The sequence below is a fragment of the Aegilops tauschii genome, chromosome 3, assembly GCF_002575655.3.
Source record: "Aegilops tauschii subsp. strangulata cultivar AL8/78 chromosome 3, Aet v6.0, whole genome shotgun sequence".
Taxonomy (NCBI): Eukaryota; Viridiplantae; Streptophyta; class Magnoliopsida; order Poales; family Poaceae; genus Aegilops; species Aegilops tauschii.
Window position 1 is genome coordinate 592,038,771 of NC_053037.3, and position 72,089 is coordinate 592,110,859.

Below are 72,089 nucleotides of genomic sequence, written 5' to 3' on the forward strand. Positions count from 1 at the left end.
TGCAACTCTCGGATACCGTAGGAATGCTTTGGGTGTGCCAAACGTCACAACGTAACTGGGTGGCTATAAAGGTGCACTACGGGTATCTCCGAAAGTGTCTGTTGGGTTGGCACGAATCGAGACTGGGATTTGTCACTCCGTGTAAACGGAGAGGTATCTCTGGGCCCACTCGGTAGGACATCATCATAATGTGCACAATGTGACCAAGGAGTTGATCACGGGATGATGTGAGTTACGGAACGAGTAAAGAGACTTGCCGGTAATGAGATTGAACAAGGTATAGGGATACCGACGATCGAATCTCGGGCAAGTAACATACCGATGGACAAAGGGAATTGTATACGGGATTGATTGAATCCCCGACATCGTGGTTCATCCGATGAGATCATCGTGGAACATGTGGGAGCCAACATGGGTATCCAGATCCCGCTGTTGGTTATTGACCGGAGAATGTCTCGGTCATGTCTGCATAGTTCCCGAACCTGTAGGGTCTACACGCTTAAGGTTCGATGACGCTAGGGTTATAGGGAAAGTATGTACGTGGTTACCGAATGTTGTTCGGAGTCCTGTATGAGATCCCGGACGTCACGAGGAGTTCCGGAATGGTCCGGAGGTAAAGATTTATATATGGGAAGTCCTGTTTTGGTCACCGGAAAAGTTTCGGGTGAAATCGGTAATGTACCGGGACCACCGGGAGGGTCCCGGGGGTCCACCAAGTGGGGCCACCAGCCCCAGAAGGCTGCGTGGGCCAAGTGTGGGAGGGGACCAGCCCCAGGTGGTCTGGTGCTCCCCCCACCAAGGCCCAAGGCGCATGGGAGAGTGGGAGCGGGCAAACCCTAGGTCCAGATGGGCCTTAGGGCCCATCTAGTGGGGCGCCCCCCCTCTCCTCCCCTTGGCCGCCCCCCTTGATGGGATCTAGGGCTGGCCGCCTCCTCTTAGGGGTGGAAACCCTAAGGGGGGCGCAGCCCCCTCCCCCCCTATATATAGTTGAGGTTTGGGCTGCCCAAGACACACGAGAACGTCTCTCTTTCGGTGCAGCCCTACCCCTCTCCCTCCTCCTCCTCTCCCGCGGTGCTTGGCGAAGCCCTGCGGGATTGCCACGCTCCTCCACCACCACCACGCCGTCGTGCTGCTTCTGGATGGAGTCTTCCCCAACCTCTCCCTCTCACCTTGCTGGATCAAGGCGTGGGAGACGTCACCGGGCTGCACGTGTGTTGAACGCGGAGGCACCGTTCTTCGGTGCTTAGATCGGAATCAACCGCAATCTGAATCGCTACGAGTACGACTCCCTCATCCGCGTTCTTGCAACGCTTCCGCATCGCGATCTACAAGGGTATGTAGATGCACTCCCCTTCCCCTCGTTGCTAGAATACTCCATAGATTGATCTTGGTGATGCGTAGAAAATTTTGAATTTATGCTACGTTCCCCAACAATTTTCTCATCCGTAGCGATGCTTAAGTCCGTCGGAATCATGTTAGCATTAGCTGCATTTATGAAATCTGGCAGATGGATGTCAAAACAAGTTTCCTTATCAGTTTTCGTAAGGAAAGGTTGTATGTGATACAATCAGAAAGGTTTTGTCGATCCTGAGGATGCTAAAAGGTATGCTAGCTCCAGCGATCCTTCCATGGACTAGAGCAAGAATCTCGGAGTCAGAATATACGCTTTGATGGAGTGATCAAAGTTTTTGGGTTTATACAAAGTTTGTTAGAAACTTGTATTTACAATAAAGTGAGTGGGAGCGCTACAACATTTCTGATAAGTATATGTGAATGACATATTGTTGATCCGAAATGATGTAAAATTTCTGGAAAGCATAAAGGGTTGTTTGAAAGGAGTTTTTCAAAGGAAGACCTGGATAAAGCTGCTTACATATAGGGCATCAAGATCTATAGAGATAGATCAAGACGCCCGATGATACTTTCAAAGAACGCACACCTTGACATGATTTTGAAAGAGTTCAAAATAGATCAGCAAAGAAGGAGTTCTTGGCTGTGTTACAAGGTGTGAGTATTGAGTAAGACTCAAGACCTGACCACAGCAGAAGAGAGAGAAAGGACGAAGGTCGTCCCCTATGCTTTAGACATAGGCTCTATAGTATGCTATGCTGTGTACCGCACATGTAGTGTGCCTTGCCATGAGTTGGTCAAGGGGTACAATAGTGATCCGGGAATGGATCACATGACAGCGGTCGAACTTGTCCTTAGTATCTAGTGGACTAAGGAATTTTCTCGATTATGGAGGTGAAAAGGAGTTCGTCGTAAAGGGTTATGTCGATGCGAACTTTGACACTAATCCGGATGGCTCTGAGTAGTAAACCGGATTCGTATAGTAGAGCAATTATTTGAAATGGCTCCAAATAGCGCGTGGTAGCATCCACAAGATGACATAGATATTCGTAAAGCACACACGGATCTGAAAGGTTCAGACCCATTGACTAATAACCTCTCTCACAAGCATAACATGATCAAACCAGAACTCATTGGGTGTTAATCACATAGAGATGTGAACTAGATTGTTGACTCTAGTAAACTCTTTGGATGTTGGTCACATGGTGATGTGACCTATGAGTGTTAATCACATGGTGATGTGGACTAGATTATTGACTCTAGTGCAAGTGGGAGACTGTTGGAAATATGCCCTAGAGGAAATAATAAATAGGTTATTATTATATTTCCTTGTTCATGATAATCGTTTATTATCCATGCTAGAATTGTATTGATAGGAAACTCAGATACATGTGTGGATACATAGACAACACCATGTCCCTAGTAAGCCTCTAGTTGACTAGCTCGTTGATCAATAGATGGTTACGGTTTCCTGACCATGGACATTGGATGTCGTTGATAACGGGATCACATCATTAGGAGAATGATGTGATGGACAAGACCCAATCCTAAGCCTAGCACAAGATCGTGTAGTTCGTTTGCTCAGAGCTTTTCTAATGTCAAGTATCATTTCCTTAGACCATGAGATTGTGCAACTCTCGGATACCGTAGGAATGCTTTGGGTGTGCCAAACGTCACAACGTAACTGGGTGGCTATAAAGGTGCACTACGGGTATCTCCGAAAGTGTCTGTTGGGTTGGCACGAATCGAGACTGGGATTTGTCACTCCGTGTAAACGGAGAGGTATCTCTGGGCCCACTCGGTAGGACATCATCATAATGTGCACAATGTGACCAAGGAGTTGATCACGGGATGATGTGAGTTACGGAACGAGTAAAGAGACTTGCCGGTAATGAGATTGAACAAGGTATAGGGATACCGACGATCGAATCTCGGGCAAGTAACATACCGATGGACAAAGGGAATTGTATACGGGATTGATTGAATCCCCGACATCGTGGTTCATCCGATGAGATCATCGTGGAACATGTGGGAGCCAACATGGGTATCCAGATCCCGCTGTTGGTTATTGACCGGAGAATGTCTCGGTCATGTCTGCATAGTTCCCGAACCTGTAGGGTCTACACGCTTAAGGTTCGATGACGCTAGGGTTATAGGGAAAGTATGTACGTGGTTACCGAATGTTGTTCGGAGTCCTGTATGAGATCCCGGACGTCACGAGGAGTTCCGGAATGGTCCGGAGGTAAAGATTTATATATGGGAAGTCCTGTTTTGGTCACCGGAAAAGTTTCGGGTGAAATCGGTAATGTACCGGGACCACCGGGAGGGTCCCGGGGGTCCACCAAGTGGGGCCACCAGCCCCAGAAGGCTGCGTGGGCCAAGTGTGGGAGGGGACCAGCCCCAGGTGGTCTGGTGCTCCCCCCACCAAGGCCCAAGGCGCATGGGAGAGTGGGAGCGGGCAAACCCTAGGTCCAGATGGGCCTTAGGGCCCATCTAGTGGGGCGCCCCCCCTCTCCTCCCCTTGGCCGCCCCCCTTGATGGGATCTAGGGCTGGCCGCCTCCTCTTAGGGGTGGAAACCCTAAGGGGGGCGCAGCCCCCTCCCCCCCTATATATAGTTGAGGTTTGGGCTGCCCAAGACACACGAGAACGTCTCTCTTTCGGTGCAGCCCTACCCCTCTCCCTCCTCCTCCTCTCCCGCGGTGCTTGGCGAAGCCCTGCGGGATTGCCACGCTCCTCCACCACCACCACGCCGTCGTGCTGCTTCTGGATGGAGTCTTCCCCAACCTCTCCCTCTCACCTTGCTGGATCAAGGCGTGGGAGACGTCACCGGGCTGCACGTGTGTTGAACGCGGAGGCACCGTTCTTCGGTGCTTAGATCGGAATCAACCGCAATCTGAATCGCTACGAGTACGACTCCCTCATCCGCGTTCTTGCAACGCTTCCGCATCGCGATCTACAAGGGTATGTAGATGCACTCCCCTTCCCCTCGTTGCTAGAATACTCCATAGATTGATCTTGGTGATGCGTAGAAAATTTTGAATTTATGCTACGTTCCCCAACAATTTTCTCATCCGTAGCGATGCTTAAGTCCGTCGGAATCATGTTAGCATTAGCTGCATTTATGAAATCTGGCAGATGGATGTCAAAACAAGTTTCCTTATCAGTTTTCGTAAGGAAAGGTTGTATGTGATACAATCAGAAAGGTTTTGTCGATCCTGAGGATGCTAAAAGGTATGCTAGCTCCAGCGATCCTTCCATGGACTAGAGCAAGAATCTCGGAGTCAGAATATACGCTTTGATGGAGTGATCAAAGTTTTTGGGTTTATACAAAGTTTGTTAGAAACTTGTATTTACAATAAAGTGAGTGGGAGCGCTACAACATTTCTGATAAGTATATGTGAATGACATATTGTTGATCCGAAATGATGTAAAATTTCTGGAAAGCATAAAGGGTTGTTTGAAAGGAGTTTTTCAAAGGAAGACCTGGATAAAGCTGCTTACATATAGGGCATCAAGATCTATAGAGATAGATCAAGACGCCCGATGATACTTTCAAAGAACGCACACCTTGACATGATTTTGAAAGAGTTCAAAATAGATCAGCAAAGAAGGAGTTCTTGGCTGTGTTACAAGGTGTGAGTATTGAGTAAGACTCAAGACCTGACCACAGCAGAAGAGAGAGAAAGGACGAAGGTCGTCCCCTATGCTTTAGACATAGGCTCTATAGTATGCTATGCTGTGTACCGCACATGTAGTGTGCCTTGCCATGAGTTGGTCAAGGGGTACAATAGTGATCCGGGAATGGATCACATGACAGCGGTCGAACTTGTCCTTAGTATCTAGTGGACTAAGGAATTTTCTCGATTATGGAGGTGAAAAGGAGTTCGTCGTAAAGGGTTATGTCGATGCGAACTTTGACACTAATCCGGATGGCTCTGAGTAGTAAACCGGATTCGTATAGTAGAGCAATTATTTGAAATGGCTCCAAATAGCGCGTGGTAGCATCCACAAGATGACATAGATATTCGTAAAGCACACACGGATCTGAAAGGTTCAGACCCATTGACTAATAACCTCTCTCACAAGCATAACATGATCAAACCAGAACTCATTGGGTGTTAATCACATAGAGATGTGAACTAGATTGTTGACTCTAGTAAACTCTTTGGATGTTGGTCACATGGTGATGTGACCTATGAGTGTTAATCACATGGTGATGTGGACTAGATTATTGACTCTAGTGCAAGTGGGAGACTGTTGGAAATATGCCCTAGAGGAAATAATAAATAGGTTATTATTATATTTCCTTGTTCATGATAATCGTTTATTATCCATGCTAGAATTGTATTGATAGGAAACTCAGATACATGTGTGGATACATAGACAACACCATGTCCCTAGTAAGCCTCTAGTTGACTAGCTCGTTGATCAATAGATGGTTACGGTTTCCTGACCATGGACATTGGATGTCGTTGATAACGGGATCACATCATTAGGAGAATGATGTGATGGACAAGACCCAATCCTAAGCCTAGCACAAGATCGTGTAGTTCGTTTGCTCAGAGCTTTTCTAATGTCAAGTATCATTTCCTTAGACCATGAGATTGTGCAACTCTCGGATACCGTAGGAATGCTTTGGGTGTGCCAAACGTCACAACGTAACTGGGTGGCTATAAAGGTGCACTACGGGTATCTCCGAAAGTGTCTGTTGGGTTGGCACGAATCGAGACTGGGATTTGTCACTCCGTGTAAACGGAGAGGTATCTCTGGGCCCACTCGGTAGGACATCATCATAATGTGCACAATGTGACCAAGGAGTTGATCACGGGATGATGTGAGTTACGGAACGAGTAAAGAGACTTGCCGGTAATGAGATTGAACAAGGTATAGGGATACCGACGATCGAATCTCGGGCAAGTAACATACCGATGGACAAAGGGAATTGTATACGGGATTGATTGAATCCCCGACATCGTGGTTCATCCGATGAGATCATCGTGGAACATGTGGGAGCCAACATGGGTATCCAGATCCCGCTGTTGGTTATTGACCGGAGAATGTCTCGGTCATGTCTGCATTGTTCCCGAACCCGTAGGGTCTACACGCTTAAGGTTCGATGACGCTAGGGTTATAGGGAAAGTATGTACGTGGTTACCGAATGTTGTTCGGAGTCCCGGATGAGATCCCGGACGTCACGAGGAGTTCCGGAATGGTCCGGAGGTAAAGATTTATATATGGGAAGTCCTGTTTTGGTCACCGGAAAAGTTTCGGGTGAAATCGGTAATGTACCGGGACCACCGGGAGGGTCCCGGGGGTCCACCAAGTGGGGCCACCAGCCCCAGAAGGCTGCGTGGGCCAAGTGTGGGAGGGGACCAGCCCCAGGTGGTCTGGTGCTCCCCCCACCAAGGCCCAAGGCGCATGGGAGAGTGGGAGGGGGCAAACCCTAGGTCCAGATGGGCCTTAGGGCCCATCTAGTGGGGCGCCCCCCCTCTCCTCCCCTTGGGCGCCCCCCTTGATGGGATCTAGGGCTGGCCGCCTCCTCTTGGGGGTGGAAACCCTAAGGGGGGCGCAGCCCCCTCCCCTCCTATATATAGTTGAGGTTTGGGCTGCCCAAGACACACGAGAACGTCTCTCTTTCGGTGCAGCCCTACCCCTCTCCCTCCTCCTCCTCTCCCGCGGTGCTTGGCGAAGCCCTGCGGGATTGCCACGCTCCTCCACCACCACCACGCCGTCGTGCTGCTTCTGGATGGAGTCTTCCCCAACCTCTCCCTCTCACCTTGCTGGATCAAGGCGTGGGAGACGTCACCGGGCTGCACGTGTGTTGAACGCGGAGGCACCGTTCTTCGGTGCTTAGATCGGAATCAACCGCAATCTGAATCGCTACGAGTACGACTCCCTCATCCGCGTTCTTGCAACGCTTCCGCATCGCGATCTACAAGGGTATGTAGATGCACTCCCCTTCCCCTCGTTGCTAGAATACTCCATAGATTGATCTTGGTGATGCGTAGAAAATTTTGAATTTATGCTACGTTCCCCAACAATTTTCTCATCCGTAGCGATGCTTAAGTCCGTCGGAATCATGTTAGCATTAGCTGCATTTATGAAATCTGGCAGATGGATGTCAAAACAAGTTTCCTTATCAGTTTTCGTAAGGAAAGGTTGTATGTGATACAATCAGAAAGGTTTTGTCGATCCTGAGGATGCTAAAAGGTATGCTAGCCCCAGCGATCCTTCCATGGACTAGAGCAAGCATCTCGGAGTCAGAATATACGCTTTGATGGAGTGATCAAAGTTTTTGGGTTTATACAAAGTTTGTTAGAAACTTGTATTTACAATAAAGTGAGTGGGAGCGCTACAACATTTCTGATAAGTATATGTGAATGACATATTGTTGATCTGAAATGATGTAAAATTTCTGGAAAGCATAAAGGGTTGTTTGAAAGGAGTTTTTCAAAGGAAGACCTGGATAAAGCTGCTTACATATAGGGCATCAAGATCTATAGAGATAGATCAAGACGCCCGATGATACTTTCAAAGAACGCACACCTTGACATGATTTTGAAAGAGTTCAAAATAGATCAGCAAAGAAGGAGTTCTTGGCTGTGTTACAAGGTGTGAGTATTGAGTAAGACTCAAGACCTGACCACAGCAGAAGAGAGAGAAAGGACGAAGGTCGTCCGCTATGCTTTAGACATAGGCTCTATAGTATGCTATGCTGTGTACCGCACATGTAGTGTGCCTTGCCATGAGTTGGTCAAGGGGTACAATAGTGATCCGGGAATGGATCACATGACAGCGGTCGAACTTGTCCTTAGTATCTAGTGGACTAAGGAATTTTCTTGATTATGGAGGTGAAAAGGAGTTCGTCGTAAAGGGTTATGTCGATGCGAACTTTGACACTAATCCGGATGGCTCTGAGTAGTAAACCGGATTCGTATAGTAGAGCAATTATTTGAAATGGCTCCAAATAGCGCGTGGTAGCATCCACAAGATGACATAGATATTCGTAAAGCACGCACGGATCTGAAAGGTTCAGACCCATTGACTAATAACCTCTCTCACAAGCATAACATGATCAAACCAGAACTCATTGGGTGTTAATCACATAGAGATGTGAACTAGATTGTTGACTCTAGTAAACTCTTTGGATGTTGGTCACATGGTGATGTGACCTATGAGTGTTAATCACATGGTGATGTGGACTAGATTATTGACTCTAGTGCAAGTGGGAGACTGTTGGAAATATGCCCTAGAGGCAATAATAAATAGGTTATTATTATATTTCCTTGTTCACGATAATCGTTTATTATCCATGCTAGAATTGTATTGATAGGAAACTCAGATACATGTGTGGATACATAGACAACACCATGTCCCTAGTAAGCCTCTAGTTGACTAGCTCGTTGATCAATAGATGGTTACGGTTTCCTGACCATGGACATTGGATGTCGTTGATAACGGGATCACATCATTAGGAGAATGATGTGATGGACAAGACCCAATCCTAAGCCTAGCACAAGATCGTGTAGTTCGTTTGCTCAGAGCTTTTCTAATGTCAAGTATCATTTCCTTAGACCATGAGATTGTGCAACTCCCGGATACCGTAGGAATGCTTTGGGTGTACCAAACGTCACAACGTAACTGGGTGGCTATAAAGGTGCACTACAGGTATCTCCGAAAGTGTCTGTTGGGTTGGCACGAATCGAGACTGGGATTTGTCACTCCGTGTAAACGGAGAGGTATCTCTGGGCCCACTCGTTAGGACATCATCATAATGTGCACAATGTGACCAAGGAGTTGATCACGGGATGATGTGAGTTACGAAACGAGTAAAGAGACTTGCCGGTAACGAGATTGAACAAGGTATCGGGATACCGACGATCGAATCTCGGGCAAGTAACATACCCATAGACAAAGGGAATTGTATACGGGATTGATTGAATCCTCAACATCGTGGTTCATCCGATGAGATCATCGAGGAGCATGTGGGAGCCAACATGGGTATCAAGATCCCGCTGTTTGTTATTGACCGGAGAGTCGTCTCGGTCATGTCTGCGTGTCTCCCGAACCCGTAGGGTCTACACACTAAAGGTTCGGTGACGCTAGGGTTGTAGAGATATTAGTATGCGGTAACCCGAAAGTTGTTCGGAGTCCCGGATGAGATCCCGGACGTCACGAGGAGTTCCGGAATGGTCCGGAGGTAAAGATTTATATATGGGAAGTCTTGTTTTGGTCGCCGGAAAAGTTTCGCACTTTATCGGTATTGTACCGGGAGTGCCGAAAGGGGTCCGGGGGTCCACCAAGGGGGTCCACCAGCCCCGGGGGGGCCACATGGGCTGTAGGGGGTGCGCCTTGCCCTATATGGGCCAAGGGCACCAGCCCCAAGAGGCCCATGCGCCAAGAGATAAGAAAAACGAAGAGTCCTAAAGGGGGAAGGCACCTCCGAGGTGCCTTGGGGAGGAAGGACTCCTCCCTGGCCGCACCCTTCCTTGGAGGAAGGGCCAAGGCTGCGCCCCCCCCCCTCTCCCTTGGCCCTATATATAGTGGGGGAGGGAGGGCAGCAATATCCTAGCCCCTGGCGCCTCCCTCTCCCTCCCGTGACACCTCTCCCTCCCGTTAGTGCTTGGCGAAGCCCTACCGGGATCCCCGCTACTTCCACCACCACGTCGTCGTGCTGCTGGATCTCCATCAACCTCTCCTCCCCCCTTGCTGGATCAAGAAGGAGGAGACGTCGCTGCTCCGTACGTGTGTTGAACGCGGAGGTGCCGTCCGTTCGGCGCTAGGATCATCGGTGATTTGGATCACGACGAGTACGACTCCATCAACCCCGTTCTCTTGAATGCTTCCGCTCGCGATCTACAAGGGTATGTAGATGCACTCCCCTTCCCCTCGTTGCTAGATTACTCCATAGATTGATCTTGGTGATGCGTAGAAAATTTTGAATTTCTGCTACGTTCCCCATCAGTATTCCCACGACAAGCGCGCATCATGACGAGGCGGGTGATGGAGGAGCGCTCATGTACCGCTCATCTTTCCAAGCTCCCAATGGCATGTGATAGAGCAGCCCTTAAGGTCCCAACTCTGCCCAACTAGCAAAGTGGTACTAAACTTTCCACCACCTGCCATAGACCTACATGGGCCTTAGAGATTGAACAAAAACTATTGTCTTATATGGGCCAAATCCCATCTTTTCAACAGTATGTTCATCTCTTTGGTTGTGGTCTTTAGGCAAGATGTTAAATACATATTGATACTAAGGTAGGATATAATTAATTATCTACTTTTTAATAGTTTTGATTGCTTACCACATGTGTCATGTGAAGTATAATTACTTACTAAGTATTGACATTGATATTAGGTATGATATTAATTAGGAAAAGATGATAAATGTGTTTATGCTAAACATACGAGTGATGTAGACTGTTGGATAGATGAGGTTAAATGGATAAGATGTGTTGGATCTCCGCAACTCCCTCTTTCCATAGTGACTCTCGTATATATAGACATGGATAGGAGTATCTAATTAAGATAAGACTGGTCTTCTTTTGAGGAAACCGCCTTAGATCAGATGGTTGCATCAACGTTGTAGAAGGAGAAGACACCAATGGTGCGAGGCCTTGTTCCTACACTCCACATGGCATTGCTCCTCGGGCTTGGCGTCTTCGTCTCCATCCTTGCAAGTAATAATCTCTGTCGTCTCCGATCTTACAAAGTAATCTCAATATTCTACAAATACATATGTGCTGCCTAAAACATTGTGCGTCTAGCAACTCGGTCCTGGTGCATATTGGTCAATGTTTTCATATGGATTGTAATTATGGCTCATATAGTATTGCTATTTGTTGAAATATATTGTCCACCTCCCTTCATCAGTTTGGACTTTTGGATGAGTTGGCTGGAGCATGAATTCAATATGGTATCCGAGCCAAAAGGTTTTGAGTTCAAGAGCCTGCCAACGCAGTATTAAATAAAACGATTCTGCGGCCTACATCAATCCCACGTCGAAGGACTAAAATAGCCTAGACGCGAGGGGGAGTGTTGAAATATATTGCTCACCTCCCTCCATCAGTTCTGACTTTTGGATGAGTTGGCTGAAGCATGAATTCAATACTATTATCTTGAAAACGTCATGTAGGATAATTGATGAGTTCGAAGTGAGAGACAGAGAAAAGAGGGATTTTTGCGAGAAAAAAAAAGAACATTTATTTTCTATGTAAAGATAAGGAACAAAATATTATCTTGTACGAATGTATATTTTTTTTTTTGAAAGATCCAATGTTGTTGGCTTTTCATTGGCTTAGCAGAAGGGAGATTTTACAAAAGGGTGATCAAGCAATCAGGGACTGAAAACGCGGTAGGAGTGGGCACGTAGGCCGCACGCCACCTCCTGTGAAGAAACAGAAAAAGGAAAGAAAACAGACATGGGTTTACTACTTTACTCCTCATGTAACATCCTCGAAAGGGGCCTCCATGCCGCTGGCTCCGGCGAGCCGCCATTGCTCGATGTCTCTCCGGCAGGCTGCAAGGATGTCACGCCAACTCGACGATTTTCCTCTGAATGTGCAGCTGTTACGCTCCTGCCAGAATTGCCAGGCCAGCAGCGCGATCATTGACCTGATGCCCTTTCTGTCGTGAGCTGCCGTGGTATTGACGATCGCGGTCACCGCCTCAGTGGTGGTCGCGCAGGCTTCCCAGGAGCTTGGGGAGAGCGCAGCACAGCCGTGCCAGGTGGCACGAATGTATATTTAGGGAACAACATTTTGAGATCTCATTTCAATTCGGTTTTACAAAGTTATATTTTGTTTAAGTAAACCCTTCATGTGTATGCTATGTACTGCAAACAGTTGATCTTCAGTTGGGGTTATAACTGACACCTGCTCCTATGTACAATCTGCAAGGTACGACTACTACTACTGCACGAGATGCGTCGGTGGGTGGGTGCTACGGCATGAGCGCCAACAACCTGCCGCCCGCGAACACCGTCATCTCCATGCTTCGCGACAACGGCATCACCTCGGTGCGCCTCTACGCGCCGGACAGTGCAGCGCTGGCCGCCCTCGGAGGCACCGGCATCAGCGTCATGGTCGGCGTGCCCAACAACGTCCTCGCCGACCTGGCCACCAGCGCGCCCGCGGCCGCCGCGTGGGTCCGCACCAACATCCAGGCCCACCCGGCCGTCTCATTCCAGTACCTCGTCGTCGGCAACGAGGTCGCCGGGGGCGACACACGGTTCGTGGTACCTGCCATGGAGAACGTCCACAGCGCGCTTGCGGCAGCCGGTCTGGGCGGCGCCATCAATGTCACGACTGCGATATCGCAGGCCACCATCGCCGTGCACGTCCCGCCGTCCGCCGGCGAGTTCACCAACGAGTCCAAGCCGTTCCTGCTCCCCGTGTTGCAGTTCCTGGAGCGCACCGGCGCGCCCCTCCTCGCCAACCTATACCCGTACTTCGTCTACACGTACAAGGCCGCCGGTGACCTGGACGTCAGCTTCATGCTGTTCACGGCGCCGGGGACGGTGGTGCAGGACGGGGAGTACGGGTACCAGAACATGTTCGACGCGAGTGTGGACGCGGTGCACGCGGCGGTGGAGCGGCTCGGGGTGAGCGGCGTGGACGTGGTGGTGTCGGAGACGGGATGGCCGTCCGCCGGCGGCGAGGCGGCGTCGGTGGAGAACGCGAGGACGTACAACCAGAACCTGGTGAACCACGTGGGGAAGGGCACGCCGCGGCGGCCGTGGAAGGTGGAGACGTACGTGTTCGCCATGTTCAATGAGAACCTCAAGGAGAACGGCGTGGAGCAGAACTGGGGCCTCTTCTACCCGAGCACCGACAGGGTCTACCCCATCACCTTCATTTTAAATTGATCTCGTACGACGTCCGTGTCCATGTAGGCGCCCATGGTCACGTAAATGTCAAATAAATGGCATCCGCATGACCGTGCATCCCTTCATGACTTATACTTGTGCCGCCGACCTATAATAAGGCACGCGCAAGTGCGTGCCTTGAAAACAATTTGCAGTAAACTATTTTTTTCAAATAAATTGGTGAGCTTCTGGTGTTATTAAATATACCATTCTGGCCTAAAAAGAAGAAAAATATCCCTTTTAGGAACTTAGGATAGGTTTGATGAAAACCATCTCGCCGTTGGATCAAATTTAACTTCCCTTGAACTAACTTGGATATCTTCCTAAAATATACTCATTCCGTCCGGAATTATCTGTCGCATAAATGAATGAAAATGGATGTATCTAAAATTAAAATACATCTAGATACATTCATTTCTCCGACAAGTATTTTCAGAAGGAGGAAGTGCGTATTTGTCTTGCCCATACATTTAAGACAGCATAATGAGCGCAGCTAGGCAGTGGCGGAGCTTGACAAGGATCAATTGGGGGGGGGGGGGGGGGGGGGGGGGTGGGCACTTAGAAAATATGAACATTTGGGGGGACCAAGCAGAGTGTTTCCTCTAATCTATGGAGGGTTGCACTAAGCTCTGCCACTGCAGCTAGGTGATTGGTGGGTAATTGCGCCCATGTCGCCGCACGATCAAATTTAGACCACTTATTTTGTTTTGGAGTATTTGGAACTTACTACTAAGCATTTTTTTTTATTATCTTTCAATGGATATTCTTTTTTTAAGGGGTGTCATTGAATGTTCTATTCGGAATGGAAATTGGCACTGTCAAAAAATTTAGTACCGGCTTTAAAAAATCTTGGCCCACCTTTTGTAATTTGATTTGAAACTTCTAAATTTGACATTTTAAATAAATCTTGGCCCGACTTTCAGAATTTTAAACTCTTCAAATTTCAAAAAATTAACTTCTTGACACTTTGAAGTTTCAAGATTTGGCAATTTCCACAAAAGGAGAAAATATATAATGTGTGTGGACCCGACCAAGGAAGAGAAAGAATAAAAGAGATAGGGAGAAATTCACGTGTCCCCCCTCCCTACTGCATTCCGACAAGTGTGCATCCCAAGTGACCCTCGGAGTAACCACATACTCCCTCCTACCCAAAATATACGGCGCCGTTTGACTTTTCTCATTTTCGTTGCACAACTTTGACTATGATTTTCACGTATCGTATGTCAGTAAAATAAGTATACAGACATCTAAAATAAAATTGTTTTGCAAGACAAAAATGACAATGCCATTTATACATGTTCAATTCATGTACTTTGATACTCCCTCCATTCCACAATGGGCGCGCTACATTGTGGAATGGAGGGAGTATAGTGGTCAAAGTCCTAAATCAGAGATCGTGCAAAGTCAATCGTGCCTTATATTTTGAGAAGGGGGGAGTATTAATTATCATTTAGAATCCTTCTTTACACATTACTTGAAATTTTATGACAAATTTCTCGGTCCTTAGTCACGAAACTGTGCTCCATGGGGGCCAAGGAGGGGGAGGCGTGACGGTTTCCCCAATGTTGAAAATATTGCATATCTCACAACAACAAATATATGACTATAAAATTCTAAAAAAGATAGTTTTCCTGGTTGCAGGGCGGTATAAATGAAAACCTAAGGTAAGCTATATACATATTCCTACAAAAAAACACATGTGTATGTCATAGCTGAATTAGAGCTATACATATTGTAATTTTGGTCCCTTAACAATTGAATGTGTTTAGATTGGGTATTAAAGACTAGTTTGCAATTCAAACATTATTATCGTAGCATATGTCTATTTGCTAGTATAGAGTTCAGCGGGACAATACCATGAAGAGCGCGCCAGCAAAAAGATCTGAATTTCCTCGGCACCTGCATCTTCCATAGTTGCATCCAAATCCGCTTGCATGGCACTAGTAGACACGTCAAATTTCCATTAGAATGACCCCTATATTTGTGTAACCATTGTTCATGATATGCACTTCTTATCAAAAAATACCGCTCTTCGTAAGATTCCACGCAATAAAGTCATCAAAAGCCTGAAAGTTAAGGGGTATTTGAAGGATTCTTGTTGCATCCATTGGATAAAAAATGTCTCTAATCAGCTGTTCGTCCCAATGGGTAGTGATCAGGTCAATTAGTTCAGCTACTTTAGAGATCATTGTATGTCCTCAAGGGGTGATAATATTTCTATCCAGACTTGAGGGGATCCACGGATCAGTCCAAATATTCACATTCTCCCCTAATCCAATATTTCATATGTACCCTCTTTTAAAAGTAGTTAATCCAGCAACAATACTCTGCCAGGTGAATGAGGAACCATTCTTTTGGACAGCATGTAACAAATCAGTATTTGGAAAGTACTTTGACTTCAAGATGTGAGCACAAACGAATTCATGATTAGTTATCATTCTCCAACATTGTTTTGCAAGGAGTACCAGATTAAAAGAATGCAGATCCCTGCAACCCATGCCATCATCACACTTGGGAATATAGAGCTTCCACCATGAAAACCGGTGCATCTTTTTATTTTGCTCATCATCACCCCACAAATATTGAGCAATAACATATTTTATATCTTTACAAACACTCTTTGGCCAGCAACAAACTGACATGGCAAAAACTGGAATAGATTGAGCAACCGCTTTCAACAAAATTTCCTTACCCCCTGTTGACAATTGCTTCTCCATCTGACCCTTCAACTGTTTCTTAATTTTCTCACAGGAATGTTTAAAGCAATCACTTCTATCCGCTCCAACCAAAGCAGGTAACCCTAGATACTTACCTGAAAAGAGCTTGATTGATGATATTTAAGTGTTGACAGATCTCATCGCTAGTTTTCAAATTAGTATTTGGACCGATAAATATTGGATTCTCAAAGAAGTTTTGACCAAAATGGTTGACTTACGCCTAATGTGATAAAAATGGGCATTACATGTTCTTGATCTAAAGGAAATTTGAGAAAGACAAGAAACTGAATAACTATATTTTGAAGAAAAAAACTTATTTTCTTATAGAAGCCTCTTTTTCATATATTTTTATAGTTTCTTATTTTCCCATTTGTGTACTTATATAGAACTACTACATTAGTGTATCAAAAGAAATGCTTCTTTAGAGATTTTTTTATCCTTCCTCGCATGTTGTTATTTCCTTTTACCTTTTCATTCTACTACATTTAAGCAATCTATGGAATTCCTCCATGAATATTTGTGACATGGAAGACACATGGTGTTGATATGACCCTAACATGTATATAGGCCACTTTGGTCAAAATCACTATGACGTATCATAAGTTTATGATATCATAAACTGTATGAGAAAGCAATCCAGTCAAGGACAAACTCTAAGAGCAGTTAATAATTGACAGGCTAGGTATACCCATTTTCACTTTTGTTGTTTTTTATTTTCAGCAGTCACTTATTTTTCTCAACCAAGATCGACTTGATGCGTTCATAGGCACGGATACAAAACCGTGTGGGTAAAATATATCGTTGCAAGCACCAACAACCATCCACATCAACCTCCGCCATTGACATCACTCGGACTGTTCCCTCAAGAGATGTTTCCAGGAAGGGAATGACATGTCACATGTGAGTGCTCATATTTTTATTTGGTGATGGGAGCGCTTATATTTGTTGTTTATGTGTGTTCGTTGTTTTACCATTATATATCTCTTTTGTGGGAATTCAACATTCTATTTTAGTTGAGTCATTCTCATTGTATGATCGCTAGCTTTAATATATTTTTCTGCTACTGGTTGTTGCAGACGTGTAAGCTTGCAGGGGAAACATGATGGGTGCCCAAGGAAGCTTGGTAATCATCACTTACCCTTGGTAGAAGTCTTACGTGACACCAGCTTGGTCTAGACTCTAGATCATCAGTGGGGCCAAAATTTCGGAGCAATGTGATTGTTTTGGTGATGCTTACACTTACACTCTGATCTGCGTTGCAGAAGAAACCTATCTTCTCTTTTTGAGGGGAAAGAAATTCGTCATATTGGGAGGCCTTGACATTTCATTCCTCCGGTGTTAAGGATATATATAATTGATATGCTCGCGATATCGCAATACTTAATTAGTGATCGTGTTATCACAATTACAGATTTTTTTAACACAGTACAGTCGCAAGCACTCAAATACTTGCATACATTCACCTCTATGAACGCACAAACGCACACCCTACCCCTATAAGCACCTCCGAGAGACTGAGCCAGCATGCCATCTTGAGATTTTTCGAAGTCACCGTAGATGTCTCGTAGTCGATGGGAACGTCTCCTGCCACCGAACGCGTATCGCCAGAAATCCTGAAATAAATTCAGAATAAATGCAAGCACCGGGATTTGAACCCTGATGGGCTGGATATACCACTGTCCTTCTAACCATCCAACCACATGTTGATTCACCACAGTTACAGAATTGATGCACGAGAGTCATCAGTGGGAGTGTACTACGGCATGACCGCCAACAACTTGCCGCCCGCGAGCACCGTCGTCCCCATTGCGACAATGGCATCACCTCGGTGCCTCTATGCACCAGGCAGCGCAGCGCTGGCCGCCCTCGGAGGCACCGGCATCAGCGTCATGGTCGGCGGGCCCAACAACGTCCTCCCCGACCTGGCCACCAGAGCGCCCGCGGCGGCCGCGGGGTCGGCGCCAACATCCAGGCCCACCCGGCCGTCTCATTCTGGTACCTCGTCGTTGAAGGAAATATGCCCTAGAGGCAATAATAAAGTTATTATTTATTTCCTTATTTCATGATAAATGTTTATTATTCATGCTAGAATTGTATTAACCGGAAACATAATACCTGTGTGAATACATAGACAAACAGAGTGTCACTAGTATGCCTCTACTTGACTAGCTCGTTGATCAAAGATGGTTATGTTTCCTAGCCATAGACATGAGTTGTCATTTGATTAACGGGATCACATTATTAGGAGAATGATGTGATTGACTTGACCCATTCCGTTAGCTTAGCACTTGATCGTTTAGTATGTTGCTATTGCTTTCTTCATGACTTATACATGTTCCTATGACTATGAGATTATGCAACTCCCGTTTACCGGAGGAACACTTTGTGTGCTACCAAACGTCACAACGTAACTGGGTGATTATAAAGGTGCTCTACAGGTGTCTCCGAAGGTACTTGTTGGGTTGGCGTATTTCGAGATTACGATTTGTCACTCCGATTGTCGGAGAGGTATCTCTGGGCCCTCTCGGTAATGCACATCACTTAAGCCTTGCAAGCATTGCAACTAAAGAGTTTGTTGCAAGACGATGTATTACGGAACGAGTAAAGAGACTTGCCGATAACGAGATTGAACTAGGTATTGAGATACCGACGATCGAATCTCGGGCAAGTAACATACCGATGACAAAGGGAACAACGTATGTTGTTATGCGGTCTGACCGATAAAGATCTTCGTAGAATATGTGGGAGCCAATATGAGCATCCAGGTTTCGCTATTGGTTATTGACCGGAGACGTGTCTCGCTCATGTCTACATAGTTCTCGAACCCGTAGGGTCCGCACCCCTAACGTTACGATGACAGTTATATTATGAGTTTATATGTTTTGATGTACCGAAGGTTGTTCGGAGTCCCGGATGTGATCACGGACATGACGAGCAGTCCCGAAATGGTCGAGACATAAAGATTGATATATTGGACGACTATATTCGGACACCGGAAATGTTCCGGGTGATTTCGGAGAAAACCGGAGTGCCGGAGGGTTACCGGAACCCCCACGGGAGAAGTAATGGGCCTTATGGGCCTTAGTGGAGAGAGAGAGAGGGGCAGCCAGGAGGGGCCGCGCGCCCCCTCCCCCTCTGGTCCGAATTGGACTAGGAGAGGGGGGCGGCGCCCCCCTTTCCTTCTCCCTCTCCCCCTTCCTTTCCCCCTCCTAGTAGGAGTAGGAAAGAGGGGAGTCCTACTCCTACTAGGAGGAGGACTCCTCCTCCTGGCGCGCCAACAAGGGCCGGTCGGCCTCCCCCTTGCTCCTTTATATACGGGGGCAGGGGGCACCCCATAGACACAACAATTGATCTATTGATCTCTTAGCCGTGTGCGGTGCCCCCCTCCACCATATTACACCTCGATAATATCGTAGCGGTGCTTAGGCGAAGCCCTGCGTCGGTAGAACATCATCATCGTCACCACGCCGTCGTGCTGACGAAACTCTCCCTCAACACTCGGCTGGATCGGAGTTCGAGGGACGTCATCGAGCTGAACGTGTGCTGAACTCGGAGGTGCCGTACGTTCGGTACTTGATCGGTCAGATCGTGAAGACGTACGACTACATCAACCGCGTTGTGCTAACGCTTCCGCTTTCGGTCTACGAGGGTACGTGGACAACACTCTCCCTTTTCGTTGCTATGCATCACCATGATCTTGCGTGTTCGTAGGAATTTTTTTGAAATTACTACGTTCCCCAACAGTCGTCGGCAACGAGGTCGCCGGGAGCGACACGCGGTATGTGGGCCCTGCCATGGAGAATGTCCACATCGCGCTTGTGGCGAACGGTCTGGGCGGCGCAATCAATGTCACGATGGCGATATCACAGGCCACCATCGCCATACACGTCTCACCGTCCGCCAGCGAGTTCACCAACGAGTCCAAGCCGTTCATGATCCCCGTGCTGCAGTTCCTTTTATTGCATGGTAATAAGTGTCTCATTCATATTATAACGATCAAAGTACAAGTCACGTAAGGACCGACATGACAAAACTGAAAAGATAGTAGAACATCTCTGAGCTTGACACCAACGCCCATCACCTGCCTCCGGCACCACCATAGCAGCCACCGAAGAAAAGAATGACGGATCACCTCCTCACCCGAGCTCGACGCGGCTCCATCGCTGATAGGCAGCTTTGCGGATCTCTAAGGTGGCTCACCAAAAGTAAAGCCCTTGCCATTGGCGAATCAGATCGGGGCAACACCCCGGACACGCCATCAAACTCCAGATCTGACACCCCACCACGACTAAGACGCCGAAGGAGGAAGCCATACCTACCATCCACGAAACACGAACCCATCACATGTTCCGTCTTCCAGATGTCGTCGATGTAGACCACAATCTGCATCCGCTCCTGGAGTACCTCCCAAGCTCCGCGCCTACGCTGGAGCAAACGCCGTCGCAACGGGGGAGCCCGAGGACACAGGTCCACCGCGAGGATGCCGCGCCGCTGCGCCATCCTTGCTTGAACAGACTGGTTTCCACATTCATCCCCAACCATAGGACCGCTGGCCTCATCAGGGATGGATCCGAGGAATCTTTATTTAGTGCTGTCATCGTCGCCGCCAAAGCCAAGACGATGAACAACCTGAAAACCTAAACTACGAGAGAGTAAAAATGATCCACGCGCGTGGATACGGCGACCCCCGCACCACCGACGACCGAGGTCGCCGACGGAGGACGGCGCTAGAAGATTGGCCTCCTGGCGGCTGTTGGAGTAAACCACGTTAGGTGGGCGCGTGGGTGCGTGCGTGTGTGGCGCAAGTCCATGACCAGGTTGTTAGCTAGCCCATGCATGCCCATGTGTTTGGCCGTGTCATGTGTGGATGGCCGGTGTGGTGTGCGTGCATGTAGGTCATGTAGTTAGTGGTTAGCTAATGCGTGTGGGCATGGCTTAGTGGCCGGTGTTGTGCATGAGCTGTGTATGTGCGCGTCTACTACTTAAGGTGCTGGCAGGTGGTAGAGCCAAAGTAGCCAAAGAGAGATGTAGCCTTTCGGAGTGTATGTGTGCTCGCCGTGGGGTTGTGTGTGTGGGGCAGAGTTCGAACTCGCCGGAAATACAAGGGGCTGCTCGTGCAGCCGGAGGTGTTTGTGCGCGCGGGAAACCTCGTGTCCTCTCTCTCTTGTTTCTTCCTTGTCTTCGGTGATCGCCGTGGTTCTGTGAGTAGGCTAGACACCAACAATTGGTATCATGAGCTGGTTCATCTTGGGTGTCGTCCCCTTGCCGGAGGCGTGCCGGCGGTGGCGGCATTCGTCGGCGGCTGTGGCGGCACGGTGAGGAGGCCGCGGAGGACCTGCATGGTGGCGGCTTCAACGACACACAGCGGCATGGCGGCATGAAGGTGCTGCGCTGCGGTGAGGCCGCAGCGGTGCACGGCAATAAGCCGTGGCCGCGAGCCGGGCGCGGCCGGTGCGTGTTATGGGTGTGCACTGGACGCGTCGGGACCGCGGGAGCGCGTACGAGCGTGTGGTTGACGTTGCGAGGAGGCGTATGTCGCCGTTGTGCTCGAGTCCGTGCTCGAGTTCGGCTACATCCTTCCGGCGTTTGTCGCTGGCGGCTGCCATGGCGGACGCGGAGGCGGCGCGCGGTGAGCGTCTGGTGCGGTCGGGCTCGTCGGGCGCGACGGGTGCGCGCGGGACGTGCGGGACGCACTGGTGCGGTCGGGCTCGTCGGGCGCGTCGGGTGCTTGCGAGACGTGCGGGACGCAGAGGGACGCCAGGCGTGTGTCGCCGGCGGAGAAGGAGCGCGGCGTATGTCGCCGGGGTCGTGACGGAGCACGGTGCGACCGGCGTCTGTGCGTCAGGTCGGGTCCGTGGCGGTGCGGCCGGGGTCGATGCGCCGGGTCGGGTCCGCGGGCTGAGTCACGGCCGTGACGACGACAATAACAAGAGCTGCAACAACTCCGGCAACGGCGAGATCGTGGTTTAGAAGGAGTATGTTGGAGTAAACCACGTTAGATGCGCACGTGGGTGCGTGCGTGCGTGGCGCAAGTCCATGACCAGGTCGTTAGCTAGCCCATGCATGCCCATGTGTTTGGCCGGGTGATGTGCGGATGGCCGGTGTGCTGTGCGTGCATGTAGGTCATGTAGTTAGTGGTTAGCTAATGCGTGTGGGCATGGCTTAGTGGCCCGTGTGGTGTATGAGCTGTGTATGTGCGCGTCTATTACTTAAGGTGCTGGCAGGTGGTAGAGCCAAAGTAGCCAGAGAGATGTAGCTTTTGGGAGTGTATGTGCGCTCGCCGTGGGGTTGTGTGTGTGGTAGAGTTCGAGCTCGCAGGAAATATAAGAGGCTGTTCGTGCGGCCGGAGGCGTTTGTACGCCGGGAAACCTCGTGTCCTCTCTCTCTTGTTTCTTCCTTGTCTCTGGTGATCGCCGTGGTTCTGTGAGTAGGCTAGACACCAACATCGGCCGCTTGGGTTCCAGCCATAGATAGATAGACTGTGTTGGGCAGTGGTTGATGGTTCCCATGCTGGCCAAGCCGTACTTTGTGTACGCCAGCAACCCGCGCAACATGGATATCAGCTTCGCGCTGTTCACGGCGCCAGGGACGGTGGTGCAGGACGGGAAGTACGGGTACCAAAACAGGATGCTACATATCATCCATCAAAATGGGTCTCACATGCTAACTCGTGAGACCTGATCTCATATAATTTTTTTCCACCGTAACATGTTCGACGTGATGGTGGACGCAGTGCACGCGTGGTGATGTCAGAGACCGGGTGGCCGTCGGCTGGTGGCAAGGCGGCGTCAGTACATAATCTGCTGGTGCTTGCTGAATCGTCACGAAATTTAATGCTCCCATAACCTACGAACACCAGCCATGCACCATCCAAACACTCAATCAGGATACGAATTAGGATTCACCTATTATTGTATAGCTGGGTCGAGTTGCCGCCTATGATTTCCGTTTTTAGTGCAGAGTTTAAGGATGGCAATTTTATCCACGGGTATCGTACCCGCATGGGTAAGGTATGGGTTGTGCCCATACCCTACCCGTTAATTCATGGGTAGGGTACGGGTATAACCTTGTACCCGCGGGTATACCCATACCCTGCCCGCTTGTGGATTAATGTTAAGTTATCGTCAATTAATCATTAATTTGTCATGTGACTTGTTTACTCCTATTGACTTATGAGTATGTTGTACTCATCTACTTGTTATTGAGCTGAGATAATTGTTTTTTTGTCAAATGTGCTATCAATAAGTGTAATAATTTCAACAACTCGTGCACTATTTGTTCTACCCGCTGGACCCAATGGGTACAGGTACCCATCGGGTATGGGTATGGGTAAAGTTTCATACCTATGGGTACGGGTATGGGTAGAATTTTGTACCCACTGACCATACGGGTATGGGTATGGTATTGCTCTACCCTGCCCATACTCTACCCATTGCCATTCTTAGCAGAATTGCTGCTGAAGAGCCAAATTTGATGCATTTCATCAAGCAATTGATATAAAGCATAAAAATAGGTAACATACCCAGAGTTACCAAATGAACATCCTGCAGATCCACAAGATCGGCTATGGGCGCAGAGAGAAAGAGATTTTTTTTGTTTATCGCACATGGAGAGACAGAGATTGAGACGGGGGGTTCCTCAAACACCACCCGATCTGCATGTAGTGTAGAGACGGACAAGGACGTCGTTTTTATTTTTTGAGACTGGGGGAAGGATTTGGCGTGTTAGGCAGAAGTGGGTCGCTGATAACTGGTTAGGAAGGAGATACTCTATATGGATTTACTTAGGAAGGAGATACGAGTCCATGGTTAGCAAGGAGTAATCTTCTTAGAAAGGAGATTATGACCGTGATTGATTTTGGAGTAATTATGTATGAGAGGGAGATCCACTGATTCAAACCTTAGGGATTTATACCACCCTTATGTATGCGGCAGAGATCATGCAGTAATTATATATGTATGTTCATCAATCTACTTCTTTAGGCCAGATGCTAATTACAAATAGATACTAAGGTAGGATATAGTTACTTGCTTTTTAATAATTTAGATTGCTTACCACATGTGTCATGTGGTATATAATTACATATTTAGCATTGGCATTGATATTATGTATGATATAAATTAGGAAAAGATGCTAAATGTGTTTATGATAAACACACGATGTAGACCGTTGAATATATGCGGTTCAACGGATGAGGTGTGTTGGATCTCCGTAACTCTCTTTTTATACTGATATATATATTTCATTAAGATAAGACTGATCTTTGGTTGAGGAGAAACCACCTCTAATCAGATCATTGTATCAACGTGGTAGAAGGAGAAGACGCCAATGGTGCAAGGCCTTGCACCTACGCTCCACATGGCATTGCTCCTATGGGTCAGTGTCTTCGTCGCCATCCTTGCAAGTAATAATCTCTCTCTCCTCCGATCTTACAAGTAATCTCTATACTCTACAAAATACATATGTGCTGCCTAGAACATTGTGCGTCTAGCATATCGGTCCTGGTGCATATCGGTCAATGTTTTCATATTGTTTGTAATCAGGGCTCGTATAATGATATTATCTTAAAAGTGTCACGTAGGAAAGAGGGACTTTTCGCGGACAAAAAAGATTTACTCCCTCCGTTTTTATTTACTCTGCATATTAGGTTTGACCGAAGTTAAACTTTATAAACTTTGACCAACTTTATAGAAAAAAGTATGAACATTTACAATAGCAAATCTATACGATGTGAAAGTGTATTCAACAATGAATCTAATGTGATTGATTTGTTATTGTACATGTTAATACTTTTGTGATTGATTTGTTATTGTATCTTCTACTTCCTCCGTAAACTAATATGAGAGCGTTTAGATCACTATCTTAGTAATCTAAACGCTCTTATATTAATTTACCGAGGGAGTATATATATATTATAAAGATAAGAAACAAAATATTATCTTGTACGAATGTATATTTTTAGGGAACAACAATTTGAGATCTCATTGAAGTAAACCCTTCTGTGTATGTACTGCAAACAACAGTTGATCTTCACTTGTGGTTATAATTGACACCTGCTCCTATATACAATCTGTAAGGTACTGCACGAGGAGCATCCGCGGGCGTGTGCTACGGCATGAGCGCCAACAACCTGCCGCCCGCGAGCACCGTCGTCCGCATGCTCCGCGACAACGGCATCACCTCCGTGCGCCTCTACGCGCCGGACAGCGCAGCGCTGGCCTCTCTCGGAAGGCACCGGCATCAGCGTCATGGTCGGCGTACCCAACAACGTCTTCCCCGGCCTGGCCACCAGCGCGCCCGTGGCTGCCGCGTGGGTCGGCGCCAACATCAAGGGCCACCCGGCTGTCTCATTCCGGTACCTCGTCGTCGGGAACGAGGTCGCCGGCAGCGACACACGCTACCTGGTCCCAGCCATGGAGAACGTCCGTAGCGCGCTTGCTGTGGCCGGCCTGAACGGCGCCATCAAAGTCACGACGGCGATATCGCAGGCCACCATTGCCGTACACGTCCCACCGTCCGCCGGCGAGTTCACCAACGCGTCCAAGCCGTTCCTGCTCCCCGTGCTGCACTTCCTGAAGCGCATCCCATCACCTTCGGCTAGTGAATTTGATTGATCTCGTTCGTGTCCATCAGTCCATGCCGGCACCCACGATCACAGAAGTGTATACGCCGACTTTTAACGAGGCCCACCCAAGAGCTTGCATGGGCATCAACTTATATAGTGCCCTATTTTTTCTCTTCAAATAATTAAATTGGTGAGCTTGTGCTACTATTAAACGAGATAACCGCGCGTTGTAGCGTGAATATGTTGACGTATTTCAATAATATTTGGTTGCATGAAACATTTGGATTAATAATATATGAACGGAAAAACTAACGCCCACACGTGTGGGCGTTTGCACATCGCCCACACGCCTTCATCACCACTCATTTTGCCACGTATGAACAGATGACATCAGCAGAAATCTTTTTAATTTCCGGCTTAAAAATGTTTTATCTCCTAATTAAAAAAGTGAATTAAAAATCCGTATTCACCATTAAATCCATCTCGACGAGATTTTCAAAACTAGACCCAATGTTTATATGTTTCGACGAAATTTTTTTTTGCCCAAAAGTCGCCATGATGTTTACACTGTAGTTGCCATAGTGCTTAAACTAAAGTTGCCATGTGGCAATTTTAGTTTGTAGATCATGGCAATTTTAGTTTTTCGATGATGGCAATTCCAGTACTTTGACCATGAAAATATTCTTTCGTATGAACCATGGCAATTTTAAGTGCATGTATCATGGCAATTTTAATTTATGGTGCATGGCAAGTCTAGTTTCTTAATTCCCCGTTTTATAATATGTCAAAATTTACTTTTAAATGTAGAAGAAAATAGCTGAAACATATCATGCACTACTGGAATCAGCGTCTTTGCCGTCCGCCATGGCGGACGGCAAAGGCATGGTTCACGGACGGCAAAACTCTTTGTCGTCCGCTAGCGGACGGCAAACTGTCCGGATGAACGCATGCCGGCAAAGGCCTTCTTTGCCGTCCGCTTCCCAGAAACGGACGGCAAAGAAAGAACTGGGAAGCTGCCACGTGTGCAGCTATGCCGTCAGCCGGCAGACGACAAAGAGGTATGAATCTTTGCCGTCTGCTGGCTGATGGCATAGCTGGTCACTTTGCCGTCTGCCAGCAGACGGCAAAATGACCAAATAGGCAGCCAGTGTTCCCAGTTTGCACAGGTGACTGCCACGTGTCCTTTTTGCCGTCTGCTAGCGGACGGCAAAGCTTTGCCGTCCGGTAGCAGACGGCAAAGAGGCTACATATCCTCTGATTTTATTTTAATCCATTTAATTTGACAGGGTTTCAAACACAGATATACATGCATACATATGGAACATATCCAACAACATATAACAGCAAGTCCAACATCATATTTCATCAAATCCAACAACATATATATCCAACATCATATTTCATCAAATCCAACATAGTTCAACAAAGTCCAACATATCCATATATACATGCATAACTAGAAACTAGTTTCCAACAACATATCCATGCATACATATTGAACATAATCAGAATAGTACACTCCATGAATCCAAGCTTCCTCATGTAAAGCAAATCTGCAAATTGGAAAGATGAAAGTTAGAAGAAGAAGAAGAAGAAGAAGAAGAAGACTAGTTAGAAGAAGAAGAAGAAGAAGAGTAGTTAGAAGAAGAAGAAGAAGAAGAAGATTTTTTTTCTTCTCTTTCTTTTTCTCCTCTCCTCTTCTTTATCTTCTTCTTCTTCTAACTAAGGTAGGTAAAATTGTCATTTTATTGCTAAGCTAGGTAAAAAATGCTAAGTCTAGGTCATTTTAGAGCTAAGGTAGATAATAGGTCATTTTGGAGCTTAGTAAGGTTATTATGTCATTTTCGAGGAAAATAAGCTAAGTCTATATCATTTTGGAGCTAACAAAGATTATCATGCCATTTTTTACCTAAGTATGCTAAGTATGTCATAAATGAACTGAATAAGCTAAGTATAGCTTATTTTTTATCTAACTTAGGTAATTATGCCATTTAGGAGGAAAATAAGCTAAGTATCCATTTGTAAAGCAAAACACTAGAGAAAACTTACCCTCATCACAAAAATGTGATGAAGATCGCAACTAAGGTAACAATTGATCCAACTACATAATGATACCAAGCCCTCATTATCAATGGCAAATTTTCTAATCTTCTTAAGCTTCGGGCGCATTGCATCCATCTTCAAGCGCATTGCATTCATCTTCATCTTGTGATCATCGATGGCATCGGCAACATACAACTCCAATGTCATCTTCTCTTGTTCAATTCTTTTAATTTTTTCTTTCAAATACTCATTTTATTTTTCAACTAAATTTAACTTCTCGACAAGAGGGTCCGTTTCAAATTCCGGTTCACATACCTCCTAGATTAAAATATCTCTATGTCAACTTGATGGCCATAATTTGCATAAATGCGAAATGCAACAAATAGTTATGAAAGAGAATTTACAACATCCGAATCATAAAGCGGGCGAGGGCCGACCGGGACGGAAATCAAGACCATGGCACTATGTATAAGAAACAATCATACAAAGTAAGAAAATTATAAATACCAACTATATAAATCATACAAACATACAAATAACTATATAAATCAAGTACAACATGAAAAATTGAATACCTAATAATCATTATCGGTAATGACGTGCTCGTCATCATTATTAATAAAAGCATCATCATCATCACTATCAGTAATGACGTGCTCATCATCATCATTAATAAATGCATCATCATGTGGAAGGCCACCTTTACGTAATCGTTCAAGCATTGACAGGTCATCTGCAGCAGTAACTTCTTCTTCTTCCGGCTCTTCTTGTTCCGGCTCAGGGGTGAAGTCGGATTCACTATCGTTGTCTACTTCAATGTTCTGGGGTGGAGTAGAGCGGTTCTTGAAACGTTTTTTGGAAAGACGTGTTTCTTGGAAGAATTCTCCTTCGTCATATGTGTCCTGGTTAATGTGAGGTTCATAATCCTTTTCATTGGGGGGAGGTGGTCTAACACGTGGCGGCACTTCATAAACGACGTCCCAACCACTGAGATTTGGATCACTTTGACAGGCCCACGGTAGATAGAAAACTTGGGTTGCCTGTTGAGCCGTAATATAGACATCGGGAACATCCAAATGGGTGCTTTGTTTGATTTCGACTAGCCCTATATGTTCATGAGTCCTTCTAGTCTCCCTCGGCTGGAACCAATAACATCTGAAGACTACGACGTTTGGTGGGTTTTCACCATAGAATTCAAGTTCATAAATTGCTTCAACTCTTCCATAATACTCGATACCTCCTTCGCCGATAGCAGAGACACAACAATTTGTAGACTTTCGGTCGGCCACAGATAGCTCTTTGCCATAGGTACGAAAGCGATACCCATTGATGTCGTATTTGTCAAATGAACGGACCTTATAGTCAAAACCATTAGCTACTTGTCTCAATTCGGCATCCATAATCTCTGAATTAGCCTACAAGTTTAATACGAAAGGATTGTTGCATTAGTCGCAAATTAGCCAAAGAAAAGAAAGGGTCTAATGGAAATTACCTTTTTTTTAACCAAGAGATGAAACCGGGATATCCGGCTCCTTGTTTTGCCAGAAGCTCATACTCTTCGACGGAGTCCTTTTGGATCACTGCTCCATATGAGAATATGGCGACGTATCGACTGCATCAAATATCCAAGAATGAGAGAAGTTCAAAGGAATTAGAAGTTGTGAAACAATGTACCGAGATCTTACTCGATGTACGGCCGCACTTCTGTTAGGTTGTTGAAGAGATACAGCGAAATGGTCCGCCATTCTTCAACATCCAACCTTACTGGTTTCCAACCACTGGCTGGTGCGAGATTCCCTTTGAATAGACTGAGGTTGGATTGACCCTTTTGAGGTTCGTCAGCATTGTACCGAGGCTTCGGATTATGCAAATGACGATTTTTGGCTTCGTAGTGTGCTGTCACGAAGTTTGCCGCCTCCTGAGTGATGAATGCCTCCGCCATCGATGCTTCTGTTCTACGTTTATTTTTACATTTTGCTCGAAGCGTCTTCTGCATCCTCTCAGTTGAGTAGCACCAACGATTTTGCACGGCCCCCCCCCCAATTGTGCCTCGGTCGGGAGATGCAAAATCAAGTGTTGCATTGGATTAAAGAAGCTTGGCGGAAAGATCTTCTCTAACTTGTAGATCAACTCCGGCGCCAACTGTTCCATTTCTTCTAGGAGGCCAGGCGATAGTTCTTTCGCACAAAGAACACGGAAGAAATAGCTCAGCTCTGCCAGTACTAGCCATTCATCCTCAGGGATGAAGCCACGCAACATCACCGGCATTATCCGCTCAATCCATATGTGCCAATCATGACTTTTTAGACCAAATATTTTCAATTTTTGAAGACTTGCTCCCCTCTTTAGATTTGTTGCATACCCATCGGGGAACATCAACTACATTTTCACCCACAAAATAATTTCCTTCATAGCTGGCCTTCCAAGATTGAACCATGCCTTTCGCTTCGTCCAGTTGATCCCCTTTCCTTTCGGTTCTTTCATGTTTTGTAACGGTCTATCACATAGCTCCTCTTGATCGACTCTAGCCTTAGTATTATCCTTTGATTTCCCCTCTATGCCGAACAATGTACCAAAAATGGCTTCGGCGATATTCTTTTCAGTGTGCATCACGTCGATGTTGTGTGGGCAAAGGAGGTCTTTGAAGTAAGGCAGATCCCAGAAGCATGTCTTGTGAGTCCAGGCGTGTTCCTTATTATACCCCTTGAAATACCCTGGACGCTCTGGATCTGGCTCGAGAGCGTTTGACTGATCTAGAGTCTGTTGGCCTGTCAACGCAGGTGGTGCAGAGTGTTTGACAACTCTACCTTTGATGAAGTTCTTCTTGTCTTTCCTGAACTTATGGTCAGGATGTAGAAACGGTCTATGCAAGTCAAAGCAACTATACTTGCGCCCTGCCGTCAGCCAACGAAACTCAAGAACTCCCTTGCATGTGGGGCACGGGAACCTTCCATGCACACACCAGCCAACGAATAGCGCATACGCCGGCAAGTCATTCGTCGAGTACATGTACCAGGCACGCACTATGAAGTTCTGTTTGCTAAAGGCGTCGTATGTCTTGAACCCATTATCCCAAGCTTCTTGCAATTCGTCCTTAAGCGGCTGCATGTACACATTCATATTCTTCCCCGGATAGTTGGGCCCTGGAATTATCAACGTCAGGAAAATATTCTTTCGTTGCATAATCTGCCGGGGGGAGATTGAGTGGAATGACAACACGGGCCAACAGCTGTATGGGGCTGCCATCTGACCAAACACACTGAACCCATCTGTGCTGACGGCGACTCGAGGACGCCTTGGATCTACCGTTTTTTCCTTATGTAATGCATCGAAGCGCTTCCACGCTTCACCATCCGATGTGTGCACCATCATCACATTCCCATCTGCATCTAGTTCGGTTCTTTTGCCCGATTTGTGCCATGTCATCTGTCTGGCCATCTCTTCAACCATGAAAAGACGTTGAAGTCTTGGTACGATTGGCATATACCGAAGAACATTAACGGGTATTTTGGTCTGCGTCTTCTCACCCATACCGTTGTCTACCACAACATACCTGGAAGAACTGCAAATGGGACAATAGTTCAAGTCCTCATACTGAAGCCTAAATAAGACACATCCTTTCTCACAGGCATGTATCTTCTCATAGGGCATCTTAAGAGCACGGAGGATTTTGTCTGACTGGTACAGGTTTGGAGGTAGCACATGGCCTTTGGGTAGAAATCGTCTGAATACTGTCATCATCGCGTCGAAGCATTCTCTGCCCAAGTTGAATTGAGCCTTCAAAGCCATTATTTGTGAGATGGCATCCAGCTGACAAAGCTCAGTGTGCTCGTGGAGAGGACGTTTTAAGGACTCCAACATTTCAGTGAAGGCCTTTGCAGATACCTCTATCTCCTCGTCCGAGTCCCGAGCATCGTCAAAGTCTTGCACCATGTCTGCGGTCCCGGTACCATGCTCGTCGGTGCGACAACGAACCTCGGCTCTCGCACGTTGGGCAGACTCACCATGTAATGTCCAGACCGTGTAACCAGGCGTAAAACCAAACTTCTGCAGGTCTTTACTCATTTCAAGCTCGTCCCTCTTTTTATAGTTGTCGCAACGGGCACAGGGGCACCAGCTAAATTCCTGGCCATTTGCAAATGTGGCTCTAACAAACCACTTGGTTTTTGTTAACCATTCCTCGGTCCAAAATTTCTGACTAGTGTAACCGGTGTACATCCATGCACGATCACTCATATTGACTTCCTACTGGACGCACAAGAAATATATACATAATTAAGCAAACCATATCCATCAGTTAATGGAGTTTGTCAGTTTTATTACGTCCATGCAACCTACACGCTAATAGGTAAAGATAGGTCCTAATCCCACCCGAGTATGTGTAGATCGGGTTCGTTTTCCCATGCTCTGCTCCGGATCCGACGCAAAATTTCGGCAGCACCTCCCCCCTGTTCTCCTGATACACGTCTCGGCAATAAGCAAAGAGAATGTGTACCCGGAGAACAACAGGGAGGCACTGACGAAATTCTGCATCGGATCCGGAGCTGAGCATATGGGAAAACGAACCCAATCTACACATACTCGGGCTGTCCATGGATAACGTTGGACAATTCGAAAGAATCACGATTATAAATATGCAAATGCATGCATATTTATAGATGTAACCCTTTCGAACGGGAGACGCATAGTGGTTACGCATACTGAAGATTGACACCTATAGCTAGCAAGTTTCATCGGGAGATGTCATTTGTGGTCACCAACGAACACAGGGGCGGAGCTCGTCGAACACTAGACCCTCGCAGCGACGAAATAACTGCATGTTTAAATCCAAGGATGAGTAACATAGCGACCCGCTAACCCGCTCGTCCCTGGGTAAACTAAATAGCAACTACCATCGGTGCAAGTTACATGAGGCGGTCGGCGTTGAACACTAGATCCACATCCCACAAGTGAAGCCGGCGCCCGGCGTCCCGCAACAATAGTTATGGTGGCCGATGACGGTCGAACACCTTGGCGAAATTGTCTGGCAACCTCTGCGATGAGGATTAAACCCAAGTTTTGAAATTTCAAACAACCAAACCGACTTGATTCAGTTTGGGTGTTTCAAGTTTCAACACTTGCCTTTTAATCGTCATCGTAGAGGCTGCCAGACAAATTCGCAATGGTGTTCGACCGCCATCGACGCCGAGAACAGTTGCTTTGGGACGCCAGACGTCGGCGTCACTTGTGGGACGTGGATGTAGTATTCGACACCGACGGCCACATGTACCTCGCACCGACGATACTTGCTATTTAGGGTTCCATCGACACCGAGGAACCCACTAACCCGCTCGTCCCCGGGCGCCCTCTTTTCCTACTTCTTTTTTTCATCTTCAACTTCTACTCCTTTTTTCATCATCTTCTTCTACTACTACTTATTGTTCTTTTTTCTTCTTCTTGTTCCTCTTCTTCTTTTTCTTTTTTTTCATCTTTCTTGGTTATTCTTAAAAACAGGAAAACAACCTAAACAAAACTATAAACTAAATGTAACCTAAAATAAACTTAATTAACCTAAACTAACCTGAACTAAACTAAACTAACCTAAACTAAACAAATATAAACTAAATCTAAAAAAAAGGAAAAAAAACTCACCACGATGAGGGGCGGGGCGGCGGCGGGGCAGGGCGGGGCGGTGCGGCCGGGCGGCGGCGGCTCGGGAAGGGGTGGGTGGTGCGGGGCGTAGCGGCCGGCGGGGGCGGCTGGTCTGGGCGGCGACGGCTCGGGACGGGCGGGGCGGAGCGGCCGACGACGTGGGTGGCGTGGGGCGGGGGCGGCTCAGGCGCGGCCGGGCGGGCGGGGCGGCGCGGCCGGCAGCGGCGGCTCGGCTGGGCGAGGCGGGCGGCGGCGCGGCCGGGCGGCAGCAGGGGTGAGGGGTCGGGGCGGCTCGGGCAGGGAGAGAGAGGGAATGGACAGATCGGGCGCGGGCGCGGCCCCTTATCTGCTAGGTCACAGCTCTTTGTCGTCTGCCAGCAGATGGCAAAGAGCGTACCTAGTGAGGTGGGGCCGGGGGGAAACAGACGAACTAACGGCCATCTACTTTGCCGTTTGCTGACGGACGGCAAAGATGTTTTGCCGTCAGCCAGCAGACGGCAAAGAAGATGGCCGTTAGGTCGCCCCCGTACGCCCGCCACCCACCCTCTTTGCCGTCAGCTAGCGGACGACAAAGATATGCTGATGGCAAAGCCATCCTTTGCCGTCCGCTGCCTCTTTGCCGTCAGTTTTCTGGTGGCTGATGGCAAAGCCTTTCTTTGCCGTCCGCTAGCTGACGGCAAAGAAGTGGCAGACGGCAAAGAAGTGGATTTCCAGTAGTGATGGCAACTTCAGTGTAAACATCATGGCAATTCATGTGCAATAGACACGGCAACTTTTAACAAAAAAAAATTCATCAAAATATATTGATATGAGATCTAGTTTCGAAGATCTCGTCGCGAGGGATTTAATGGTGAAAACGGATCTTCAATCGGATTTCTCATTTAAGAGATAAAACATTTTAAAAACAGAAAATCCAAACAGATTTCCACATGCAACCGGTGACATGGCGTAGTCTGTGTGCTATAGGCTGTGTGGGCGGGTTTGGCTCCCACCGCACGTGTGGGCGTTAGCATTGTCCTATATGAAAACACTAAAAATACATATTATATATTGTATTGCATTATTGTGAAGTTGAGAAATATTTATAGAATAAATGTAGTAGTACTACCTTTGAACTGAAACAAGTCTTATATCAAGGGACAGAGGGAGTATAATATTCATATGCATGTTGGGTGAGCTTTTGACAGGGTGGCATGTGTGCATGGCTTATGTTTGCATGTTGAAATAAGTAGATTTAGTGAACAACAACTAAGGGCATCTTCAAAGTGGACCCTTAAACCGTCCGCATACTACCGGACCACACGGTCCAGATGTGTTGTGCCAACCAAAGCGGGCCTATATCGATCCATCCGGGGGTCCGGAAGCAGTTTTTCCCGCAAACCAGAGACAAACTTTGTGTGTGGGAGGGGCTTTCCAGGAGTACAGACAGCAGACACGTAGGACTCTGACACCCCCGGTCCACCCTGAAAACCCGCCAAAACCCCTCCCGGACCCCGCGCCTCCATCCTCCCATTTTCTCTCCTTACATTTTTCTCTCTTGCCTTTGCCACCGCTCCACCACCCTAGCCACCCCGTCACCTCCAGTGGTACAACCGGGATCCAAGTCGCTTCTCCACGGCCGCCTTTCCACACGTCTCCTCCGACCACCGTGCAGGTTCCATCAGCTCCTACAGTACTCACCATGCTCGGCAACTATTCGGTGAAATGCCCATGCTAATGTTTTTTGGCCCATCTTCTTTGAAGCAATGGATAAGGATATGGATTACATATACAAGCACTATGTTGAGGCGTTGGATGGCTCATCCGACGAGGAGGATACACGCATGATGACGGTATCTATCCTCTGTGGACTACCTTTGTGAACACCATCTTTAACCAAGTTGGCTAGAAAAAGGTTCACTTTGCCCAGAGAAAAGAAGCACCTAAAAATGATGTTGAGAGGGCATTTGGAGTTCTGCTGGCACGTTTTATAGTTGTTCGTGGACCAACTAAACCATGGGATGCGGAGACCTTGTGGGAGGTGATGACCTGCTGTGTGATCATGCAGAACATGACCGTGGAGGATGAGGGTGATGATGCTGCGGTAAGTCTTGAATTTAAGAACATGGGTGATCCTATCGAATTTACAGATCAGAATCCGGCTACATTTGAAGAGTTTGTTCAAATGCATCAACAAATTTGGGATTGAGCAACTCACGAGCAACTAAAAGAAGATCTGATTAAGCATTTATGGGCGGTTAAAGGGGACAACAATGTTTGAGTGTAATATTTAAACTTATTTAATTCGAACTGCCACCAGATTTGAACATTTGAAATATTGTAAACTATTATATATGCCTCTATTTGAGTGTGCAGGCTAAAAAAAGTTGGGGCCGGATGTATGCCGGTAGCATTCGATGGCCGGCACACGCATCAGTGTCCGTGGACCTGTTCCCCTGTCCGCGAACGGATGCTGGAGCATATTTGTGGGTCAGCCTCGAAGATGCCCTAATACTAAAAATAATTTCCGTGCATGTTGTGGTGGGCCTTTGATGAGATGGCATTTATGCATGCTAAGATAATACAAGTAGTGAGGAATAACTATTTAGGTATATAGGATACTATTCTACCCAAAATAGAAGAATAGTTCCGTGTTAGGAACTTATGATAGGTCTGATCAATGGACCCCAATATACATTTGGCATTAGATTTTTGGGGTCAAAAATCTGACATCCTCAGGTACGTCCAATCTTGACCGAACACATGGTAATTACTCGCTACAACACAACAACTTAAGATATTTTTATACTACATGGAATTTTCACTTTAGAACATGGCAAATCCTTATACATAAGCATGGCAAATTTATTTGTTTTCACAGGGCAAATCTTGGCGTTGACTGGGAAACGTTAAAAACCGACATCAGATTTTTAACATTCCTGTTACATCTCACCATGGATCAAACTTAACATCCCTCGAACTAACTTCGATATCTTACTATTTGCCTTACTCATACGTTTAAGACCCACGTGATCAAATTTGGAGCACATATTTCATTTTGGCAACTTTCTATATTTGGCACTTACTAATTTATTATTATGAAGAAAAAGTTAGCAATTTAAACAATTGTAGTATTGGGTTAAAAAAATCTTGGATCGGCTTTTAAATTTTGTAACTTCTCAGAAGTTATAATTGAAACCTCTAGATTTGACAGTATAAAAAATCTTGGCCCAAATATCAAAATTTAAACAAAAAAGAACTTCTTGGCACATTGAACTTTCAAGACTTGGGGACTTCCACAAAAGAAAAAACATATTGTGTGTACACTCCACCAAGGAAGAGAAGGGAGGGGAAATTCATGTGCGTCCACCCCCCTTCCCCAGTCCCCACCGTATTCCCAAAACCATGCGGTGCAGTGACTGCGTCCCAAGTATACCTTGCCATGTCAGGCCGGGAGAGGGTTCGGGATGGGCCTAAAAAAGCCCGCAACAGAAAACCCGAGCCTGCCCGGCCTTCGTGCCTAGATTTAAGGCCCAAGTCCAATGCATCAATGGAAAACTCGTCGGGCCTCGGCCCTCGGGCCAGGCCACATCCTTAAAATGCACATATGCAAAGCCCAAGCCCGGCTGAGCCCAGCCTTCGGGCTAAAAACTTAGGCCCAGGCCTGGCTCGGTGCGAGAATTTCGGGCCGGGTTTCCCATGGACAGGTATAGTCCCAACTCCCAAGTCACCCATGGAGTAACCACGTATTAGTTATCGTTTATAATCCTTCTTTTCGCATTACCTGAAATTCATGACAAATTTCTTGGTTCTTAGTCATGAAACTGTGCTCTAAAGGGGCCCGGTGGTGGGGGTGACACTTTGCACACCATTGAAAAATAGCGGATATCTCCTAACAACAAATATATTACTATAAAAATATATAAAAAATGTTTTTCCTGTTGTAGGGATCCATAAATCAAAAGCTATGGTAAGTTATATATATTCCTATCGGAAAACACATATGTATTTCATAGCAAATTATGGCTATACATACTGTAATTTTTAACCTTAACTACTGAATGTGTTTACACTGGGTATTGAAAAATAGTTTGCAATTTAGACATTAATGTCATAGCATTTGGGCCCTCAAAGCAGTTTTTAGCAAATGGTTTACTTACACCAAATATGATAAAAGAAATGGGCATTGCATATTCTTCATCTAAAGAAAAATTGAGAAACACAAGGAACTGAGTTGATATATTTTTAAAGAAACCAAATGTATTTTTTATTGAAGTATATTTTTCTTATTTTTATAGTCTTATTTTCCTCATTTGTCTACTTTTATAGAAATACTAGTTTAGTATATAAAAAATGTTTTGCAGAGATTCTTTTTCTCCTTTTGCGCATGTTGTTATTTCCTTTTATGCTTTTCATTCGTAGTACATTTAAGCAACATATGGAGCTCCCGTGAAAAATTGTGATGTGAAAGACACATGGTGTTGATATGGCCTGCACTATGGTCAAAACCACTATGAGGGAGCATATGTTTATGTTATTATAAGCTGAATGACTGAGCAATCCAGTCAAGGACAAACTCTAAATCCTGTTTATAGTTTAGAGATTAGATATACCCATTTTTTCTTTTTTTTAATAGTCGCTTATTTTTCTCAACCAGGATCGAGTAAGGCGCGGATTAAAAACCATGTGGGTAAAATGTATCATTGCACTGACCACCAACCTGTTGGGAATCGTAGCATAATTTAAAATTTTCCTACGCTCACCAAGATGCATCTATGGAGTATACTAGAAACGAGGGGAAGGGAGTGCATCTACATACCCTTGTAGATCGCGAGCGGAAGCGTTCCAATGAACGTGGATGACGGAGTCGTACTCGCCGTGATCCAAATCACCGATGACCGAGTGCCGAACGGACGGCACCTCCGCGTTCAACACACGTACGGTGCAGCGACGTCTCCTCCTTCTTGATCCAGCAAGGGGGGAGGAGAGGTTGATGGAGATCCAGCAGCACGACGGCGTGGTGGTGGATGTAGCGGGTCTCCGGCAGGGCTTCGCCGAGCTTCTGCGAGAGAGAGAGAGAGAGAGAGAGAGAGAGAGAGAGAGAGAGAGAGAGAGAGAGAGAGAGAGAGAGAGAGAGAGAGAGAGAGGTGTTGCAGGGGAGGAGGGAGGCGCCCAAGGCTGTAGTTTGCTGCCCTCCCTCCCCCCCTTTATATAGGCCCCTGGGGGGGCGCCGGCCCTGGGAGATGGGATCTCCAAGGGGGGGCGGCGGCCAAAGGGGGGAAGGGGTTGCCTTGCCCCCCAAGGCAAGGGGGAAGCTCCCCCCCCTTAGGGTTCCCAACCCTAGGCGCATGGGGGGAGGCCCAAGGGGGGCGCGCCAGCCCACTAAGGGCTGGTTCCCTTCCACTTTCAGCCCACGGGGCCCTCCGGGATAGGTGGCCCCACCCGGTGGACCCCCGGGACCCTTCCGGTGGTCCCGGTACAATACCGGTAACCCCCGAAACTTTTCCGGTGGCCGAAACTTGACTTCCTATATATAATTCTTCACCTCCGGACCATTCCGGAGCCTCTCGTGACGTCCGGGATCTCATCCGGGACTCCGAACAACTTTCGGGTTTCCGCATACATATATCTCTACAACCCTAGCGTCACCGAACCTTAAGTGTGTAGACCCTACGGGTTCGGGAGACATGCAGACATGACCGAGACGCCTCTCCGGTCAATAACCAACAGTGGGATCTGGATACCCATGTTGGCTCCCACATGTTCCACGATGATCTCATCGGATGAACCACGGTGTCGAGGATTCAATCAATCCCGTATGCAATTCCCTTTGTCAATCGGTATGTTACTTGCCCGAGATTCGATCGTCGGTATCCCAATACCTTGTTCAATCTCGTTACCGGCAAGTCTCTTTACTCGTACCGCAATGCATGATCCCGTGACTAACGCCTTAGTCACATTGAGCTCATTATGATGATGCATTACCGAGAGGGCCCAGAGATACCTCTCCGTCACACGGAGTGACAAATCCCAGTCTCGATCCGTGCCAACCCAACAGACACTTTCGGAGATACCCGTAGTGCACCTTTATAGTCACCCAGTTACGTTGTGACGTTTGGCAAACCCAAAGCACTCCTACGGTATCCGGGAGTTGCACGATCTCATGGTCTAAGGAAAAGATACTTGACATTGGAAAAGCTCTAGCAAACGAAACTACACGATCTTTTATGCTATGCTTAGGATTGGGTCTTGTCCATCACATCATTCTCCTAATGATGTGATCCCGTTATCAATGACATCCAATGTCCATAGTCAGGAAACCATGACTATCTGTTGATCAACGAGCTAGTCAACTAGAGGCTTACTAGGGACACGTTGTGGTCTATGTATTCACACATGTATTACGATTTCCGGACAATACAATTATAGCATGAATAATAGACAATTATCATGAACAAAGAAATATAATAATAACCATTTATTATTGCCTCTAGGGCATATTTCCAACAGTCTCCCACTTGCACTAGAGTCAATAATCTAGTTACATTGTGATGAATCGAACACCCATTGCGTCCTGGTGTTGATCATGTTTTGCCCTAGGGAGAGGTTTAGTCAACGGATCTGCTACATTCAGGTCCGTATGTACTTTACAAATATCTATGTCTCCATTTTGAACACTTTCACGAATGGAGTTGAAGCGACGCTTGATATGCCTGGTCTTCCTGTGAAACCTGGGCTCCTTCGCAAGGGCAATAGCTCCAGTGTTGTCACAGAAGAGAGACATCGGGCCCGACGCATTGGGAATCACCCCTAGGTCGGTAATGAACTCCTTCATCCAGACTGCTTCCTGTGCTGCCTCCGAGGCTGCCATGTACTCCGCTTCACATGTAGATCCCGCCACGACGCTTTGCTTGCAACTGCACCAGCTTACTGCTCCTCCATTCAAAATATACACGTATCCGGTCTGTGACTTCGAGTCATCCAGATCTGTGTCGAAGCTAGCGTCGACGTAACCCTTTACGACGAGCTCTTCGTCACCTCCATAAACGAGAAACATATCCTTAGTCCTTTTCAGGTACTTTAGGATATTCTTGACCGTTGTCCAGTGTTCCATGCCGGGATTACTTTGGTACCTTCTTACCAAACTTACGGCAAGGTTTACATCAGGTCTGGTACACAGCATGGCATACATAATAGACCCTATGGCCGAGGCATAGGGGATGGCACTCATCTTTTCTATATTTTCTGCCGTGGTCGGACATTGAGCCGTGCTCAATTGCACACCTTGCAATACAGGCAAGAACCCCTTCTTGGACTGATCCATACTGAACTTCTTCAATATCTTGTCAAGGTATGTACTTTGTGAAAGACCAATGAGGCGTCTTGATCTATCTCTATAGATCTTGATGCCTAATATATAAGCAGCTTCTCCAAGGTCCTTCATTGAAAAACACTTATTCAAATAGGCCTTTATACTTTCCAAGAATTCTATATCATTTCCCATCAATAGTATGTCATCCACATATAATATGAGAAATGCTACAGAGCTCCCACTCACTTTCTTGTAAACACAGGCTTCTCCATAAGTCTGTGTAAACCCAAACGCTTTGATCATCTCATCAAAGCGAATGTTCCAACTCCGAGATGCTTGCACCAGCCCATAGATTGAGCGCTGGAGCTTGCATACTTTGTTAGCATTCTTAGGATCGACAAAACCTTCCGGCTGCATCATATACAACTCTTCCTTAAGGAAGCCGTTAAGGAATGCCGTTTTGACGTCCATCTGCCATATCTCATAATCATAGTATGCGGCAATTGCTAACATGATTCGGACGGACTTCAGCTTCGCTACGGGTGAGAAAGTCTCATCGTAGTCAACCCCTTGAACTTGTCGATAACCCTTAGCGACAAGTCGAGCCTTATAGATGGTCACATTACCATCCACGTCTGTCTTCTTCTTAAAGATCCATTTGTTTTCTATGGCTCGCCGATCATCGGGCAAGTCAGTCAAAGTCCATACTTCGTTTTTATACATGGATCCTATCTCGGATTTCATGGCTTCTAGCCATTTGTCGGAATCCGGGCCCGCCATCGCTTCTTCATAGTTCGAAGGTTCACCGTTGTCTAACAACATGATTTCCAGGACAGGGTTGACGTACCACTCTGGTGCGGAACGTGTCCTTGTGGACCTACGAAGTTCAGTAACTTGATCCGAAGCTTCATGATCATCATCATTAACTTCCTCCCCAGTCGGTGTAGGCACCACAGGAACATTTTCCCACGCTGCGCTACTTTCCGGTTCGGAAGGGGTGACTATCACCTCATCAAGTTCCACTTTCCTCCCACTCAATTCTTTCGAGAGAAACTCCTTCTCCAGAAAGGACCCGTTCTTGGCAACGAAGATCTTGCCTTCGGATCTGAGGTAGAAGGTATACCCAATAGTTTCCTTAGGGTATCCTATGAAGACGCATTTCTCCGACTTGGGTTCGAGCTTTTCAGGTTGAAGTTTCTTGACATAAGCATCGCATCCCCAAACTTTTAGAAACGACAGCTTAGGTTTCTTCCCAAACCATAATTCATACGGTGTCGTCTCAACGGATTTAGACGGAGCCCTATTTAAAGTGAATGCGGCAGTCTCTAAAGCATAGCCCCAAAATGAGAGCGGTAAATCGGTAGGAGACATCATAGATCGCACCATATCCCATAGAGTGCGATTACGACGTTCGGACACACCATTTCTCTGAGGTGTTCCAGGCGGCGTGAGTTGTGAAACTATTCCACATTTCCTTAAGTGTGTACCAAATTCGTGACTTAAATATTCTCCACCACGATCTGATCGTAAGAATTTTATTTTCCTGTCACGTTGATTCTCAACTTCACTCTGAAATTCCTTGAACTTTTCAAAGGTTTCAGACTTGTGTTTCATTAGGTAGACATACCCATATCTACTTAAATCATCAGTGAGAGTGAGAACATAACGATATCCTCCGCGAGCCTCAACACTCATTGGACCACACACATCGGTATGTATGATTTCCAATAAGTTGATTGCTCGCTCCATTGTTCCGGAGAACGGAGTCTTGGTCATCTTACCCATGAGGCATGGTCCGCACGTGTCAAATGATTCGTAATCAAGAGACTCCAAAAGTCCATCTGTATGGAGCTTCTTCATGCGTTTGACACCAATGTGACCAAGGCGGCATTGCCACAAGTATGTGGGACTATCGTTATCAACTTTACATCTTTTGGTATTCACACTATGAACATGTGTAACATCACGTTCGAGATTCATCAAAAATAAACCATTGACCAGCGGGGCATGACCATAAAACATATCTCTCAAATAAATAGAACAACCATTATTCTCGGATTTAAATGAGTAGCCATCTCGAATTAAACGAGATCCAGATACAATGTTCATGCTCAAAGCTGGCACTAAATAACAATTATTGAGGTTCAAAACTAATCCCGTGGGTAGATGCAGAGGTAGCGTGCCGACGGCGATCACATCGACCTTGGAACCATTCCCGACGCGCATCGTCACCTCGTCCCTTGCCAGTCTCCGTTTATTCCGTAGTTCCTGTTTTGAGTTACAAATATGAGCAACCGCACCGGTATCAAATACCCAGGAGCTACTACGAGTACTGGTAAGGTACACATCAATAACTTGTATATCACATATACCTTTGGGGTTGCCGGCCTTCTTCTTGTCCGCTAAGTATTTGGGGCAGTTCCGCTTCCAGTGACCACTTCCCTTGCAATAAAAGCACTCAGTTTCAGGCTTGGGTCCATTCTTTGACTTCTTCCCAGTAACTGGTTTACCGGGCGCGGCAACTCCCTTGCCGTCCTTCTTGAAGTTCTTCTTACCCTTGCCCTTCTTGAACTTAGTGGTTTTATTCACCATCAACACTTGATGTTCTTTTCTGATCTCCCCTTCCGCTGATTTCAGCATTGAATATACCTCAGGAATGGTCTTTTCCATCCCCTGCATATTGTAGTTCATCACAAAGCTCTTGTAGCTTGGTGGAAGCGACTGGAGGATTCTGTCAATGACCGCGTCATCCGGGAGATTAACTCCCAGCTGAGTCAAGCGGTTGTGCAACCCAGACATTCTGAGTATGTGCTCACTAACAGAACTATTCTCCTCCATTTTACAGCTGAAGAACTTGTCGGAGACATCATATCTCTCGACCCGGGCATGAGCTTGGAAAACTAGTTTCAGCTCCTCGAACATCTCATATGCTCCATGTTTCTCAAAACGCTTTTGGAGACCCGGTTCTAGACTGTAAAGCATGCCGCACTGAACGAGGGAGTAATCATCAGCACGCTGCTGCCAAGCGTTCATAACGTCTTGGTTCTGTGGGATTGGTGCATCACCTAGCGGTGCTTCTAAGACATAATCTTTCTTGGCTACTATGAGGATGAGCCTCAGGTTCCGGACCCAGTCCGTATAGTTGCTGCCATCATCTTTCAGCTTGGTTTTCTCTAGGAACGCGTTGAAATTGAGGACAACGTTGGCCATTTGATCTACAAGACATAGTGTAAAGATTTTAGACTAAGTTCATGATAATTAAGTTCATCTAATCAAATTATTCAATGAACTCTCACTCAGATAGACATCCCTCTCGTCATCTAAGTAAAACATGATCCGAGTTTAACTAGGCCGTGTTCGATCATCACGTGAGACGGACTAGTCAAGATCGGTGAACATCTCCATGTTGATCGTATCTTCTATACGACTCATGCTCGACCTTTTGGTCCTCCGTGTTCCGAGGCCATGTTTGTACATGCTAGGCTAGTCAAGTCAACCTAAGTGTATTGCGTGTGTTCCGAGGCCATGTCTGTACATGCTAGGCTCGTCAACACCCGTTGTATTCGAACGTTAGAATCTATCACACCCGATCATCACGTGGTGCTTCGAAACAACGAACCTTCGCAACGGTGCACAGTTAGGGTGAACACTTTCTTGAAATTATTATAAGGGATCATCTTACTTACTACCGTCGTTCTAAGCAAATAAGATGCAAAAACATGATAAACATCACATGCAATCAAATAGTGACATGATATGGCCAATATCATCATCCTCCTTTGATCTCCATCTTCGGGGCACCATGATCATCTTCGTCACCGGCATGACACCATGATCTCCATCATCATGATCTCCATCATTGTGTCTTCATGAAGTCGTCACGCCAACGATTACTTCTACTTCTATGGCTAACGCGTTTAGCAACAAAGTAAAGTAATTTACATGGCGTTATTTAATGACACGCAGGTCATACAAAATAATAAAGACAACTCCTATGGCTCCTGCCGGTTGTCATACTCATCGACATGCAAGTCGTAATTCCTATTACAAGAATATGATCAATCTCATACATCACATATATCATTCATCACATCTTCTGGCCATATCACATCACATAGCACTTGCTGCAAAAACAAGTTAGACGTCCTCTAATTGTTGTTGCAAGTTTTTACGTGGTTTGTAGGTTTCTAGCAAGAACATTTTCTTACCTACGTATGACCACAACGTGATTTGCCAATTTCTATTTACCCTTCATAAGGACCCTTTTCATCGAATCCGTTCCGACTAAAGTGGGAGAGACAGACACCCGCTAGCCACCTTATGCGACTAGTGCATGTCAATCGGTGGAACCTGTCTCACGTAAGTGTACGTGTAAGGCCGGTCCGGGCCGCTTCATCCTACAATGCCGCCGAAACAAGAAAAGACTAGTAGCGGCAAGAAGAATTGGCAAACTCAACGCCCACAACTGCTTTGTGTTCTACTCGTGCATAGTAACTACGCATAGACCTGGCTCATGATGCCACCGTTGGGAATCGTAGCATAATTTAAAATTTTCCTACGCTCACCAAGATGCATCTATGGAGTATACTAGCAACGAGGGGAAGGGACTGCATTTACATACCCTTGTAGATCGCGAGCGGAAGCGTTCCAATGAACGTGGATGACGGAGTCGTACTCGCCGTGATCCAAATCACCGATGACCGAGTGCCGAACGGACGGCACCTCCGCGTTCAACACACGTACGGTGCAGCGACGTCTCCTCCTTCTTGATCCAGCAAGGGGGGAGGAGAGGTTGATGGAGATCCAGCAGCACGACGGCGTGGTGGTGGATGTAGCGGGTCTCCGGCAGGGCTTCGCCGAGCTTCTGCGAGAGAGAGAGAGAGAGAGAGAGAGAGAGGTGTTGCAGGGGAGGAGGGAGGCGCCCAAGGCTGTAGTTTGCTGCCCTCCCTCCCCCCCTTTATATAGGCCCCTGGGGGGGCGCCGGCCCTGGGAGATGGGATCTCCAAGGGGGGGCGGCGGCCAAAGGGGGGAAGGGGTTGCCTTGCCCCCCAAGGCAAGGGGGAAGCTCCCCCCCTTAGGGTTCCCAACCCTAGGCGCATGGGGGGAGGCCCAAGTGGGGCGCCCCAGCCCACTAAGGGCTGGTTCCCTTCCACTTTCAGCTCACGGGGCCCTTCGGGATAGGTGGCCCCACCCGGTGGACGCCCGGGACCCTTCCGGTGGTCCCGGTACAATACCGGTAACCCCCGAAACTTTTCCGGTGGCCGAAACTTGACTTCCTATATATAATTCTTCACCTCCGGACCATTCCGGAGCCTCTCGTGACGTCCGGGATCTCATCCGGGACTCCGAACAACTTTCGGGTTTCCGCATACATATATCTCTACAACCCTAGCGTCACCGAACCTTAAGTGTGTAGACCCTACGGGTTCGGGAGACATGCAGACATGACCGAGACGCCTCTCCGGTCAATAACCAACAGTGGGATCTGGATACCCATGTTGGCTCCCACATGTTCCACGATGATCTCATCGGATGAACCACGGTGTCGAGGATTCAATCAATCCCGTATGCAATTCCCTTTGTCAATCGGTATGTTACTTGCCCGAGATTCGATCGTCGGTATCCCAATACCTTGTTCAATCTCGTTACCGGCAAGTCTCTTTACTCGTACCGCAATGCATGATCCCGTGACTAACGCCTTAGTCACATTGAGCTCATTATGATGATGCATTACCGAGAGGGCCCAGAGATACCTCTCCGTCACACGGAGTGACAAATCCCAGTCTCGATCCGTGCCAACCCAACAGACACTTTCGGAGATACCCGTAGTGCACCTTTATAGTCACCCAGTTACGTTGTGACGTTTGGCAAACCCAAAGCACTCCTACGGTATCCGGGAGTTGCACGATCTCATGGTCTAAGGAAAAGATACTTGACATTGGAAAAGCTCTAGCAAACGAAACTACACGATCTTTTATGCTATGCTTAGGATTGGGTCTTGTCCATCACATCATTCTCCTAATGATGTGATCCCGTTATCAATGACATCCAATGTCCATAGTCAGGAAACCATGACTATCTGTTGATCAACGAGCTAGTCAACTAGAGGCTTACTAGGGACACGTTGTGGTCTATGTATTCACACATGTATTACGATTTCCGGACAATACAATTATAGCATGAATAATAGACAATTATCATGAACAAAGAAATATAATAATAACCATTTATTATTGCCTCTAGGGCATATTTCCAACACAACCATCCACATGAACCTCGACAATTGACAACACCCGGATTGTTGTTTATGTGTGTGTTCATTGTCTTTACCATTATATATCTTTTTCACCGGAATTTAGCATTCTAATTGTACGATCGTTAGCTTCATATTTTTTTCTTCTACTGGTTGTTGAGACGTGTAAGCTTGCAAGGGAAACAAGATGTGTGCCCAAGGAAGCTTGATAATCATCACTTACAACATGGTTGTTTTGGTGGTGCTTACACCCTGATCTGCATTGCAGAAGAACTTCATCATATTGGGAGCCTTGACATTTCATTCCCCCGATTTGCTCGATATAATCGACATGCGCGCCATATCGCACTACTTAATGGGTGATCTTGTTATCACAGTTACAGAATTGATGCGTATATCACCATCCTTAATTAGTGATTTCCATTTACACAGCATAAATAGATCCCGAAAATAAAAAGATCTAGCCTGATCAGATCAGACAGAGCAACTAATTGAATGCTTCTTCGGGAGCCCCCGCAATGGTCACTTCGGGAGCCCCCGCAAGGGCCACTTGACACGCTCTCAGCTGCCGCCACGTCTCATGCTCTGGATGCTCCCTCCGGATTTTATTTTTTATTTTTATGTACATGTTTTCTGCTTTCAAATAATTTTTTTGGGGCGGGTTTTCTGTTTTCCAACGGTTTTTCTTAGGAATTGGCCAAAATAAAACAGGGAAAAAAATGCGCGAAAAAAACGCACTTCCTTTTTTGTTCCGTGAGAGTCACGGATTCACTTCTCATGGAGGCATGGATTTGCTTCCACGAGAGACACAGTCGTGCCTCTTGGAATGGGGGAAAACGTGCCTCTCGGAAAGAAAAAAATACACATGATTTGCTTCTCGTGAAGGCACAGATTTGCTTTCGCGAGAGGCATGGCTGTGCCTCTCGGGAAGGAAAAAACACATTTTCTTTTTTTCGTTCCGTGGGAGGCACGGTCGTGCCTCTCGGAAAGGGAAAAAACATGTTTCTTTTTTTCATCCCGCAAGAGGCATGGATTTACTTCTCATGGAGGCACGGATTTTCTTTCGCGCGAGACACGGTCATGCCTCTTGGAAAGGCAAAAAATGCCTACCTCCTCGGAAAGGAAAAAAAACGTGCTCCCCATTCGGTTTTTTCGTATGGTTTTTCCGTGAAAAAACGTTTCATCGAAACCTGTCAACATGTGATCTAGTTTTCAATAAAGGGGAACCAACTGTGAAAAGGATTTGAGATTTGGACGCACGGTTTAAGAGATAAAACATGTTGAATAAACGAATCTACGAAAAATAGATTTTTTTAGGCTCTAACTTTTTCCTACGGCTCCCCCCTAAAAGGGACAGGGTTTCTCTGCCTCCCGCCGGTCCGCCTCGTCTTCGCTGTCCTTAGGGCCATTGGGGCGGAGTGGACCCCGGCCCTTGCTTGTGGGAGGGCTTCATTTTTTGATTTTTTTTTGAGTTTTGTTAGGGTTGACGTGCTACTTAGGAAGGCGAGATGTTGGCGGCTCCGTGAGGATGGAATAATGTTCTCCCCGCCTAGCCTCCATCCGGTGGTGCGTCTAGCATTGTCGGCGGGCGTGTGGAGGTGTGTCTCTGGCGGATCTGTCATTTGTGGATTTGCTCGGATCTGGTCGTTGTCGTCTATTTTCGTGTGTCTTTGGGTTGGATCGGTCTGATCTATGCTATTTTTTCATCGGTGGTGTTGCTGTTCTGGTGGATTGGTCCTATGTGGCCTTAGCACAAAGACTTTCTGGCTTTCTACTACAAGAAGTTTTGCCCAACTGCGACGAGGGAGCGGCGTGTCTTCGGCTCGCTTTAGTGCTGGTAGTCGTCGCTACATGGTCTATGAATCTGGATGTAATTTTTATTATTTCTAATATTCGTTGTAATACCATGATTGAAGATGAATAGATTGCGACGGTTGTAACGAGTGGCGCATATACAGCACGACACTTGTCCCAACCTGATAACGTGCTGTGACTTTCCGATTGGGCCCGATCGAGCAGGCCATCTCGGTGGGCTACTCCATGTTGGCTGTACCAGTGGTGGTTGGAAAGAAACGCAGCGTGCTGGAGGTCCATTTTCTAGCCGTCGCTGTCCGTCCCCGGTCCCTCGCCGCATCTTATTGTCTGGTGGTTGCCGAGCGCCTTGACTTCATCGGAGGGAGGGGAGACTTCATCGGGGAAATGGAGAAGGAGATAAATATCGGCGGCGCCGACGGGGTGGAGGTGAGGAAGGAGGCGGGGGAGGAGGAGGAGATAAATCTGGGCGTCGCCGGCGGGGTGTTGGTGAAGAAGGAGGCAGGGGAGGAGGAGGAGATCGAGTTCGACCCGACGGACGACGAGCTGGTGCTGCACTTCCTGCGGCCGCAGCTGCGCGGGTTCGCGCCGCGCGTGGCGGGCGCGGTGGTGGAGGCGGAGCCGTGCGCGGCGACCCCCTGGGAGCTTCTTGCGCGGCACGGCCTGCTGCGGCGCGGGCACGGCTACTTCTTCGCGGCGCGGCGGCGCGGGAAGGGCACCCAGGCGCGGCGCACCCCGGATGGCGGCGGCGGCTCGTGGATGCACAGCGGGAACAAGGAGCACCGCCGGTCCGTGACGGAGCTAGGCGTGGTCGCGCGCTGGTCCATGACGCTGTACTGCTTCTACGCCCGCGGCGGCGTGAAAGGGGAGGGCGGGGCGCAGCAGGGGCGGCGGAGCACCGGGTGGGCCATGTCCGAGTACGAGATCACGGACCCGCGGTGCTACCGCCGGGCCGACGACGGCGAGGAGGACCACTACTGGGTGCTCTGCCACGTCCGCCGGAGCACCAGGAAGAACGTCAAGCCGCGGTCCTGGGAGTGCTGGAAGTCGTGGGATCTCCAACGTTAACGGTTCTCCGAGCATGAAAGCTGATCTCCAGCGTAAGCTCGCTCGCCGGCCGGGAGAATCCCCGAAGGATTTCTTGTGCTCGTCGCCCGGCTGTGCGGCCTGCCATATCCGTCGGTCGGTGCGTGGGCCATGTGCAGTGTAGAGAAGGAAATCTCTACTCCTAATGGACGAGTTGGTTGAATAGTCCCCCCACTTTCGACTGATTTTTTTTCGACTGGTTTTTTTTCAACCGGTTTTTTCATCAAATTACCCCCACCCCACGCCCACCCACCGAACCTCACCGAGCCGATCAGGATCGCCCCCCACCGAGCCGATCAGGATCGCCCTGACGCCCTGACGCCCATCCCAGTACCCCGCTGCCGATCAGATCGCACGACGTCTGGATCGCCGCGCACTCCACAGCGCCGCCGCGCGGAACGACTCCACAGCGCCGCCGCCGCCGAACGACTCGACAGGGCCACCGCCGCTGGCAGCTTCTAGATCGCGGGGCGCCGCCCGCCGAACGACTCGACTGGGCCGCCGCCGCTGGCAGATTCTAGATCGCGGGGCGCCGCGGAACGTGCGATCGGCGACGCTGTACGGTTTCAACCCCAGGTATAAACACAAGTTTTCTTTCTTTGTTATGTCTACGTGTACAGATCGTGTTCAAAATAGATGCAGCCATGCCAGACTTCCGTGACCTAAAACGCCTCATATTAGTGTACAAAGGATCGTGTACAAAGGATGCCAGACTTCCGTGACCTAAAATGCCAGACTTCTGTTATGTCTACTTTTAACAGTCACTGAAACAGTACAGCATAGTTGCATCAATCAACATATCACAAATTCTTTGGCCGACGATATTTGAGGTTCAGAGCAGTCCTTGAGAGTAGTTTTGACTGGATTCCAAATTGATTTGGAATTAACAACCTGGATCACATGCCCGCGACAGCGCATTAGTAATGAAACAATTCTCGGATTAGTAATTCTCGGAAACAATCAGCAAAGTAGAATTGTGTCCCTCCAAACTTGTCAGAATAGCACAACCGCATATGAATCAATTAACACAGCAATGGGAAGATAAAGAATTATTGTGAATAGCAAAGAATAGGTAAGATCGCATGAAAATATGTTACCTTTCTAGATTCTAAACCTGTACAATAGCAAGCTGCGCTTGTGATCTTCGACGGCCTTCATCAGCCTGCAGGAAGATGAACATGACATCTTAGCATCTTGGATTCTTAACATGTATCCAGCAGAGTCAGTTCACAAAAAATGCAAAGTAGCAAAGTCTGACAGGTTTGGGGGGACATAATGAAACCTCACGCCCACCAAATATGTTACCTTTCTAGATTCTAAACCTGTACAATAGCAAGCTGCGCTTGTGATCTTCGACGGCCTTCATCTGCCTGCAGGAAGATGAACATGACATCTTAGCATCTTGGATTCTTAACATGTATCCAGCAGAGTCAGTTCAGAAAAAATGCAAAGTAGCAAAGTCTGTTCGACATGTCTTTCTATTTTCATATATATAGCAAGACTCATAAATCTGTAACATCCTGCCCTTATGGACTGAATCTGTTGGATATGTCTTTTTTTAGTAGTTACATATGGGGACTCCACACAGCAAGCCAGCGGAACAGACAACTTCATCACATGTACCTGCAGGTATATGTTCACCTATAAATTGTGCTACACAAGTCAAACATATATATGTTCAACTATATATGTGTTGCAGGCCCGATGGAGGGGACAAGTGTTGACGACTCTAACGAAGTGATTATACCCGTAGCCGATGATGTTGACAAAATTTACCCACGTAGTCCAGGTATAAGGTTTATTTTTATCCTTTTTAGTTGAAAAATCATACCTAACAGACCTGGGCACACCCGATTCTAATGTATCAACATCTTTACTTCTAGGAGTCCATATTACTCCCTCCGAACGAATGATACTTGAGACCGATGGTGATAGCACATATGATACTCCAGGTATATATCAACCTCCTTGTATATGTTGAGCTACATATTTTGGTATGGATGTCAAACACCATCACAGGAGATGTTGCAGGCCCGATGGAGGGGCCAAATGGTGACGACTCTATACAAGGAGTTATACCTGGAGCCGACGATGTTCACAAGAATTACCCAAGTAGTCCAGGTACTAAGGCTGTGCATATATACTGAGATTGCTTTTATGCTTTTTATTATGTGATAAATCAAACCTAACAGACTTGGGCAGAGCCGATTCTAATAGATCAAGCGTGTTACTTGTAGGAGTCCATATTACTCACTCGGACATGACGATACTTGAACAGGCCGATTGTGAAATGACATATGTTCATCAACCTTCCCATCTGATTTCGGGTACGTATTATGTTGTATAAAGGTTAAGACCATGTGCCTAGAACTTTGCCTTGTTTCTGCGATGATATTATATATACTGAGATTGCTTTTATGCTTTTTATGTGATAAATCAAACCTAACAGACTTGGGCAGAACCGATTCTAATAGATCAAGCGTGTGACTTGTAGGAGTCCATATTACTCACTCGGACAGGACGATACTTGAACAGGCCGATTCTGAAAGGACATATGTTCATCAACCTTCCCATCTGATTTCGGGTAAGTATTATGTTGTAGAAAGGTTAAGACCATGTGCCTACAACTTTGCCTTGTTTTCGGTTCAATATATTGTTATGTTAACATGATGCAGACAACCCTCCAATCTCATTCCTATATAATGTAGATTCGTTGCCAGCTCTCAGTTATCTGACAAAATAACTAGCTAGCATGCAACGTGACAGTTGGCAAGAGAGGCCGCATAATGTTCCACGCCATCCTCACAGTGATATCACTAATGCAGATCAACCATCCTCTGTGGACCTTGACGAAAAAAGAGAGTTGATAAAAGCTCGGAGGCGAGCTGCTTATAGAAAGAAAAAAGAGGAGGCTACCGTCAAGCAACAAGAGGAAAATATGTCTGCCCTTACGATATCAGGTAAGAATGCTTTATGGGAAGGCACTGCGATGATATTATATATACTCCCTCCATTCCAGAATATAATTTTAATATCATTTCACATGCAGATATGCTGAATGTGGGTGGGTTACCTCTCGGTGATATCACTAATGTGTGTCAACCAACCACGGTGGACCTTGACGATAAAAAAGAGCAACTAAAGTCTCGGAGAAGAGCTGCTTATCGAAAGAAAAAAGAGGAGGCAGCCAGCAAGCAAAAAGATGAAAATCTGACTGCCCTTTCGACATCAGGTAAGGATGTTTATGTTTCAGCAATATGATGACCGTATGTATACTTTCTTAGTGAATAATGTAGGCGACATATGTTTCCTCACCCCAACCCCACGAATAATTGACCAAGAATAGAGAATAAAAATAATTGACCAATAGTTGACCACTGTGTTAACATACAATTCCTGATCATTTAGCTATACATCATTGTTTAACCTGACCGTGCATATATATAAAGTAAGCGTTTGTGTAGTACATGAAATATTCTTGGACAATGAAGACCCTAAACCCTACGTGCAGATATGCAAAAATATTCCCCTGCTACCTCTCGGTGATATCACTAATGGGTGTCAACCATTCTCGGTGGACCTTGACGAGAAAAAAGAGCAAATAAAGGCTCGGAGGAGAGCTGCTTATCGAAAGAAAAAAGAGGAGGCAGCCAGCAAGCAACTAGATGAAAAACAGCCTGAGGAAGAACACAAGGGTGACTTAACGGACGAGCAAACTGAGCAGAGAAACGCGCGGAAGCGAGCAAGTTATCGGAGAAAAGTGGGGGACGGAACGATCGATCTTCAAGAAAAAAATCAGAAGTTGCAAGAATGGCGCGTGCAACACCCTAAAACCGTGACTGAGGATGAAAGGGGGGAGTCAAGTGCAAAGAGAAAGGCAAAGTATGCTGCAAAGAAATACATGCCATGTGCTGAATCGATCGCAATGCCACGTCCAGATCTAAGTAGCACATTGTCCAACCCTCACACACATTGTCCGACTCTCACACTTTCAGCCCTCACGCAACAATTCGACAGTGAACAAATAGATCATGCTCCTACGATCAATGCGGCCCCCACATACATTCGCAACACCGAAACCGATGGTACATATCCTATCAACCATCATCTTTCATCATGTAATAATTCATGAGATATAAATAATGATGTATAGTGTTGTAGGTGCATACCTAAGCAGAACCTTCGGTGATGGTGCTGTAGATGGCGATCTGATCGAAGGTACAATAGCGGATAATGGAGTGGACGGGCAGAGTCATGAGTCCAGAGCAGTGCCTGGGAGGAGAGAGCGAGCTTGCAAGGGTGGTGTGGTGGCAAAGAAGGGTCAACAGAAAATTGTGAAGCAAAAAAAATGTACGCAGGTAGCGCATGGTGAAAGGAATGTTCTACGCGATCGACGTAATGAAAAGTTTGCAGGTAGGGTGATGACCCCAACCGTCAGGTCCATCTCCATTCCGAAAATGAGCTCAACTGGACAACCTACCGTAGTGGAAGCACATGGTGCCTCGACCTCATCTAGCACGCCGGAGTACACGATCAGAAGTGAAGGTAAAACTCCCATCCTTACTCTCCTTGCGTCCCTTGAGACTGAACCCTCATTTATTGGTTCCGTACCTGAGCAGACGACATGGACGCTTACCTTAGTCGTCTCATGAATGATAATGTCAACCCTGATAGCCTCTTTGACGACGAGTATTACCTGTTTGCTGGTGAAGGTATGTACACCCACTTGAGCAACATGCACCCGTTTGAAATATCACACTAATTATAAAAATTGTTTGCAGGCTCAGATCCTGATGACGTGGAGCACGACGAATTGGAAGACTCAAGACACAATACCTATGTCGACCATGATCCATTGGACTATGTCTACTCAAACCTCCTAGACCACACACACATCCTGAAGCACGCCGCAAATTGCGATCACTGCAAGGCCAAGAAGTTTGTGTCTGAGGCCCCGGGATTCTGCTGTCGCAGTGGGCAGATCCAGCTGAAGCAACCGGAGCCCGTCCCGGAGCTAATGAGGCTTTGGTCTAGCATGGATTCTGACTCAAGGCATTTTCGGGATAACATACGATTCTTCAACGGCCACTTCTCCTTCACAACCCTCGGCGTCAGCATTGATGAAAGCTACACAAACATGAAGTCTGGGGTGTACACGTTCCGGGCGCACGGCACCATCTACCACAACGTTCATTCCTTCGGGCCAACATCATGTCCAGATCATCTACAGTTGTACTTCTACGACGACGATCCAGGCCTAACCCATCGCAAGGCTGCCACCGAGCAATTAGACCAAGATGTCGTCAAAAAGTTAGTGGACATACTCAGGGAAAACCCGTACTCCCAGCAGTTTAGGAGTTTGGGTGCGCACAGGGACAACCTCGACGATTACAGGATAGACCTCAACACTGACCAGAGACTAGACCAACGGAAGTATAATAGACCTCTGTCATCGGAGGTCGCTGCAATTTGGGTGGAGGGCACTGACCTAGCAAAGAGGTTCGATCGTAGGATTACACTTCGCGGGAATGACAACCAGAGGCACAGTATACATGTGACGGCTGGCTCGTATGACCCTCTCTCTTACCCACTCTTCTACCCAAGGGGGGAGCTCGGTTGGCACCCGAAACTTCCTAAACGTGATGTCCCTTGGCCGGTTGTGCAACAACCAAGAGGTAGAGGTGATGATGATGATGATGAGGATGCAGGTAAGCCTTATGCATATTCTGTCGTTTAGATGAATTGTATACTTCTCATATGAATCCTAATGTCTGCGTTACTCATCCATGTGCAGAGGGGAATAGCAGGTTATGCGTCTCGGTGAGAGACTACTACTGTTACATGCTCCAGACACGACCTGGGATATTCAATCCCATACTCTGTGGAGCACGATTGCTCCAGCAATGGGGGGTGGACATGTACATCAAGATTGAGAGTTGTAGGTTGAAATGGTACAGGAAGAACCAAACAAAGATCCGTGCCGACCTGTATAAAGGAGTTGTTGATGCAATTACATCCGGGGAGACCCGGGCAAGCGCTGTTGGAGTAAGGATAGTGCTACCTGGAACGTACCCAGGTGGCGACCGCGACATGAAGCGGAGGCATATGGATGCCATGGCAATTGTCCATACTTACGGGAAGCCTGGCATCTTCTTGACCATGACCTGCAACCCTAACTGGGAAGAGATAACGATGAGTTGTTTCCTGGTCAGACAGCGCAAGACCGACCTGATCTTGTGGCTCGTGTGTTCCATGGCAAGCTAGAGGCTATGAAAGAGATGTTGTTCAAGAAGAATATCCTGGGTGTTGTTGTTGCACATGTATACGTAGTCGAGTTCCAAAAGAGGGGCCTCCCCCACGCACACTTTTTGTTGATCATGGATTCTGCCTATAAGCTTGTCGTTCCAGAGCAGTACGACCGACTCATTTCTGCCGAGCTCCCAGACAAGCAAAAGTATCCTGAACTCCACGCCTTGGTGGTGAAACATATGATGCATGGACCATGCGGTGCTCTCAACCCCAAAAATGTTTGCATGCAACAGAACGAGTGCAAGTGCAGATACCCGCGGTCGTTCAATGAAAACACGGCACAGGGCAAGGACTCATACCCTGTTTATCGTCGTCGAGATAATGGTCGGCAGGCTAAGGTCCGGGGTAAAATGTTGGACAACAGATGGGTTGTGCCGTATAACCCTTACCTGCTGCAGATGTTCAATTGCCACATAAACGTTGAGGTTTGCTCCAGCATAAAGGCCGTCAAATACCTTTACAAGTACATATACAAGGGCCATGATAGGGCTTCTTTCAGCATCGACCAGCCTGACGCTGATGGTAACATTGATGAGATCAAAAGATACGTAGACGCGAGGTGGGTTACTCCTCCAGAGGCGATGTGGAGGATATTTGGCTTCCCCTTGTGTGCCAGTGACCCGTCTGTCCTACAGTTGCCTCTTCATCTCCCGAATATGCACAGGTTGGCATTCAATGAGCAAGCTGACTTGACTGACGTAGTCGCCTCTGAGAAAGCTTCCAAATCCATGTTGACAGAGTATTTCAAAGCTAACCAAAACCACCCGTGGGCTAGGAATATATTGTACAAGGATTTTCCTGGAAGGTTTACATGGCAGAAGGGTAAGAAGTATTGGAAAGAGCGGGTGGAGCGTTATCAGATAGGTCGAATTGTGTCTGCCAATCCTGCCGAGGGGGAGCGATACTATCTGCGTGTGCTGCTAAACCATGTTGCTGGCAAGACATCCTATGAGGACCTGCTCACCGTGGACGGTAGGCTATGCGGGAGCTTTAGAGAGGCTGCCGAAAGGTTGGGACTCATCGAGGCAGATAACACGCTCGACGACTGTCTTACTGAGGCAGAGCAGTGGGCGATGCCATGTTCGCTCAGGAGGCTCTTTGCAACAATTTTGGTGCACTGTGAGCCAGGCGACGTGCGTGGTTTATGGGATAGGCACTTCGAGCCTATGTCTGATGACTATCGGCGATCACACACGTGCCCGATTGAGGTGGAACAGATGGTGTTGCTTGACATTAGGGGTATGTTGCAGTCCACGGGCAAAGACATAGCTGATTTCTCTCTTCCATGCATTGACGATGCATTCGACCCAACCGAGGGAGAGGCCAGAGAAGTGATCGAGGAATCCAACGTCGATTTTGACATCAACGACACTAAATTGGCTTCGTCACTAAACTTGGAGCAGAGGGTTGCATACGACGAGATACTAGCTTCTGTTGAACGCGCTGATGGGGATGTGTTCTTTGTTGATGGACCGGGAGGTACAGGGAAGACCTTCCTGTACAGGGCGCTGCTCGCCAAGGTTCGAAGCGAGGGAAACATCGCTATCGCTACCGCGACGTCAGGCATCGCCGCTTCTATCATGCCTGGAGGCAGGACTGCCCACTCGAGGTTCAAGATCCCATTGAGCTGCGACGATGGCGCCTCATGCACCTTCACGAAACAGAGTGGTACCGCCAAGCTACTGAGGATGGCCTCATTGATACTATGGGACGAGGCCACCATGACTAAGCGACAGGCGGTCGAGGCACTTGACAACAGTATGCGCGACATCATGGGAAGACGGGACCGACCCTTTGGAGGAAAAACTGTTGTGTTTGGCGGGGACTTCCGGCAGGTGCTTCCGGTCGTCAGGAGGGGGTCCCGGGGTCAGATAATCGATGCAACCCTTCGAAGTTCACACCTCTGGAAGGGTATGCGCCAGCTAAGGCTCGTCACCAACATGAGGGCTCATAATGACACCTGGTTTGCGGATTACTTGCTAAGGGTAGGCAATGGCACTGAGGAAGTTGACGATCAAGGAAACATACGACTCCCTGAAGATATTTGTGTGCCGTCTACAGGCGAGGGTGATGACCTGGAGAAGCTGATTGACCATGTGTTTCCCAGACTAGATGACAACATGTCCGATCCGAATTACATGACTTCACGCGCAATCCTCTCCACCACGAACGACAACGTCGACAAGATAAACATACGCATGGTAGAGCGTTTTCGGGGAGAAGAAGTAATCTACCATAGCTTTGACAATGCAGAAGATGACCCGTATGGCTACTACGCTCCCGAGTTCCTAAATGGATTGACTCCCAACGGTCTGCCTCCGCATACACTCAAACTGATGCTCAACTGCCCCGTCATACTTCTGAGGAACATTGATCCGGCTAATGGTCTGTGTAACGGGACGAGGCTTGTGGTGCGAGGTTTCAAGAGGAACGCCATCGACGCAGAAATCGTGATCGGACAACACGCAGGTAGGAGGGTATTCCTTCCTCGAATACCCCTATGCCCGTCTGACAACGACATGTTTCCATTCAAGTTCAAGAGGAAGCAATTTCCTGTAAGGCTTAGCTTTGCTCTGACGATTAACAAGGCTCAAGGCCAGACGATTCCGATTGTTGGCGTGTACCTACCTAATCCTGTGTTCTCTCATGGTCAACTCTATGTCGCACTGTCTCGAGCCACCGCAAAGAGAAACATAAAGATCCTCATTGAGAAGGAGAAGGAGAAGGAGAATGCCAAGAAGCAAAGCGGTAAACCTAAGAAGCGAAAAAGACCTGCCTTGTCCTTACAAACCTCGATGAAGAACATCGTCTATAAGGAAGTCCTTACAGGCTGAAGTCCGCTCTTAAGAAGCTGGCCGGTTTTGAATAAGATAAAGGATTTACTCTTTTGCTACAGACAATTTGGTGCTCTTCCGTGTTCTTGTACAAATATTTATCTTTCGATGTTAGCAACTGATTATGTTTATTCAACAAGTCAAATATTAATAATATTGCCTCAGATTTGTGACTTTGCAAGTTGCCAATTTTTCCTGTATGTGACATTATTTCTCCTTTTGCCGGATTGCATGTATATTATTCTTTTGTTGTTTTGTAATCAATCATCTACTCCATCTAAACTAGGCTTTGTTTTCCTACATAAGTATTGCACACTGCCTGGGTCACTCCGTTGTTGTAAAATTCACTGGAGTGTTCTACATTAGAGAAATATTTATGATGCGGCCCCAAAGCAGGCTCAGTCAATGTTATTTATTTTTGTCCTGTATAGTCTCTTATTTGCCCCTTATTTGAATTTTATAATCGTGGCTTTTCAATACATATCTAAACAGACATGATGTGTTTCTAACTACTTAGTTGCAGGTTTGGCACAAGTAAACGGATGGATGCGTGTTGACATCTTCATGATCTCACAAATATTTCCAGTAGTATTATTTTCCTTTCATTGTGCCATATTCTGTCAGTTGCTTTTCCTATTGCGTGTATCTTGCAGATAAATAAGAGTTTTAATGAATTGTTGGAACCTGGACAGTACCACAATTTATAACCACCTATTATTCTGCCACGAAATGTCCATTTTATAGCTTATCAGGTGCGCTTCTTTCTGTTCGTGCCTTCAAAATATCAAACCAGAGGACATCTACTAATATATTTTTGTAGCTCTGTTGCTTCCGATGGTACATGAGCTATCACTGTGGTTCATCTACTAATATATTTTTGTAGCTCTGTTTTCATGTGAACATTGTATACATGGCATGTACTATGAAAGAACAGTATGTACATATCGGTATTTTTTTTTCTATCTCACATGCATCTGATCCTATCGTTCTCCCTATATGTCGTCCAAACACATCTATATGAACCTATATGTCGTAAAAGTGCATATGTACTTCTCAGTTCTTATAGAGAACGAAAACTGGGTGGCACGCATTATCAGAGTTGTGTATAATCATTTAGGGAAATGTGAAAAAGTAAAAATCCCGTGAATTGGGAATACAGAAATTCAAGTAGGTAGGAAGTAATGACATACCAAATGATAAAGAATAGCACCACTGCAGCTACAAAATCGCAATCGGGTGCTCAAAGCTCTGAACTCAATTCACCCTGAAAAACATAGTCATCTGAAGTCAGACTGCATGATAGTCGGATGGGACAAAATCAATTGACTGTCTAAAACCTTCCATAGGGGACATACAAATATTTTGCGGTATATAGGTTCCTACTGACAGTTCAAGAAATGCAAACATATAGCACTATTATGTTAAATAGGTCACCCTAAACCATGCTATAGATTAACCATGGTCATGAGCCCAAGCATAATGACTACCCGTACAAAGCAAAAAATAGGACCTTGGAGATATGTAATGTAAAGTCAAAAATAATAATTATCATGCTTTCCTTTTGTTCCCTGAATCGATATTTTTAGAAAGCAAAATGGAAATACAAGGCACACATCGTTAAGAAAGAGATGGTCATATTCTAATATTAACTCCTGCTCATTGTGGACGGAAGGCTATGTGGTAGAGCCAGCAGCCGACCAAAACACCTGTATTAGGAGGGGATTTGTTACCTCGATGTGTTGATAAGGCAATGGATTGGTCATGTCCCACAGGATCATGCAGTGGACGTAGTCATTGACACATTGGGGAATCGGCTCGGGTGGCCACTTCGTGGAAATCGACGGCGCGGCAGCACATAGAAATGTTCAGAAAAAAGAAAAATGTTATTATCGACAAAATGAAATGTCGGAATGAAATATATTCAGAGCTCGAATGAAATCAGCAAAGTAAATAAACCCCTTTTCTTTAGATAATCAAAAAGGTCAGAGTAATGGACCACACATGACAATAACCAGCATAGTTAACTTCTACTATTTCATCTATCCCCAACGTATATATAACAAAACAGTATAGAGAGGTCGGATAGGACTGATATATTAACTTCCACATCAAAGATCTGTGTCAACACACACATCCGATTGACCTTGTCCAAGGCCAAAAGAACAGTAAGAAAATTGGGGAATGACAATATAACTTATTTGAACATGCAGGACATTGTTACGTTCCTCACACGCAGAGGAACAGACTAACAATCAAGCGGGCAAGTAAATAAATAAATAAATATATATATATATATATATATATATATATATATATATATATATATATATATATATATATATATATATATATATATATATATATATATATATATATATATATATATATATTTAGCAGCTGGTCTGATAAAAAAATAGTTCAAGAGTTCAGAAGAATATATATCCACTTGAGTGGTTCCTTGGCAGACGAACTACCCATGAAGAATATATATCCACTTGAGAGTAATGTTAACTATTTTATTCGGTAATAATATAGTAGGTTATCTTTTTTGTCTTGTAATAATATAGTAGGTTCTACTCACCGAATCACAAAATTGATCCCATTAATTAATATTTGATTGTGACCAAATCGGTCGATTTGTTTACCGATTTCGTATTCAGAGCTTCCTAGAAACGCTTATATATAGATCAACCGTTCCAGCGACCTTACCAGACCTCTCCATCCTCCTCTCACATGGCGTCATCCAACAGTTCAATTCACATGCTTCGTTGGCAGGAAGAAGAAAGTGAAGATTTCGGTGAACTGGAAGATCATGACGGCGCTACGCCGATTCGTCCCTTTGGTAAGGGTAACACACCAAAGCCAAAAAGGCTTAGGATGCATAATCACGTCGAGCCTATTAACCAGCCTATTAGTAGTACATATCCCATTATGAAAGACGATAGGAAAGAAGGTTCGGGGGACGGTTGGGGTACTAGCAACGATCAAATTCTGCAGGCAACCAAGGAGAGCAACAAGCTGATGCAAACTCTCATACAAAAGATCAATTAGTTGGAACATATGGTTGTGAAGCACATGCAAACATGCGAGAAGAAGACGGAAATGCCTTGAAAGGAGCAATCATGAGGAGTTATACAATATTCTTTACAGCTTTTATGTTTTATGTTTCAACGCTCCTTAAGAGCATTTTGCATTGTAATCGATTTGGAGTCAAACTATGAAAGTATGAATAAAGAACAACTATTGTTTCATGCTTGCTTTCTTACTCTTTGTTTTTGATCTTCCCTTTGAGATTTGTCGCCGAACATGCTATTTTTTTCTTTTTCTTATATGAATACGCGGTACAAATGCTGGTATCCGTACTTCCATCGAAATATTCTTTTTATTACAAATGTCATTTACTGCGTTTGTGCTATATTAACTAACTTACGTCACAAAACGCACACACTTCTCAATTAAGCATGCTGGTTTTGAAAGTGCGGCTGTTACTACACTGTGCATATAGAATCAAATTAAAAAAGAGACGCTAATTAAAAAAAGATCGAAGTTAGCTTTTCACGCGCATACTCAATTGTGCATGCAACCGCGACCAACGAATCAAGCCATCAAAGACCGACTGAACAAATTATTACTATTGCTAATAACTTTGATTTAATTTTTTGTTATTATTTTAAAATGCCCGTAAAATAGTCGTTGCAAAGTAACACAACGACGTCTCATCACATGTTATAAAATCAAATATGTTGGGATTTTTTTAAAAAACATATAGTATAATAAAAGCTGAGTAAATAATCGATTTTTGAAATTGATTACATGTTGGTAATTAATGGTAATATATTAATTGCGTGACTACACTTACCTTAACGCACTATCACCTTAATTATTTTGATATATCCAATTATTGCGTTCCTAACTAAAAATCTGAATATATGGGATTCATAGGCGAAAAGGAAACAATGATACTGGTGAGATAATTGAGATGATTTCGATCAGATTAAGAATCTGAAATATCTATAAATAATTAATTGATTCAATAAGTTTTAGCAATAAATTTTTTGTTGCCAAAGAACTCTCATAACTTACTATTTATAATAGTTTCGATAGTAGAGGTTTTTGATTTTCTCGCCTGTGGGCCCCTTGGACTATATATATAAATAGCACTACCCGTGCCCGTGCGCCTCTCTATCTTTCTTTAACACTTCATCCATTAGCTCCCTGACCATGGTGATACCGTACAGCTCGAGGCCCTCGAGGAGGGTGATGGCGAATCCACCGGATCCCATCATGCCTCTGCCTACCATCCCTCCAATGAACAGGCAAGTGTACAGATCTTCATGCACGCTTATCTGACATCACCGTTTGTTTATCCCATCATTTTGTATTATTTTATGTAGGTACCTGAATTTTCAAAGTGTACAGATGGAACATATCTATCAAAGATGTTGGATAATTCGAGCTAAGGTGATGTGGAAGTCCCATATCAGGGTGCATGCAATGGGAAACCCATACTTTTGTTGCATACTTCTGGACGAGGAAGTATGAGATTAGTTATCACTAAATATAGCAACCTTTTTTAATGTATATACACATGTGTTCTAAAGTCGAATTATCTGAATTTTTAAATATTTCTAGGGAACAAAGATTGAAGCAATTGCCTTCAGCAACCAAGCTTATCGATTCAACGACATTCTGCAGACTGGGCTAACATATGACTTCAGTAACGTCGGGATAAACCCCACGGAAATGCTAGATGGTCACTTCTGGTATCTATGCATGGAGTTTGTCATTGAACTAAATGCTATAACCATGGTTAGGACATCGGTGCACAGTATTGCATCGACAATCTGTCCACCATTTTTCCCACAACTTGGTGCCATATCCTTGCTACGGGACAAAACCATTACCGGTGCAACATCTTTTAGTTTGTTTTTGCATATTTATCGATTTAACATTTTGTCTCACCCAGACTTAATTTTTTCCAGATGTTCTTGGTATTCTTGTCTATGCTGGTAGGATACAACATTGGTGGGATTCAGTATATAGACGGCGGGTCCATTTTGTTGAGATAGGCATCATGAATTTTCGGTAAATTCCAATCAGTACTTGAGGTTTTATATGATTATTAATATTTGATAGTTGCCTACCATCAACATATCTTTATCATTCCAGACGGGAGATACTGTTTATACGCCTAAGTCAAGAGCATGCTGGTCGTCACTTGTACCACTTGCAGAGCACTAAAAATTTGTTCGAGAAAATTGCAGTTACGTACATACAGGTAAACCGGAGGGATAAGTGCATGGAGACTATGAGGGAGAGCACATTCTTGTTCTCCCCCAACATTAATGATGATGTTCATCATCTTCAAGGTAAGTTATATAAACTATTTCGATTTTTATGGCTTTTTGTTCTTTTCTGTATTACGATGTTATTAGTACTAACAAATTGTTTTTACGTAGATATCCACAAAGCCTGCTTAATGACACTTGACGAAACACTATCATACGTCAATGCTGCAGTTGTAGCCAGGAATAATGGACAGTAGATGACTTTGTTTTTCAACACGGCTCAATAAAAAGCTCGTTTCCCTCGGTCCTTTTATCTACATTTGGAATAATAATGTATTCACACAGAACAATCATTTCTGTTAAAGTGTGTTTTCTTTTTGCTTGTCAACTCTAAGTGTAGCCATTATGGCAGTATGTATTATTTGTACGCATACTTAATTCGGGATATCTGGTTTTATACAAAGGTTGATTTTTTTCGATTCGTTGAGATTGAACTGTAAATATGTCATGCTTTAGGAACAAAATATTCAACTAAAAAAAGGAGAAAGATCTGATACGCCCCCGTCACGTTTTTTTATAATTAGAAAGAATCATCTACGTCTTAAAAACGACTTGATATATTTGGCAGGCAATAAAAAACATTAAAAATATATCCGTTTATATATATGCTGCATCGACATCCTAATTGCCAAGACACCTCAGTGAACGATCACTCACGCGTATCGATCAGCGATGGAGCCCATCATTGGAAACAATGCGCCGGCGATCCAGGTTGTGGCAGCGCGCACTTACCAGGAGGTTTCTGTGCCCAGGCCCCTGGATGCCGCTGCCCCCGACCCCAATGAGTCTGCCGTCCAGCTCCACGATGCTGTGGCCGACCCCCAGGAGTATTTGCCCGCACCCCTGCATCTTCTGCCCCCACCAAGGCATTTCGTGGAAGATGCGCTCGAATATATATTCGGCTTTATGAACGGCGTTCATGACGAGCAGACACTAGAGTAAGTTATGCTATTGTGTGTTTATTTTCTCTAAAGAAATCTCATTAGAACTAGGTCGTACACAGCAGACTCTGTTTGATATAGGAGTATGATATTGCTTGATTTGTTTTTCTTTAGATTAAATCTTACTTTTTGCGGCCAGCAGTACAAAATTATTTTTGTTAAATGTTTTGGCAGTATTTCCGTTGCACATCTACCGTATGTAATGAATAACAAAATTGCAATATTATTTGCAGTACAAATGTTGAAAAACTTAATGTCCTTACTATATTGTACAACAATTTAATATTGTTTTTCAACAGCCAGCAAACTTGGTATAATGGGTGCTACCTAAATTTTCCTGGTCTTAAATTCTAACAAATTAATATTGTTCTTATAGAGAAATTATTATTTAATTTTAGCTTTTGCTAGAAGGTGCTGCAGAAATTTTCATGCTCTATAGTTTATCAAAATATTACGTTCTGCTCATAGCTATTAGATTATCTAGAAAATGTTACCATATGAACAATTTATGTTTTAAAGTACCACTCATAGTGCTAACCATTTTTATGTATTTTTACGTGCAGCTCAATCTGGATAAGAAGCGATACACCGTACCGGATCGAAATCAGCCTCAGAATGCTGAAGGACACACTATTTGTAACGTCAGCAAGCCTACATCCCGAATGCTGCAATCTCGCTGTTCGTAAGCTTGCGAGCGCTGAAGTAGAGAGGCATGCAGGCACCAACATGGTTGGAGGAAAACATTATTTTGACTTGCAGTTTCATGCTCAATCACGAGCTCTAAGGTATTCCTGGATGCCGCAAGGGCAGCGCACCTCGACGCTGATCAACAATGCTGTTGTACAGCCCTTTCCTAGATATGATGTGTTCAACTCCACAATTGTAAGAGTCTTTAATTCCTAAATTATTTTTTCTTTCCTGATAGCAATTAAGCTGTGTTGACCTTCTGTAGTATCTACTTCCGTTGTCTATCCCGGATTCCTCGTATGGTCTACTTGTGGTAAATCGGATGAGGAGAAGGGTTATCGTATTTAATCCATCACTAGACGTACGACAAGTGGGAAATATCACTCACAACAAAGAGATGATGAAGGAGATCACTATTTTGAAGCAAGAACTCAATGAAGTGTTGCAGGCTAGGGTCCTTGGATGGAACACCGAACTCATGGATTGGCGACAAGACAACATGTCATTCAATTTTCGGCGGTAATTAAATAAATTTTTCGGATGAATAAGATGCAGTATGTAGAAATCTCAAGTATTTATTCTGTTTGTCACAGCAAAGACTCGGGTTTCTTAGTTCTACAAGAGATGGCCCACCAGCTAGGTTCTTTGCGTAGCATGACCTGGATGAACACTACAGTAATTATCTTTACGACGAGTTTTAATGTACCATTTATAATCCAACCACTTCAGCGTTTCATGGTGAATTTGTTTCATTGTTTCTAGGATCCAATTATGCTCAGGAGCCAAGTGGTAGTCCAGATGCTCATGGTCAAAGACAATCTAGCTGCTGGAAACATCCCTCGGGAGATTACGGCGGCCTTGAGGGTTTTGAACACCTAAATATGCTTCTATGCATGCAGAACCGTCAGGAGTACTTCAATCATCTTGTCATGTTTGGTTATGGATGGAAACTATAATTTTTGCTTTTGGGTTTAGAATATTTAAGAACTATTTGGAGTTTTGGTACTACTACAAGTTGGTTTCGCTGTTATATTTGTTGTTTTGGTAATTTCTGTTTGTCTGACGTCAATGATCATTGAGCCACATTTGATAGCTGTATTAGTCATTATGTATTGATGCTCGTTTCTGCTATGCTTAGCGACTCAAGAGGATATGAAACTTTTTCACAGTAAAATCGTTACTGTGAGGGGTCATGTCCTTCGGAGATAAATCAGCTTAACCGGTGAGGGGTCGAGCGAATCAGCCGTAAAAACAATCTCACCCACAATCATATCTCCTACCCTACGAGGATTCAACCACTCCGACGACAAAGCAACTTATTCCGGCGAGGGGGCTAGCTTCTCAAGCTAGAAATCGAGCTTCACATTCCGGTTCCCGATCAGTGTTGCAATCGAGAGAGGATGAGGGAGAGAGGCGCCATGATGCATCAAGGATAGAGGACGAGGGGGAGAGGCGGCATGAGTAGACTATGCACATACCGATCTTTAGTAGGAGAACCACAATATATCCCTGTGTTTAAGTGGGCCAGGGCAGACCATCTGGGCTATTTCGTCACACTAAAGAAATGAAGCCTAACGCTTGTGACGTAGAGATCTAAATAATTGCTGGCCAAATGCATGATTAGCGCGTAGCGCTTTCCTGATTATTTTTTTCAGTGAATTATTTAAGTGAACAAATAAATTCATTAATATTTCATCATTATTGTGCACGTCGTTAATTTTCTTTTGCTGTAGCTAATCTCTCGTATCGTATAACTTCATCCATACACGCACTGTTATACGATACAATGTATACTTTCAAGCCAGCAATCGAATGGTCATAAGGCACGTACCTTCAATTGTCACCGATCTTCAAGTTCACACAGGATCCACATTTCTCTGTCATGCTCAAGATGTTTCTGATATAGCATTGATTATCTTGTATGTGTTCCTGAATATAGTAGCCAAAATTAGTCCCCGCCAAAGTGTTTTCCTATTGACTACATAAAGTACAAGTCTGTCCCAGGATGTTCCCACAATTATTATTCGTTACCAACATTTTTCAATTTTAGTTGGTGAGGAAGAAAATTATTATTAAGTTACCCTAAGGGAGTCACATCTTCTTCTAATATAATATAATTCAAAATATGATGTGTTCTATGTATGAACTTTATCTAAATAGAATAGACATATGGGTAAGTAAAATTAAATTAAAAGAGGCACTAACGAATGATTCATAGGATGAAAAAAAAGCAATATGCATCTCAATTGGTGTTATATAAAAAAGAGTAATCTCAAAATTTGTTAGCTGATTTACATCGAATTTTGTATTCCTCCTATTTTTCTGGCACAAGTAAGATTATTATTACGTACTTTGTAAACTCTTTATTGATGGAAAAACATATCAATATGTTTATTAGCTGTGTATATCTTGAAAATATTATGCAGAGATTTTATAGTCAGAAAGAAGCAAATTGGCATTGAATTAATGATAAGTAATTTAATTTTTTGGTAAGTTAATATGCCTGACATCTTTTCTAAATTATTAATAGGTGTGTATTTGATATGAAAAGGAAACAGATCCTTGCCATACAGAGATATTAACGGCATGATTGGATCAAGGCATGATCTGGTACCCAGATGTCCTCCGCATGGCATACTATATATATGTTAACATTAAAATACTATGCCATCCCTCCTCTCCCTCCTTACTGTCCCTTCGCCCAGACCAGGAGGATGATTTGCGAGGACTACGTTGTGTAAGCAAGAACCATCAAGAATTGGAGTTCCTCTCGGTATGTCAATTTCAGGATCTTTCTCTTATATAATAGCGTGTTATTTATTAGATTAATAGTTTTTATATGTTTAGTTATACCATCAAATCCCAGAGAAAGAACACCATTGCAGATTATGCAAGCTTATATAAATATCATACCCAATTAAATTGTTTGTAGTGGGCTGGAACTACTTATAAATTGTTTATACACATATTTTAGCCTATTAGACTATTATTTAGATTACAATTGTGCCACACCCTTCGCTTTTGTACCGATGAACAGTTCTCACTGCCTAATTTTGCAATGCAAATTAAAATTCATAATCTTAAATACTTTTTATGTTGGAATACGGTTCAATAATTTACTGAACAGTCCTAAGTTTAACGACAAGCTAAGTAAGCATAACAATTTACCAGAGATTCCTTTCCATTTTATGACCTCATTGTTTTATCCATGCCTGTCTTCTAAGTCCATATTACTGATTCCATGAAGTAGCTGTCAGCCATAATATGTAGGCCTTGGGAATATCTGTCACGAGAAATGTAAAACTGTTATGGTATGTACATGTCTTCACTAGGCACTTGCATGTATGTAAATAGCTACAAGTAATAGATGAATACACCTGTTAAGTTTTCCTATTGGAAAATATAAAATATTTACAAAATGTTCGAAGAGAGACAATTGTTTGAATTTTTACAATCAAAAACGAATTTTATTTGTAACAGTCATATTCCGAAGAGATGTTTCATGCTGATTCACATGGGTCATAGGGAAGAACAAATATTCTGGATGCTAAAAAACATACATTTTCTGAGTACTGTCAAGTCCACCGAAGTGTTTTGCTGGTATTGTTTTCCTACAGTTTTTTTCAGATAACTACTTCATGGCCAAATAAATTAGCATCTGCTAACTTAGCTTCACCTAAGCAACATGTTGGAAGGATTAATCAGTGTGTGCTAACGGATTCCGGCTTAGTGAAAAAAACCAAAATACTTCACTCCCAAACGCACCCAAACTGGACTTCAACACACATAGCAGTAAATGTACTCCATCATTGTTACACCCTCACATAGCATAGACAAATAATGAAATGGTTATTGATAGTTAACCAGACACGCGACTGTATGAAATCAATGTGAACCGGTCATTTAAGTCGATATTTTGTTCTCACGTACCTGCTCCCATGCCTTTTAACATATTGGTGCTGTAGGAGTTGTAATTGTCGTCCCCTGGCTCCATCTCTCTGCTCTCAGTGCTCGTTCTCAACACCGCATGACACACATCTCGGCTCACACACAGAAATTTTTTGATTAGTTTTATTGATAGGCAGACTGAGAACCTAACTACTGAACCCTCTTCCCAAACGTTGAAGAAAGCAGTTTGCTATTTTTGTTAATTACAAGTCAGATCAAAATATAATGTTTAATCCAACTGAAAAATAGCAATCACTGGAATATTAGCATAGTAGCAGGTGAGTGAGGAGAGGGAGAGGGACGTGCTACCTGCTGGGAGCAATGCGTCGTGGTGGCCAGGCTGGACTCGTCGAGCTCGGGACCCTTGATCGCTCGCCTTAGAAGAAGAGGAGCAGAGGGCTTGGTGGCTATGTGCGCCCATCCTCCTCAGTCCAGGGGCTGCAAGGTGCCCTCCTGCCGACGCCGCTGTCTCGTCCGTGCCATGGGCGATCTGAACCATATTACATATAGCTTTAGTCTAAGAGCAGAGGCGGCTTTAAACATTAGCATGCCATGGGCAGGTGTAAACAACCATAGAGCAGAATTATGGCCATGAGAGCAGTAATAAGCCAAATCACTTGAAACAAACAAACTTAAAGGACCAATGGTAATACAGAATCTATACATTGCTTGAACCAAAAAATGCTGCTGCATATTCATTCATTGAAGAAACTTGAATAATGTGCATACATAGAAATTGAACCAAAACTGGTGATGTGTTTTCATCACATAGTTGTCCAATGCAAACCAAGAGATACCGAAACAGTGGAAGAGCAATAATTAATAATGGACTAGATTAGTTATTAGGCTAATTGAATTGAGTGCAACAACTAATTACCAAGAAAGAGGCATGCTACAGTAATTATTGTTGTTGTCGTCATGGAGGGGCCGTCTGTCTCACCTTGCCGCGGAAGTGGTGGGGGTTCCGGAAGACGGCGGAGTGGTAGGCGATGTAGACCACAGGCTGCACCACCGTGGCCGTGTCTTGGCCGTCGGGGAGCAGTCTTTGCCCTGGCCCTGCCTGTGAGGCCGGGTCACGGCGCCTCGATAGAGCAGCGAGTAGGAGATCAGTTCAGGGCACGCCTAGAATATTGAAATTTAGAAAATTTGCATGCCTTTACCAAATTAGAGGACATTTTCACCTTGTACGTTAACTGTCACAAACGTCTATAGATCAATGCTGTTGCTACTTTGTGTTCCTTATATTTTGCAAAAAAAAGGAACTCTTTTATCCTGTGCCATAAAACTCTTCCTTTTAACACTTCTATATGCTGGGTTGACGGCATCTCATCAATATAGCTAGGTCTCTAATTTTAGTTCTGAAGTAAACGGACCCAGTGGGTAAACAAGTGGACATACAGTAGGCATATCCTTGCCAAAATGGACAAATAGAGTGTTTTGCAAAAAAATAAAAAATTGAAGCTCTAACAGTCGGGCTGTTGGTAATGAAAATGTCAAACCTTCATACAAATAGGCAGCAATGCACGTGCATACTGGCACTACTTGTGTCATACTGGCATTCTAAGATGACGATCACATACCTTTTAGACTAAAAATCATAATGACAGTTTGAATTCTAATTAAAAATCCACTTTGTTTATAAAAAACTATGTACGTTATGCGTTTGTTTTACAATAATTCTAAGGCAGAGCAAAGACCAGACCTCATTCAGTGTTTCACTCTTCCCTGTTCTTCTGAATTATAGTTGTAGTTACAAGGATCATGACGCAAGCAAGCACTTCGACAAAATTTACCATGAAGGTTCTTTTACGAATCTAAGCAAATTGGATTGGACAACGCCGCACACTCACTACACTCACTCTCAGTTGCGTGATCTCAAGAGTTAATATTCTAGAGAAATCTTGGTTGTAGTAGATGACTGATTAGAAAACAACTATCCATAAATTAGTGCATGTTGTTTTGGTATGATTATGTATGTACATCCGCAGGTGCAAATGCAAACAACAAATGTGCATGCAAAAGTAATAATTCAGACGAACACACATACGCACAGAAATAAAAGATACCACCTCACCTTGAGAAAACCCATGAGTGAACGGACATTGTCGTGCGACAACATTACTGATCCTCACATACTTCATCCCTCATCGCCACCATTGTATAAAAGAAAAGCCTGGACACAACATCAACGCCTCGACCTACTTCATCCAGAACCCCTGAAGCACACCCCTGGTCTCTCCATACAAGAATAATCTGTATATACAAAATATAGCATACAAGCACAAAAAATTGAAATCAAATATTGGTGCGGATCCACATGTAAATCATATGAAAATACACAGAAAATGCAGTGTATAAATGCATACACAAAAAAGAAAAGTAGAGGAGGAAAGGGGTCGGATCTGCG

At 45.4% G+C, this 72,089-nt stretch overlaps 3 protein-coding genes, 1 long non-coding RNA gene and 1 pseudogene across 4 annotated transcripts; 4 read left to right on the forward strand and 1 right to left on the reverse strand.

The window, feature by feature from the left end:
• The first annotated feature begins 10,906 nt into the window (after positions 1 to 10,906).
• Positions 10,907 to 13,419, forward strand: LOC109739212 (lichenase-2-like). Its single transcript, XM_040403073.3, has 2 exons — positions 10,907 to 11,031; positions 12,250 to 13,419. Exons 1-2 carry the CDS (start codon positions 10,956 to 10,958, stop codon positions 13,215 to 13,217), a joined length of 1,044 nt encoding a protein of 347 aa, XP_040259007.1. The 5' UTR covers positions 10,907 to 10,955; the 3' UTR covers positions 13,218 to 13,419.
• A 4,329-nt stretch (positions 13,420 to 17,748) lies between these two features.
• On the forward strand, positions 17,749 to 20,575 carry LOC120976077 (lichenase-2-like). Its single transcript, XM_040402892.1, has 3 exons — positions 17,749 to 17,929; positions 19,679 to 19,900; positions 20,295 to 20,575. Exons 1-3 carry the CDS (start codon positions 17,749 to 17,751, stop codon positions 20,573 to 20,575), a joined length of 684 nt encoding a protein of 227 aa, XP_040258826.1.
• A 3,687-nt stretch (positions 20,576 to 24,262) lies between these two features.
• On the forward strand, positions 24,263 to 25,548 carry LOC109770552 (lichenase-2-like; annotated as a pseudogene).
• A 23,250-nt stretch (positions 25,549 to 48,798) lies between these two features.
• Positions 48,799 to 49,780, forward strand: LOC109787127 (NAC domain-containing protein 48). Its single transcript, XM_020345690.4, has one exon. The coding sequence runs from the start codon at positions 48,917 to 48,919 to the stop codon at positions 49,595 to 49,597; it is 681 nt and encodes a 226-aa protein (XP_020201279.1). The 5' UTR covers positions 48,799 to 48,916; the 3' UTR covers positions 49,598 to 49,780.
• A 488-nt stretch (positions 49,781 to 50,268) lies between these two features.
• On the reverse strand, positions 50,269 to 61,070 carry LOC123497456 (uncharacterized). The gene is made up of 4 exons (XR_012205700.1): positions 60,489 to 61,070; positions 59,949 to 60,022; positions 50,713 to 50,985; positions 50,269 to 50,506 (listed from the first exon to the last, which is right to left on the reverse strand). It is a non-coding gene; the product is annotated as an uncharacterized lncRNA (long non-coding RNA).
• Between the last annotated feature and the right edge of the window lie 11,019 nt (positions 61,071 to 72,089).

Bases quoted from the DNA above. Each gene is read 5' to 3' on its own strand.
- LOC109787127 (XM_020345690.4), top strand. From the start codon at position 48,917: ATGGAGAAGGAGATAAATATCGGCGGCGCCGACGGGGTGGAGGTGAGG.
- LOC109739212 (XM_040403073.3), top strand. From the start codon at position 10,956: ATGGTGCGAGGCCTTGTTCCTACACTCCACATGGCATTGCTCCTCGGG. The intron at 11,032-12,249 runs GTAATAATCTCT...ACAATCTGCAAG, and splicing joins CTTCGTCTCCATCCTTGCAA to GTACGACTACTACTACTGCA.
- LOC120976077 (XM_040402892.1), top strand. From the start codon at position 17,749: ATGGCATCACCTCGGTGCCTCTATGCACCAGGCAGCGCAGCGCTGGCC. The intron at 17,930-19,678 runs GTACCTCGTCGT...GTTCCCCAACAG, and splicing joins CACCCGGCCGTCTCATTCTG to TCGTCGGCAACGAGGTCGCC. The intron at 19,901-20,294 runs GTAATAAGTGTC...TCCGTCTTCCAG, and splicing joins GCAGTTCCTTTTATTGCATG to ATGTCGTCGATGTAGACCAC.